Source organism: Triticum dicoccoides, chromosome 2B (assembly GCF_002162155.2).
Source record: "Triticum dicoccoides isolate Atlit2015 ecotype Zavitan chromosome 2B, WEW_v2.0, whole genome shotgun sequence".
Taxonomy (NCBI): Eukaryota; Viridiplantae; Streptophyta; class Magnoliopsida; order Poales; family Poaceae; genus Triticum; species Triticum dicoccoides.
In genome coordinates, this window is record NC_041383.1 from 596,621,098 (window position 1) to 596,671,756 (window position 50,659).

General features: G+C 45.7%; 2 protein-coding genes across 2 annotated transcripts; one reads left to right on the plus strand and one right to left on the minus strand.

Moving 5' to 3' along the window:
* The first annotated feature begins 3,317 nt into the window (after positions 1-3,317).
* LOC119365079 (eukaryotic translation initiation factor 4G-like) lies at positions 3,318-11,678 on the plus strand. Its single transcript, XM_037630678.1, has 10 exons — positions 3,318-3,461; positions 3,829-4,012; positions 4,092-4,219; positions 4,792-4,908; positions 5,024-5,088; positions 5,170-5,226; positions 5,655-5,885; positions 5,973-10,063; positions 10,823-11,017; positions 11,128-11,678. The coding sequence occupies exons 2-10, from the start codon at positions 3,852-3,854 to the stop codon at positions 11,426-11,428; spliced, it is 5,346 nt and encodes a 1,781-aa protein (XP_037486575.1). The 5' UTR covers positions 3,318-3,461; positions 3,829-3,851; the 3' UTR covers positions 11,429-11,678.
* Positions 11,679-12,023: 345 nt separating this feature from the next.
* LOC119365080 (casein kinase II subunit beta-1-like) lies at positions 12,024-17,627 on the minus strand. The gene is made up of 5 exons (XM_037630679.1): positions 17,204-17,627; positions 14,433-14,651; positions 13,355-13,464; positions 13,086-13,251; positions 12,024-12,630 (listed from the first exon to the last, which is right to left on the minus strand). Exons 1-5 carry the CDS (start codon positions 17,409-17,411, stop codon positions 12,500-12,502), a joined length of 834 nt encoding a protein of 277 aa, XP_037486576.1. The 5' UTR covers positions 17,412-17,627; the 3' UTR covers positions 12,024-12,499.
* Between the last annotated feature and the right edge of the window lie 33,032 nt (positions 17,628-50,659).

The window sequence follows — 50,659 nt, forward strand, 5'->3', positions numbered from 1 at the left end:
AACATTGCCGATAGAAATTGAGCTAGATTCTTCTGTGGCGGTGTCCATGATCACATGTGGAAGTACCGATCGATCGGTCTACTCGTTGTTAGATAATGAGATTAGTTTGTTATTGAATTTACATCAAACTTGTATTACTCATGTCGCTCATTCACAAAATAAAGTGAGTGACAAGTTAGCTGCTTTTGGTCGTCTTAATAATAGGACTATGGCTTGGTTAGGGTCAGGTCCTCGTGAAGTTTTGGAGATAGTTGCTGAGGATTGTAATGAGACCTTGATTGAGTAATACAAAGTTTGAGCCTGCAAAAAAAATATCTCTTCCTATATGGAGACCCGAGAATGTATATCATTCACTTCATAGCTCTGGAGTAGTAGTATATATGGAGATAAATCTTCGTGAGTGATGATGTTGCAAGCTCAAACTCTGCAGGGTAGGTCAGTGGGTCACTACTACTCCTTCCGCTCTAAATTATTTGAAGTTTTAGGTTTGTCAGAAACTGAATATGTTTAAATTTAACCAACTCCACAAAAAACATGATAAGGTCTACAACATCAAATACTTATAGTATGAAAATGAAAATATATTTTATAGGTAACCTCACAAGAGTTATTATTTCTGATGGGGGGGGGGTATTTCTAAATGTTATAATAAATTGTTGTATTGACTTGGTCAAACTTTAGAAAAATCAACTCAGAACAAAACTAGAACACCAATTACTTTGGAATCGAGGGAGTCTTCGAGGTATCACATGGGACTTAGAACAAGGTTCATGTACATAAATGTCACAACTTATGGTAGATGCAATAATTATTTGAGATCAACAATAAAGCTCGCATGAAAATCAAAATCAAAAGAAAGAGAAAGAGAGTTTTGCAGAACTAGTCCGGTCACAATGAGAGTATCATATATAGTATCATGCATGCCAACTAGACATTTTTGCTGAAGTGACATAAAATTAAATGAGAAAAAGAGATGATTAACTACTTGGAAACTCTCCCGTCCCTTAACTTTGCTCTGCTCGAGGAACTGGGTTCAAGCTGCTCCCTGCTTGTGCTGGCGCTCCCTCCGCTCCGAGAGCTGCAATGGGGGAGCGGAGAGGATCTAAACAGGGCTTAAGTATTATGATATGATACTGTATCATATCAAATGAAGCATTAGTATATGTCATGCATTACATTAAATAAGGTCTCTATGATACTCCCTCCATTTCACAATATAGTGCATCCGCATTTTTCAGGATCCAAATTTGATCGTAAAATTAACCAACGAACCGATTGCGGTGGAAGCAAAAATTATATCACTCAATTCATATATCACTCAATTCTTATTGAAAATATGAATTGAGTGATATAATTTTTTATATCACTCAATTCATATATCACTCACTTCTTATTGAAAATATGAATTGAGTGATATAACTTTTGCTCCTGTCGTAATCGGTGTCAATAGTTAAATTTACAATCAAACTTGAATCTAGTGAAGCGCGGACGCACTACATTGTGGAATGTAGGGAGTACCAAGATCTGATACAATGCATTGTGAATATAGTATTGCATTTATATTATATGTATGACACTAGTATATGATACTTCCTCAGTTTCATGGTATAAGACGTTTTTGCAAGATAATACTAGAGTATTATGGAACAGAGTTCTTCTGAGCTTAGTACCCAGTACTAGGGATGGCACCCGCCGGGTTCGGGTACGGGTATAGTTAGCCCATACCCTTACCCATCCTCCTTGAGCTTACCCATCACCCGTGCCCATACCCGTCAACGGGTACAATTTTTTCCCATACCCATCACCCGACAGGGTAAATGGGTACCCACGGGGAAAAATACCCGTGTGCGCACATCAACTTGAGCAAAAAGTAATCATAATCGACAAGATGTCATTGACCTCTTTTGTTTCATTTCTAGCCAAACTTCAGAAATTATCTTCTATTTGCGTACTTCGTTGACCTCTTCCATCTCCTCCTGTACATCTTAATCATTGAAAATAACAACATTGAATTCAAAAAAAAGAACAACATGATCTCCATCTTCATCCATTGGGGCAGATGTATCATTGGCATATTCACAACGAACATGTACTTGGCTGCTGAGCTTGTACTACTGCAAAAGGAGCATCAATAACAAAATAGACATCAAATTCATATATATGTAGTCTACTGAATATAATACTTGATTCTTACTGAGCACTGAAATTACGATGCTCATATATACATAATACACTACGTACTGAAATCTTTTACTTATATAACATATCTACATCGAATATCTTCTATATATAGAAAAATCATATTCATCACAATAGCTATATACTGTATACATCTTGTATAAGCAGAAACCAATGATTATATGCACGAATGCATCACCTCATCCATATAAAAAAACTACAAGATCAATGCGCTATCCATCGACAAGATCGGGGTTGTCATGCCATGCTCCTGGCCGTGGTGGAGCTGTGGTGGTCGCTGCCCTTAGACTAAATCTGCATGAGTGTGAGCTGCATCTGCTTCTCCCGGTCGCCGTCCTCACACAAGTTGTGGTCCTCATCCGCAAGGTCCATGGTGTCCAAGTGACTGGAGGCGCTAGCAACGGCGAGGCACTGAGCAGCTGGCGGCGGCGACTAGCGATAGCCGATGGACGAGGAGGCGAGGAGATGAAATGAGACGAGGAGATGAGGAGGATATCTATCTAAATATGGGCTATGATCACACGTATTCATTATTCACCATCACCTAATCACGTTAATCTAGGAGAGAAGGAGAGATTTATGGGATTCGTTCTGCCATTACATGTTTCCTTTCCATGTTTACCGGGTCACCCATGTTTACCATGTAGCTACTGCCAACGTGGGCTACTCATGTAGTCAATGGCTATGGGATTAGACTCATTTTGTGGGAAATTAAATTAGATAAATGAATAATAAGGGCCCACTTAACATATTTTATGTGGGTCTATGGGTACACGGGTATGGGTTATGACATTCCATACCCGTACCCACTGTACCCGATGGGTTTAATATTTTTTCTATTTATATACCCATGGGTAATCATTTATTCCATACCTTTACCCTAATAGGGTTTTTACCCGCCGGGTATGCGGGTAACGAGTACCCATTGCCATCCCTACCCAGTACCCACCAGATCCGATATACCAGCAGCAGTAGCATGGTTCTCCCAGCAGATGGCAATCGAGTGGACAGTGTTTAAGGGCTTAAACCCCAGCCGCTAATCCCGTTGCTAATCCTGGCGCAAGGCGGTTAAGCACACCGCCCAGGATCAACACGCGTCCCCTCCGCAGTCCCTCGCACTCTTCCCTCCAAATTTCCGGTCTTCACGCCTTCCTCCCCAACTGCCCGCCCCCCTTCCGCCTCCACTTCCCCTCTCCTCCCCATTGCTTCCGATCCCGTAACCCTAAACCCATCCCCTACAACGCGCCGCTCCTCCGTCTCATGTGCGATAAGTTCTTTGCCTTTTATTTTTTGCGCTCCAACGAATGCATCCTTTGATTGTGCATTAATACCATAACCCTAAATCAATCTGTGTCAGAATCAATCTGAATCTTTTCTGTTTCTGTGCGGGGATTTTCGCTGCATTTGTTGATACCCTGTTTGATTGTGCGTCGTGTCTTTGATCGTGCCGTCGTACAGTCTCCGCAGATTGCTTTACTCTTTATCCCCAAATCTGTCCGAATTGTTGGGTTTTTTTCATTGCGCGCGAATTTCCTTATCAATGCGGTTCACTCTTGGCCGAACCCTAGCTACTGATTCTGATCAGAACTAATTCTGACGAAACCTAACTTTTTTTTTTGGCGGATGCAGTGATCGACTCGGAGAGAGGATATATGTACAGGAACCAGTTTAGGCCGGATCGCTTCAACGACAACACAAACGCTGCCCGAAGGACCGGCCGTGGCTGCATTGGTGGCACGCACCATTGGGTGGTGTCCGGTGGCCGCGGCAGCGCGGCTCCGGGCACGCGGCTACGTTCACCGCCCAACCGGAGGTGAGGGACTGAGGCTTGTCAAGTGTTAATTAGGGCGTTGTTGCATGAGTATGACATGACATGTGGATTGCATTTGCAGCGGAAGGCCTGGGACCGTGCAGCAGTACCGTCCGAGGTCTCCAGCAAGCGTGGTGCCCCAAGGGAATGCAACTAACTACACTCCCGTTGTGAGTGCTGCTGATGAGCACGCGGAACCAGTGAATCCAGGTGTGATACACTCAAAGTTCAGTTTTGTGGCCATCTCTTTTTATGTATATGTATATAGATATATGCATGAATGTCGTGCACAAAAGAGGGTTAGGCATTGAAACATGTGTTGTAATTTTGTTTTGCTGAGGAAAGTATTGAATTGTTTTTTTTTATATCCCTAGACCCTTGAGCATGAAATTTGTGCTAATTAATGGCCATTATAGGATTGACTGATGATAAAGTGGAGACTGAGATCATGAGACTGTTTTGTGGGCGTGCATGTGTGTGTTACTGTTAAGTCCAATTCTGTGGCTATCTCTTTCCTTGTGTATATGTAAATGCACAGAACATGCACAAGAGAGTGGATTGTTGGAACATGTAAAGAATTGCTGCTGAAATTATCGAGTTATTTTGCGTGTGTGGCTCTAGACCTTAAGCATTAAATTTGTACTTTATGATCTGGTCTGGCAAATATTGATGACAGTGAACTGAGATCATTAGACCGTTTTTTTTATGATATGATGAACTGGGGTTTGGGAGTGTTGCTAACACTTATTTTCTTACTGATGATTTCGATTTAGCATCTTTAGGGTCATTGGAGAGTCAGAAATCTTCCAATGCGCCTGATCAAAGTGACGTTGTGAACTTAGAGTCTGCTGAAGGAGCCAGAGCAGAGGATTCTTCGGTGCTAACAATACACTCAGAAGGTTAAATTTGTTCTATTTCTTTTGGAGAATAACATCAAGGAAGTTCTCTAGATTTGTGTAACTTTATTGTAACTTCTATTGAGATGGTATATCTTCTTGGGTATATTGACCACAGGGTATTCATCAAGTGCATTTACTCTTCAGTTTGGAACTTTAAGCCCAGGAGTCATCACCAAACAAGTATGCCATATCTTGGATTGTAACATGTTGCTATTATTTACATTCCAAAGCTCTGCAGTGGTTAACACTTTCCCTTTGCAGTGTATTCCCTGCTCAACCTCGGCTCCTCCAGACCTGAATGAGAAGAAACATGAAAAGGTCCTCTGATTTATCATCTATCATCCTACCGGATGTATTTAGCTGCAATATTCTTTTTGTTGCAATGAACTATGTTCCAGCTAACACTATCAAAACATTACTTGCATTATATGTATATATATTTTTCCTTAGTTGAATGCCAGGCTCTCTAATTAAGCAAACCAGGATGCTAAAAACTTTACAATAATGGGTGCTTGAATTGTATGCTTCTTATCGCACATGTCAAATTGAATACAATTCTTCTGTTCATCATACTGTAGCCATACACTTGTGCTGCTGTTGTAAATCACCATTCTTTTGCGAGGCCATCAAATGGTGTGCCTGCATCTTTGGATCATCCTGCTTCTCTAATTTGGGTTTGAAGTGTTATGTATAAGCATATATCTGCCTTCCTACTTGCATATAGCACTTACCTTCGTATTTGGCAGTGTCAGGCACACCGTGGACTATTATCTGACGAGCCTAATGTCGTGTCCATGCCATCTGCCGGAGAGCAGCAAAAGCAAGAAACAAAAGATAACTTGATTATCTGTAGTCAAACTGATTCGATCGACACGTATGATAGTGTGCCTGCTATGGTTTCATCTAATTCCTGTGTACTAGCTGATCCTGAATTGCCTCATACACCAGGGCTGTATTATGTTGCTCCAGCCGAAAAAGTTAGTCTCTCTGCCAAGTGTCAACTTGCTTTCAGTTGCTTTCACAATTATATTGGAACATAACAAGACCTTGTGCTTGGTCTACAGGTTTCTACGGATTCATGCAAGGTGTTCCCTCGAAATCCGTCTTTCCCAACGCATCAGCAGTGGCAAAAACAAGACACAAGGAAAGACGCTAGCCAATCTGATACTATGCACAAATATCCTGCTTCGAATCCCAAGATGACCGTGCAGATTCCACCCCCGTATACTCCCAGCATGGCACCACCATCGTTTATGCTTCCAGTAAATGGAAGGCCGCTGCCTGCGGCTTTTCAGCAGAAACAACCTCAAGTGCCTGTTGAATTCAGGGGCCAGGGTGTGCCGATGGGTAATGTGCCTCATGTACCACCATTTTTTGTTCATGGCGCTCAGGCTCGCGCATTGCAACCGCCAGCCTTCGTTCACCAAGGACAGGGTCTGGGATGTGCACCTCCAGCTTGTCCTCACCTTCCTCAACTGGGCAACATGAGGATTACGCAAGAGTTACCGCAGCAGCAAGCAAGAAGTTGTGATGAACAAAAGAGACCTGTCAGGATTACCCACCCAGACACACACGAAGAACTCATGCTGGATAGACGTGGTCATTCCTATATAGATGCTGCTTCTGGAGCGATGCCTCTGCATCATATGAACCAGCTAGCTCAGCCTGTCACGTCATTTCCGCCCCTTCATGAGGTGTATTACCGGCCGAACATGTACAATACAGGACATATCTATCTTCCTACCACCAATGCTGTGCCTGCTTCAAACAGGCAAATGTGCCCCAGAATGCAGACCCCAAGGCATAGCTTAGACCCCAATATTAACAACCAGGCAGTTACTTCTATCAGTCCTCCTATGCAAAACCCATGGCTTGGTGCTAGTTCTAGGCTACCCACCAATTTACGTTCTGCTTCAGAAGTCTCCAGTTCGAAAGGCTTGCTGCCATCTGACGTATCTTTTCCATGTCAAGGTGCACTAAAGCCACCCACTATCTTCCTTGCTGAAAATAATGAGTTATCATCTCAGACAAGCACACCTACCTGCGCAGCAGAAACTCCCACGTTGTTACGGTATTCTGTTGAATCTGCTTTGTCAAGTCAGCAGAGAGTCCACAAGCTTGGGCTGGAAATTTCTCCTCAGCCTGAAAAGTTGGTTTCAGAAGCAAATCTCAAACTTCCAGATGCAACATCTGGTCTAAGTTGCAGTACTAGTCCTCAGTCAGTTTTAACCCAGCAAGCACAGACTGGTTCAGCTTTAGTAGATCGTGTTACATCAATTGCCGGACCTCAAAATATCTCGGCCTACAAATTAACCTCGGTGTGTGTAGCAAGTGGTACCTCTTCTGTTGAAGCAAAATTGGAATCATCAGCAGTACCATCAGCAACTTCATCATCTGGTGCAAAGGGCCAGCTATATCATATTGTGCCACAATCTGAAATATTTCTGGATACTGAGAGTAAGAATTCCAAATACGATGGCAATAGCATTTTAGGGAAGCCACCGCTGATGTATACACAGGAAACTCTGCCACCAAAGTCTCCAACAACTAGTATATCTACTGAAAGTCTTAAGGCCAGAGTTAATCATGTTCCTTTGCCAGAAACTTCTGAAGCAAATTGTTCAGCTCCTTTGCAAATGCAAGATATGATGAGAGAAGAACACACGGTAAATGCTGAGGTGACATGCTCCAAGTCTAAGGCAGAACAAGTTGACATGACCATGCATATGCCAGGTGCTTCTTCTGGATCGGGCAATGGTACTGATGTTAGTAAATTGGTGAATGTTCCTACATGTGCTGAATCGGGCGATTTGCATCTCTCATTACACATTGGCAATGTTTCACCATCAGATAAAAACAATGGATCTTCATCAGATGTTCAAATTGGATCATGTTCTCTGAATGATAGTATACAAGACAATGAGAATATTCCCATGACTATGGCTATTGCATCCAATTCAAGTAGCGCTCACAAAGAGATTGAACGTGGAAGTATTGATTCAGTGGTGTCGAATCAATGCTCTGTTGCTGCTGCTTCAATGGTGAAAACAAAGAAACCTGTCTTGGAAGCAGCCAAACCCAAAACTATGCATGGAAGAAGAAAAAAGAGAAAGGAAATACTCCCCAAGTCTTTTGATAGTGCAGAAGAGGTTGTTCAGAGTTCTTCGACAGTTGATAAGGAGATTTGTGCACTAGATGCTGAAATGGGCAGTTCGGCAGGTAGTAATGATAACCAGAACAAAAATGATATTTTTGATTGGGAAGGTGATATGGAAATCTCTAGAGATAATTATGGTTATGGCCAGAAAAGATACTCTAGAGATTTTCTGTTAACATTTGCTCAGAGCTGCGTTAATCTGCCTGAAGGTTTTAAGATTGGGTCTGATATTCATGATGCAATAATAAACGTTGGTAGTGAACATAATCCAAACCGGGAAAGGACAAAAGATCGAGTTTCAACTATTTCTCAAGCTAACCGTCATATGGGCAGCAACAAGCTTAATGACAATAACTGGAGAAAATTGCATCCTCCTTTTTCTGGACGCGATCCACTTTCTGGGCGTGGATCTTCAAGAAATGGCTCACAAAACCAGTTGCCCAACCAGTATAATGGTGAGATCCTCTCCAGAGCTATGAAAGAAGTAGCATGTCAGCGCAGCATGTCACGTGGTTCTGTTGATCAGAGGTGGCAACATAGAACTAATCAGGCTATGTCATCTCCATCTCAGGTATCTATGCCAGTTATGCACAAAGCTGAGAAAAAATATGAAATTGGTAAGGTATCTGATGAGGAAGAGGTAAAGCAAAGGCAGTTGAAAGCAATTCTCAATAAGTTGACCCCACAAAATTTTGAAAAACTTTTCGAGCAGGTCAAAGCTTTGAATATTGATAACATTATTACACTTAGCGGTGTCATTTCTCAGATATTTGACAAGGCCTTGATGGAACCCACTTTCTGTGAGATGTATGCTAGTTTTTGTTTTTCATTAGCTGGTGAACTGCCAAATTTTGTGAAGGATGATGAGAAAATCACCTTTAAGAGACTTCTTTTAAATAAATGCCAAGAAGAATTTGAAAGAGGGGAGCGAGAGCAAGCTGAAGCTGAGAAGGCTGAAGAAGAGGGTGGAATGAAACAATCTGAAAATGAGAGGGAAGAGAAACGACTCCGAGCACGGAGGCGCATGCTAGGGAACATCCGTTTAATTGGGGAACTTTACAAAAAAAAGATGTTGACTGAGAGAATAATGCATGAATGCATAAAAAAGCTACTGGGTGAGTACCAACACCCAGATGAGGAAGATCTAGAGGCATTATGCAAATTGATGAGCACGATAGGGGAGATGATTGACCATATCAGGGCAAAGGTGCATATGGATTTTTATTTTGACATTATACATAAGCTATCTGCAAATTCGAAGTTATCATCCCGTATAAGATTTATGCTGGAAGATGTGATTGATCTTAGAAACAACAAGTGGAGGCAGAGAAGGAAAGTTGAAGGGCCAAAGAAGATTGAGGAGGTTCGAAGGGATGCTGTGAAACAGAAAATGAGCCAATCAACTAGGGTAGGTTCTTCCCCTAACTATAACTCATCTGCTAGCTCCATTAGCTCATCAGCAAGACCAGGGCCTCCACCAGATTATGGTGTTCGAGGATCTTCTGCTTCTCATGGATCCTCTCAGGTTCGTGTATATGGATCCCAGAATGTTAATCTGGATACAAGATACCAGACTTCAAACAGAGCCATGTCAGTCCCACTTCATCAAAGGCGATCTGATAAATCCATTCGACTTAGTCCTCAAGGTGACTTGGGAAGAGAAATGTCAATTTGTGGGAAGCCACCAGCTTCAAATGACATTTTGCCAGAGGTTCCTTTGAATAGTCATCATGGTCAAACATTAAAAAGCTCGAGACAAAGTTCATTTACGGGATCAACAAGTAACCAAACAAATTATCAAGCCACTGCCGGTGCTCCTAAAATTCAGTCCTGGGGAACTGCAGATCATGCTTTGCCTATACTAGTGACCACTGCCAGCCCTGTCGGGCAAATGCATACACCCTCCACTGCCATGAATGATATTTGTTATGAAGCAATAATATTACCGGAAGAGATTCTTCAAGAAAAAGCAATATTAACTATAAAAGAGTTCTACAGGCAAGTTTCGGCTTCCATTTATATTTTTAATTAACTCGTGCTTGTCTTATATCCTTTAGAATGCCTGGTTTTATTGTTTATCTTGTTGCAAAAACGGTGCTGACAGCTACCTGTCTATTCTTAGTACCCAAGTTTTGACACTTCAGCTTTTATTTCCCACGTGCTTGTCAAATTGGTTAATCAGCTAAATATTTCTTAATCCCTGATATTGATTGTAAATGTACTACGGCAGTAAGCATGAAATCCTTGTGGGCATTAATTATTTTACATGGTATGCAACAATGTTACAGACACAATTTTCACTTGAACTTTTGACATACTCTAATAAGACCTTCGGTTACTCCTTCAGTTGGGTAAGCATTTCATCTGCTTTTAGAATTTATCGTCAGAGAATGTGGTTTATTTTGTTTGCTCATCTGTGTTTTTTCGTTACTTTTTTTTAGCAAAGTAGTCACAAGTCACAACAATATCCTGTAAATTGAAAACACATAAAATGAGCATTTGGGAAGAATTACATGTTCTACTTTAGTAATAAATCAGGAAAAGACCCCAAATTCAAGCCAAGAGGACTTAAACTTGGGTGGTGGGATCATATACTTCAACTTTTAATGTCCAATGATCTGAATGCTACAGCTTATTAAGAATGCTTACATGTTTTTTCTAAAATTTTGTTACATGGATATATTTTCCTCGATCTACATTTGGTACCTTCGGTTGCGAAAAATGTCTTACACTAGCATAACTTTTGGTGTTCTTCAGTGCCAAGGACGAGAAGGAGGTGGGCCTGTGCATGAAGGAACTGAACGCCCCCAGCTTTTACCCTTCACTTGTATCGCTCTGGATCAACGACTCGTTTGAAAGGAAAGACCTTGAGAGGGAGCTCCTGGCCAAACTTTTGGTGAACTTGTGCAAGTCCCAGGAGAGCTTGCTGAGCCAGACAGTGCTACTCCAGGGGTATGTATGATCATCTGCTCACTAACCTGGCTTCCCTTCTGTGTCCATTGGTGTTGATGTCTCGGCTGTCGAAGCTGCTAACTAATATAAGTGCCTGCTTCTTGTGTCAGGTTCCAGAATGTTCTTTCAACCTTGGAAGATGCGGTGACCGATGCTCCGAAGGCGACTGAGTTCCTGGGCCGGATATTCGCCAAGGTCATACTGGAGGACGTGTTGTCGCTGACGGAGATCGGGGTGCTGCTGCAGGACGGTGGGGAGGAGCCGGCGTCGGACCAAAGGCTTGCATCCGAGGTTCTAGGGAGCATGCTGGAGTCGATAAGGGTGGAGAGGGGCGACTCCGCCGTGGACGAGATCCGTGCCAGGTCCAACCCACACCCGGAGAACCTCAGGCAGCCTGGCCTGTGCGCCTGACCAGAACAGCCAAGCAGGCAGAAAATGGGTAGTAGTAGATCCGTAGCGTCTTCTTCCGCTAGTTTGCTGGATCTAACCTTAGGTGATGAAGCATTTTGTTTGTTGGTTCTCACTTAGCTTTTTTGTTTGGACGTACTATAGACGCACTTCCGTTAATATTGCTCCTGGCCTTGTGTTTATCTCGCCAAGGGCTTATTCGGTTAACGAGACTTCAAATCTTAGAAATAGGAAAATTAAAGGATTGAAATGTCATGACCACTCTAATCCTTGGGGATTTTCCATGAGGGTCTCGCCAAGAATTTTATAAGTCAGGCCAATATGGACACAATACTCAGGAATCATCCAAAAATCATTGAAACCAAATTATCCCTGCCTGCTTTATCGTGTGCTGATCTAACAACGGCACTTGGAAACAACCTTATGCAGAAGCGTGGGAAAAGAAAGATGCTTTCAAGACCCAAAGTGGTCAGACTCTTCGCAAAAGGGAGCTATGTTCATCGGATTGCCCTTTTTATTTACTGGCAATGTACTTATAGCAATTGGGGCTCTGAGCAAAACCAACAATAATATTTCACAGATTATCACAGCCATGACAGCACATAAAGGCAACTTTTTCTGTGGGTAAACTTTCCATGCAGACTCGGTTACAGGTGAAGAATAAGAATAGCTGGATCGAATGTTTCATTCAGATTACCATTACCATCACATTTTGGCAAAGGAACCTAATGTAAAACAAAATGAAAAATACACAGCAGAGACATAACGCTGTTACGAACTGCCTTTTTTTAACAACTGCCAAACTCAAATATAATGAGTATATAAAGAACAGGATAGGAACCTACTACACTAAACAAACCACAAGCATCAAATCAGAACGTCAGGCGAGAGCGAAACCGCAGGACAAGGGAGATCAGACAGGGGTCAGGTCGGTTTCGTGAAGCCACAGGTAACCAACTGAACCAAGTACTAAACTGCCCCACGCACACAGATGAGCAGCTTGGTAGTGCTGTGTGGTGCGACGAATCAGACAACTCTGCGGTGAACCTTTTGCACCTTCAGTCTTCGAACTTGTTATGGCTTATGAAGTTTGAAGCCAAAAACCTTGGGGACGTACTGCTGTGACGGTTTCTGGGGCTTCAAATGTGGGTACGTCATCAGAAACAAGTGAGGAAACGTTGTCCCAAAGTAAGCTCCGTCAATGTCTACATAAGAGTCAAGAAGTGAACAGAGCTAGGCAACCCTAATTTTTCCAAAGGAGAAATATAACTCCTCGAACATGTGAAAATTTAAAAAGAAGCAGTTTTCTTGTCTATCACCTGAAAAATCATTCTCCAAACCAGTCTAAATGTGACAGTGTTTTTACTATCTTCTGGTTGGGGTTAGTTCCAATAAAAGCAAAAACATATCAAGATAACTACAGATGTGAGAGAGAATGATAAATATTATTTTGGCTCATGATATGACTAATTATGCAGGGTGTCAATTCAGTGTAATTGATAAGTTCAAAACATTCTAACTGAACGTATTGCTGCAAGCAAAAGCTACAAGATGACTGTAAAGTATGCTGACACTTTAACAGTTTATCTACCAACAGGAGATCAGCATGTAGGCATTCGAGTTCAAAGGCACATGCTTATATTGTAAGTAAAAAGGATACTGCTTTGATATTTGGATCTCGGATAGTAGAGATCTTCACACTTTGGGCAGTAAATTTTCACATTACTAGAACGAGGAATGTCCGACTGGCCAACTGGAAGGCATGGCTGGCCGCTGCAGTGCACTCTTGGACATCTGCCAAAGTCATAATTCTTGTATTTATCCAACTGCACAAAAATAAGATGAGCAAATAGCCGATTAATTACCGACTAAAGCTTAACCGTCAGAAGACAACTTATTAGTAATGGAGGGAGAGATCAAAAGCTTCACCATTGCAGCCAACCCTTTACTTGTAAGAATATATCGAACATGAATCAATCCATAAAGCATCTCAGCAGCTGATTCAATAAGTTCATTCTGCTCTTCTGTGAACATATCACCTGTGCATTACAAAAATCAGTAAATCATATTTGTAAGAGCACTGTACTAGAAAGTAAGCAACATTAAGCAAAAACAGTTGGTAGAAGAAAGCAAGAGAATGCATGATAGCCCCCTTTATAAAGGTGGGAGACGGAAGACCTCCCTAACAATATGAAACCTATCTGGATCAAATCCCCAAGTAAATAGCAATTTATCACTATTTTCCTTACAGTATGATCCTTATTCATATACGGATGGATATCCTTGCTCGGTTGCCCTGTGCGATGCATGCACATGATAGGAATTATAACTACAATGAAGAAGTGGTGGCAAATTTAATGTATTGACCATAACTTGCTTGGTTTGGTTGCAGGCCAATAGTGAGGAAACAAATTTACTAATGCACCATGTAGTTTTTTCAAGAACTCTTCTGGGGGTGCAACGATGAACGCCAACAAGGTCATGACTCCACCTCCCCGGTTTGATTTTCGCTTCTAATTAAGGCATGTCTCCTTTGGGAAAAAATCTACTTTTTCTATGCATATAATATCACTTCTAGATATGGCCATATGCGTTACAGATTCAGGTGTTCTCCATCTGGTGAAATGCATCTTTGCTTAAGACACAATCAAGTCAAACAGCCTTGCTCCTCAGCCAAGCCAAGAAAAACAGCTGATCAATCAACTTCTGCTTGCATGCACTCATCCTAGCAGCCTTCTTGGGTCAAGCTTTGTCAAAGCAGGCACAACACACCCAAAAAGCTCAGCTCCAACTGTTGACTGGTGAAACTAGCTAGGGCCAGGGCATAGTAAACAGGGAAGTTGTAAACTTGCAATTTACTGTTTAGTAACCAATTGAACAGAGTTTTAACATATTACAGCTATCTATCTAGGCTATAGACAGCATACAGGTATCATGATTGTTTAATCTTTTCATAACACTTTTCTCTCCAAATTGAAATATCAAACGGAGAAAACAAGTGAGGTACCATGTGAAGACTCGACATCCAATATCAGATCAAGAGCATATTCATAATATGGAACTTGACCGCTTAGCCCACAGAGATTGAAATCGTCTTGTATGTAATCGTCATCAACTTCACAGAAAAACTCATTGCCTCGCAAGCTACAGAACCATGAAATCCACGATGTATCTTCTCCATCAGAACCACTGAGATCTGATTCTTCACTGTCAGTATCTGATTCTCCTGTAAGGCGATCAGCAAACAAAGATTACTACTGAAACAGGAAACACCAAGAACAACCCCCAAGAACATTTATTGCAGCAAACTAAGTCAAAACATGTAGAAAAACATGGTGGCAGAGAATAACATTAAGCAAATATTAGAAAAACAGATTTTCGTTCCACTGGGTAACAAATATAGATCATATAATTCCAGTACTGGCCAAGGCCAAACTCCATAAATACCACGGATGCAGTGCAGGTTTTGCAACCTCATCTCTAGCTTCATCTACAGTAGGTACCCACAGCTATCAGTGTAAGTGCCCCTATCTCAGTCAGTTAGTGCTACCTCTGCATTGTATCTGCAGGTTATAAAATCTAAACTTTGGCACAGACTTCAGTCGCAAGAGACATCATGAACGATGAGGGCGGCTCTACAGGAGAATAGGGAAGTGATTAAGACTACAAATTACCATATCCATAGCTAATTGTGGCGGTCTTTATCCATAACGTGGTTACAGAAACATAACAAAGTTATTCTATAAGAGCAACAGATACGTATTATGATGTCAGAATTTCTAGTAGTCAGCCTGTTCAATTGATATGAGTCAGGCAAAGAAGGTAAGTGATTTGAAACGCTGCAGGATGTATGGGCATTCCCTTTTTATCTTTTCGTCGTACCAATCTGATCCACATGAGGTACAGTCATTTTCCTCTTTGGATGACCAACAATAGCTTACAAGCAAACATATGGTGCCCCCCTAACCACGAAAACAGTCTTCTAAAAGGTGCTATGATAAGATACCAAGCAAACATATGGTGTTCATTGACTTGGAGAAGGCCTATGATAAGATACCGCAGAATATCATGTGGTGAGACTTGGAGAAACACAAAGTCCCAGCAAAGTACATTACCCTCATCAAGGACATGTACGATAATGTTGTGACAAGTGTTCAAACAAGTGATGGCGACACTGATGACTTCCCAATTAAAATACGGCTACACCAGGGGTCAGCTTTAAGTCCTTATCTTTTTGCTTTGGTGATGGACGAGGTCACAAGGGATATACAAGGAGATATTCCATAGTGCATGCTCTTTGCGGATGATGTGGTGCTAGTCGATGATAGTCGGATGGGGGACAATAGGAAGTTAGAGCTATGGAGACAAACCTTGGAATCGAAAGGTTTTAGACTTATAGTAGAACTAAAACCGGGTACATGAGATGCGGTTTCAGTACTATTAGGCATGAGAAGGAGGAGGTTAGCCTTGATGGGCAGGTGGTGCCTCAGAAGGACACCTTTCAATATTTGGGGTCAATGCTACAGAAGGATGGGGATATTGATGAAGATGTGAACCATCGAATTCAAGGCCGGATGGATGAAGTGGCACCAAAATTTTGGCATTCTCTGTGACGAGAGTGCCACAAAAGCTAAAAGTCAAGTTCTATAGGACGGCGGTTCGGCCCGCAATGTTGTATGGCGCTGAGTGTTGGCCGACTAAAAGGCGACATGTTCAACAGTTAGGTGTGGCGGAGATGTGAATGCTGAGATGGATGTGTGGCCACACGAGGAAGGATCGAGTCCGAAATGATGATATACGAGATAGAATTGGGGTAGCACCAATTGAAGAGAAGCTTGTCCATCATCATCTGAGATGGTTTGGGCAAATTCAGCGCAGGTCTCCAGAAGCTCCGGTGCATAGTGGACGGCGTAATATCAAGAAGCTCCAGAAGCTCCGCGTGCTGATAATGTCAGGTCGGGGTAGACCGAACTTGACATGGGAGGAGTCCGTAAAGATAGATCTGAAAGACTGGAGTATCGCCAAAGAACTAGCCATGGACAGGGGTGCGTAGAAGCTTGCTATCAATGTGCCAGAACCATGAGTTGGTCGCGAGATCTTATGGGTTTCACCTCTAGCCTACCCCAACTTGTTTGGGATTAAAGGTGTTGTTGTTGCTGCTGCTGCTGCTGCTAGTGCCTTTTAATGGTTATATCAGATTAATAATAGCTATATTTATTAATGAATCATGATACTGATCTCAACATTAGAACATTTTCATGTCGGCACCACATCCCATGATCACCATGAATTGCAACATCCATGATCACCACAATTGCAACATCCCATGCTTATCTGCTTTGAGGGAACCATAACTAGAAATCTACATCAATCAATAATAGTTGCACCTTCGAGCTACCTAGTAGGCAAGCATAATGATAAGTGCGTAAAAACATATGGAAAAGAAAATTTTGGCATTCCTGCTATGAAAGCACAACGATAAGATAGTATGAATGATTTCACAAGAGTGACCTGACAGTTGGACGCACAATTATACCCTTGTTCGTGCACAAATACTGAACACATAAATTCTCCCTTCTACAGGCTAACCCCCACACTCCTGAAACTACAAAGCGCAATCAGTTACCACGGAAGGGCACGATCTCCCCATTAGGGTGTCATCCAGATGGAGAACACAACTGATCTATGAACGTATCGCACCAACAAAGCCATAGACCCGTAGTACAATAGCAAAATAAGCAGACAACATAAGATAACATGCTGCGGGACAGAGCTCACCATCGGATAACTTGCCCTTGGACATGGCGGTGGATCCGCCGCCGGAGCGGGGCACCTCCGGCTGCTTCCCGGCGGCGATCCGGTCCCTCTCGCGGCCGCCGGAGAACCCCCAGGACGTCGACGGGGAGGACCTGTCCATCGCCTCTCCTATCCGCTTCCTTTCGCCAGCGCCCCCAGCCGCCGCCGAGACGCCTCGGTCCCTCTGCATCTCCTCGCACCCTCGCCCTCCTACTCGTGCCTCGTCCCCCGATCGTGAGGCGGGCTAGGAGCCGGGGTCGCGGTGCCGGGAGGAGGAGGTGGGGAGATCAGGCGTGCGCTCCGGCGCTCCCGTGGAGGCCTCGGGCGGAGGACGCGAACGGTAGGCGAGAGGTGGGGAGGAAGAGTACGGGGGCTGTTTTGTAATTCCGACAAACTTTGGGGAGGACGGTATAGCGCATGCCATGATGTGCTTATGGATGGCACCCGCAGGGTATGGGTACGGGTGGAGCTACCCCATACCCTTACCCGTCCATCCTGAACTTACCCATCACCCATACCCATACCCGTCAAGGGTACAATTTTTTCCCATACCCGCCACCCGACAGGGTATATGGGTACCTGCAGGTAAAAATACCCGCGTTTACAACACATCAGTTGAATAGAAAATAGTTATAAAAAGCAACATATAATCAGAAATTATTCATAGCAACACATTTTAAATAACAATGTACAACAACATATTGAAACAAAAACACATTCTCATAAACAAAAATACTTTCCTATAAAGTGACACATAAAAATGTTAAACAACAACACATAATCATAAATAACAACACATATGCATACACTTTAAGTTCACAAAATCATGATAAATCATAGAGATAATTTGACTACATATTAGAGTTTTTACATGGCGTGATTAGGAGGGGAAAATTAATACATTAGGATATCAACGGAAACCCACTTGTCAGCATTTTAGATGGGTACATGGGTACACGGGCATGGGTTATACGATCCCATACCCGTACCCTCTCTACCCGATGGGTATAATATTTTCCTATTTAAGTACCCATGGGTAATTTTTTGTCTCATACCCTTATCCTAATAGGGTTTTTACCCGCAGGGTACGCGGTTAATGGGTACCCGTTGCCATCCCTAGATGTGCTCATTGTGCTGGGCCTTTGTATTGCAGTGCTGGAGGCTTGGAACTTGCCGTCCTGGAAGGCTAGAAAGAATTGGCCTTGGCAGCACTACCCCTCAATTCTGATTGCGTATGTGAAATTCATCAGTTTTTTTTTCTCTTTTTCAGTTTTCAGTTTCAGGTTGGGAGCAGAGGCGCAAAGCCACTCACACACGCACACGTTTGGTTTGATATACATTTTATTCTTATTTTTTATTAGCGTGTTTTACAGCGTCGGAAAATTTTCAGCTAACATGTGCAATTTGGGGCTGAGTCGAACAATGAGCACTTAAATGATGGGTCCAACTAATGCATGGGCACACATTCAATTTTGATACGCGTGCACCACCCCATCCATTCATGAAATGTATGGTTATCCACCCCCTCGCATTAGGGTTTACTACTCCTGCCGCACCTCTGTGATGTCGAGAACCTCTATCTCCCCCCCCTCCCTCCTTCTCTTTGTCGTCAACTCCACTCAAGCCGATCAAGGTGTTGGGTAACGTAGCAATAATTCAAAATTTTCTTACGTATCACCAAGATCAATCTAGGAGATTCTAATAACAAGAGAGAGAGAGGATGTGCACCTTCATACCTTTGAAGATCGCTAAGCGGAAGCGTTACTAGAACGCGGATGATGGAGTCGTACTCGCGACGATTCAAATCGCGGAAGATCTGATCTAACGCCGAACGAACGGCGCATCTGCGTTCAACACACGTACAACCCGAGGACGTCTCCTCCTTCTTGATCCAGCAAGGGGAGAGGAGAAGTTGAGGGAGAGCTCTGGCAGCACGACGGCGTCGTGGTGGAGCTTGCAGTTCTCCGACAGGGCTTCGCCAAGCACTACGGAGGAGGAGGTGGTGTTGGTGTTGGGGAACGTAGTAATTTCAAAAAAATTCCTACGCACACGCAAGATCATGGTGATGGCATAGCAACGAGAGGGGAGAGTATTGTCCACGTACCCTCGTAGACCGTAAGCGGAAGCGTTATGACAACGCGGTTGATGTAGTCGTACGTCTTCACGATCCGACCGATCCAAGTACTGAACGCACGGCACCTCCGAGTTCAGCACACGTTCAGCTCGATGACGATCCCCGGACTCCGATCCAGCAAAGTGTCGGGGATGAGTTTCGTCAGCACGACGGCGTGGTGATGATGATGCTCTACCGGCGCAGGGCTTCGCCTAAACTCCGCGACGATATGACCGAGGTGGAATATGGTGGAGGGGGGCACCGAACACGGCTAAGGAACGATCCATAGATCAACTTGTGTTGTTGTGCCTAGAGGTGCCCCCCTGCCCCCGTATATAAAGGAGGGAGGGGGGAGGTGCGGCCAGCCAGGAGGGGCGCGCCAGGAGGAGTCCTCCTCCCACCGGGAGTAGGACTCCCCCCTTCCTTGTTGGAGTAGGAGAGAAGGAAAGAGGGGGAGAGGAGGAAGGAAAAGGGGGCTGCACCCCTTGTCCAATTCGGACCAGAAGGGGGCTGCACACCTCCTTCCTTTCAGCCTCTCTCCTCTATTCCCGTATGGCCCAATAAGGCCCATATACTCCCCGGCGAATTCCCGTAACTCTCCGGTACTCTGAAAAATACTCGAATCACTCGGAACCTTTCCGAACTCCGAATATAGTCGTCCAATATATCGATCTTTACGTCTCGACCATTTCGAGACTCCATGTCATGTCCCCGATCTCATCCGGGACTCCGAACTCCTTCGGTACATCAAAACTCATAAACTCATAATATAACTGTCATCGAAACCTTAAGCGTGCGGACCCTACGGGTTCGAGAACTATGTAGACATGACCTAGAACTATTCTTGGTCAATAACCAATAGCGGAACCTGGATGCCCATATTGGCTCCTACATATTCTACGAAGATCTTTATCGGTCAAACCGCATAACAACATACGTTGTTCCCTTTGTCATCGGTATGTTACTTGCCCGAGATTCGATCGTCAGTATCCAATACCTAGTTCAATCTCGTTACCGGCAAGTCTCTTTACTCGTTATGTAATGCATCATTCTGTAACTAACTCATTAGCTACATTGCTTGCAAGGCTTATAGTGATGTGCATTACCGAGAGGGCCCAGAGATACCTCTCCGACAATCGGAGTGACAAAACCTAATCTCGAAATATGCCAACCCAACATGTACCTTTGGAGACACCTGTAGTACTCCTTTATAATCACCCAGTTACGTTGTGACGTTTGGTAGCACCCAAAGTGTTCCTCCGGTAAACGGGAGTTGCATAATCTCATAGTTACAGGAGCATGTATAAGTCATGAAGAAAGCAATAGCAACATACTAAACGATCAAGTGCTAAGCTAACGGAATGGGTCAAGTCAATCACATCATTCTTCTAATGACGTGATCCTATTAATCAAATGACAACACATGTCTATGGTTAGGAAACATAACCATCTTTGATTAATGAGCTAGTCAAGTAGAGGCATACTAGTGACACTATGTTTGTCTATGTATTCACACATGTATTATGTTTTCGGTTAATACAATTCTAGCATGAATAATAAACATTTATCATGAAATAAGGAAATAAATAATAACTTTATTATTGCCTCTAGGGCATATTTCCTTCAGTCTCCCACTTGCACTAGAGTCAATAATCTAGTTCACATCGCCATGTGATTTAACATCAATATTTATATATGTATATGATTAACACCCATAGTTCACATCGTCATGTGACCAACACCCAAAGGGTTTACTAGAGTCAATAATCTAGTTCACATCGCTTATGTGATTAACACCCAAAGAGTACTAAGGTGTGATCATGTTTTGATCGTGAGAGAAGCTTAGTCAACAGGTTTGTCACATTCAGAGCCGTATGTATTTTGCAAATATTCTATGTCCACAATGCTCTGCACGGAGCTACTCTAGCTAATTGCTCCGACTTTCAATATGTATCCAGATTGAGACTTAGAGTCATCTGGATTGGTGTAAAAGCTTGCATCGTTGTAACTTTTACGACGGGCTCTTTTATTACCTCCATAACTGAGAAACATGTCTTTAGTCTTCACTAAGGATATTCTTGACCGCTGTCCAGTGATCTACTATTAGATCAAAATTATATTCCTTTGCCAAACACAGAGCAAGGTATACAATAGGTCTGTTTCACAGCATAGCATACTTTATAGAACCTATGACTGAGGCATAGGGAATGACTTTTCATTCTCTTTCTATTTTCTGCGAAGGTCGGGTCTTGAGTCTTACTCAACTTCACACCTTGTAACACAGGCAAGAACTCCTTCTTTGACTGTTCCATTTTAAACTATTTCAAAAATTTATCAAGGTATGTACTCATTGAAAAATCTTATCAAGTGTCTTGATCTATCTATATAGATCTTGATGCTCAATGTGTAAGCAGCTTCACCGAGATCTTTCATTGAAAAACTTTTATTCAAGTATCCCTTTATGCTATCCAGAAATTCTATATCATTTCCAATTAATAATATGTCATCTACATATAATATTAGAAATGCTACAGAGCTCCCACTCACTTTCTTGTAAATACAGCTTTCTCCAAAAGTCTGTATAAAACCATATGCTTTGATCACACTATCAAAGCGTTTATTCCAACTCCGAGATGCTTGCACCAGTCCATAAATGGATCGCTGGAGCTTGCACACTTTGTTAGCACCTTTTGGATCAACAAAACCTTCTGGCTGCATCATATACAACTCTTCTTCCAGAAATCCATTCAAGAATGCAGTTTTGACATCCATTTGCCAGATTTTATAATCATGAAATGCAGCAATAGCTAACATGATTCGGACAGACTTAAGCATCGCTACGGGTGAGAAAGTCTCATCGTAGTCAACCCCTTGAACTTGTCGAAAACCTTTCGCAACAAGTCGAGCTTTATAGACAGTTACATTACCATCAGCGTCAGTCTTCTTCTTAAAGATCCATTTATTCTCAATGGCTTGCCGATCATCGGGCAAGTCAACCAAAGTCCATACTTTGTTCTCATACATGGATCCCATCTCAGATTTCATGGCCTCTAGCCATTTTGCGGAATCTGGGCTCATCATCGCTTCCTCATAGTTCGTAGGTTCATCATGGTCAAGTAACATGACTTCCAGAATAGGATTACCGTACCACTCTGGTGCGGATCTTACTCTGGTAGACCTACGGGGTTTAGTAGAAACTTGATCTGAAGTTTCATGATCAATATCATTAGCTTCCTCACTAATTGGTGTAGTTGTCACAGGAACCGGTTCTTGTGATGAACTACTTTCCAACAAGGGAGTAGATACAGTTATCTCATCAAGTTCTACTTTCCTCCCACTCACTTCTTTCGAGAGAAACTCCTTCTCTAGAAAGGATCTGATTTTAGCAATAAAAATCTTGCCCTCAGATCTGTGATAGAAGGTGTACCCAATGGTCTCTTTTGGGTATCCTATGAAGACACATTTCTCCGATTTAGGTTCGAGCTTATCAGGTTGAAAACCTTTTTCATATAAGCATCGCAACTCCAAACATTAAGAAACGACAGCTTAGGTTTACTGCTAAACCATAGTTCATACGGTGTCGTCTCAACGGATTTAGATGGTGCCCTATTAAACGTGAATGCAGCTGTCTCTAATGCATAACCCCAAAATGATAGTGGTAAATCAGTAAGAGACATCATCGGTCGCACCATATCCAATAAAGTGCGGTTACAACGTTCGGACACACCATAATGTAGTAGTGTTCCAGGTGGCGTGAGCTGTGAAACTATTCCACATTGTTTTAATTGAAGACCAAACTCGTAACTCAAATATTTGTCTCCGCGATCAAATCGCAGAAACTTTATTTTCTTGTTACGATGATTTTTCCACTTCACTCTGAAACTCTTTGAACCTTTCAACTATTTCAGACTTATGTTTCATCAAGTAGATATACCCATATCTGCTCAAATCATCTTGTGAAGGTCAGAAAATAATGATACTTGCCACGAGCATCAACACTCATTGGATTGCATACATCGGTATGTATTATTTCCAATAAGTCAGTAGCTTGTTCCATTGTTCCGGAGAACGGAGTTTTAGTCATCTTGCCCAAAAGGCACGGTTCGCAAGCATCAAATGATTCATAACCAAGTGATTCCGAAAATCCATCTTTATGGAGTTTCTTCATGCGCTTTACACCGATATGACCCAAACGGCAGTGCCACAAATAAGTTGCACTATCATTATTAACTTTGCGTCTTTTGGCATCAATATTATGAATATGTGTATTACTATGATCAAGATCCAACAAACTATTTTCATTGGGTGTATAACCATCGAAGGTCTTATTCATGTAAACAGAATAACAATTATTCTTTAACTTCAAATGAATAACCGTATCGCAATAAACATGATCAAATCATATTCATGCTCAACACAAGCGCCAAATAACATTTATTTAGGTTTAACACTAATCCCGAAAGTATAAGGAGTGTGTGATGATGATCATATCAATCTTGGAACCACTTCCAACACACATCGTCACTTCACCCTCAACTAGTTTCTGTTTATTCTGTAACTCCTGTTTCGAGTTACTAATCTTTAGCAACCGAACAAGTATCAAATACTCAGGGGTTACTATAAACACTAGTAAGGTACACATCAATAACCTGTATATCAAATATACCCTTGTTCAGTTTGCCATCCTTCTTATCCACCAAATATTCGGGGTATTTCCGTTTCCAGTGACCATTTCCTTTGCAGTGTAAGCACTCACTTTCAGGCTTTGGTTCAGCTTTGGGCATCTTCGTGGGAGTGACAACTTGCTTGTCATTCTACTTGAAGTTTCCCTTTCTTTCCCTTTGCCCTTTTCTAGAAACTAGTGGTCTTGTCAATCATCAACACTTGATGCTCTTTTCTTGATTTCTACCTTCGTCGATTTCAGCATCACGAAGAGCTCGAGAATAGTTTTCGTCATCCCTTGCATTATAGTTCATCACGAAGTTCCAGTAACTTGGTGATGGTGACTAGAGAACTCTATCAATCACTATCTTATCTGGAAGATTAACTCCCACTTGATTCAAGCGATTGTAGTACCCAGACAATCTGAGCACATGCTCACTAGTTGAGCGATTCTCCTCCATCTTTTAGCTATAGAACTTGTTGGAGACTTTATATCTCTCAACTCGGGTATTTGCTTGAAATATTAACTTCAGTTCCTGGAACATCTCATATGGTCCATGACGTTCAAAACATCTTTGAAGTCCCGAATCTAAGCCGTTAAGCATGGTGCACTAAACTATCAAGTAGTCATCATATTGAGCTAGCCAAACATTCATAATGTCTACATCTGCTCCTGCAATAGGTATGTCACCTAGCGGTGTATTAAGGACATAATTCTTTTGTGCAGCAATGAGGATAAACCTCAAATCACGGATCCAATCCGTATCATTGCTACTAACATCTTTCAACACAATTTTCTCTAGGAACATATCAAAATAAACATATGAAAGCAACAACGCAAGCTATTGATCTACAACATAATTTGCAAAATACTACCAGGACTAAGTTCATGATAAATTAAAGTTCAATTAATCATATTACTTAAGAACTCCCACTTAGATAGACATCCCCCTAATCCTCTAACTGATCACGTGATCCATATCAATTAAACCATGTCCGATCATCACGTGAGATGGAGTAGTTTCAATGGTGAACATCAATATGTTGATCATATCTACTATATGATTCACGCTCGACCTTTCGGTCTCCGTGTTCCGAGGCCATATCTGTATATGCTAGGCTCGTCAAGTTTAACCTGAGTATTCCGCGTGTGCAACTGTTTTGCACCCGTTGTATTTGAACGTAGAGCCTATCACACCCGATCATCACGTGGTGTCTCAGCACGAAGAACTTTCACAACGGTGCATACTCAGGGAGAACACTTCTTGATAATTAGTGAGAGATCATCTTATAATGCTACCATCAAACAAAACAGAATAAGATGTATAACAGATAAACATCATATGCAATAAAAAAATGTGACATGATATGGCCATGATCATCTTGCGCCTTTGATCTCCATCTCCAAAGTACTATCATGATCCCTATCGTTACTGGCACGACACCATGATCTTCATCATCTTGATCTATATCAATGTGTCGTCACATGGTCGTCTCGCCAACTATTGCTCTTGCAACTATTGCTATCGCATAGCGATAAAGTAAAGCAATTATTTGGCACTTGCATCTTATGCAACAAAGAGACAACCATAGGGCTTCTGCCAGTTACTGATAACTTCAACAAAACATGATCATCTCATACAACAACTTATATCTCATTACGTCTTGACCATATCACATCACAACATGCCCTGCAAAAACAAGTTAGACGTCCTCTACTTTGTTGTTGCAAATTTTACGTGGCTGCTACGGGCTGAGCAAGAACCGTTCTTACCTACACATCAAAACCACAATGATAGTTCGTCAAGTTGGTGCTGTTTTAACCTTCGCAAGGACCGGGCGTAGCCACACTCGGTTCAACTAAAGTTGGAGAAACAGACACCCGCTAGTCACCTGTGTGCAAAGCACGACGGTAAAACCAGTCTCGCGTAAGCGTACGCGTAATGTCGGTCCGAGCCGCTTCATCCAACAACACCGCTGAACCAAAGTATGACATGCTGGTAAGCAGTATGACTTGTATCGCCCACAACTCATTTGTGTTCTACTCGTGCATATAACATCAATGCATAAAACCTGGCTCTGATGCCACTGTTGGGGAACGTAGTAATTTCAAAAAAATTCCTACGCACACGCAAGATCATGGTGATGGCATAGCAACGAGAGGGGAGAGTATTGTCCACGTACCCTCGTAGACCGTAAGCGGAAGCGTTATGACAACGCGGTTGATGTAGTCGTACGTCTTCACGATCCGACCGATCCAAGTACCGAACGCACGACACCTCCGAGTTCAGCACACGTTCAGCTCGATGACGATCCCCGGACTCCGATCCAGCAAAGTGTCGGGGATGAGTTCCGTCAGCACGACGGCGTGGTGATGATGATGATGCTCTACCGGCGCAGGGCTTCGCCTAAACTCCGCGACGATATGACCGAGGTGGAATATGGTGGAGGGGGGCACCGCACACTGCTAAGAAACGATCCGTAGATCAACTTGTGTTGTTGTGCCTAGAGGTGCCCCCCTGCCCCCGTATATAAAGGAGGGAGGGGGGAGGTGCGGCCGGCCAGGAGGGGCGCGCCAGGAGGAGTCCTCCTCCCACTGGGAGTAGGACTCCCCCCCCTTCCTTGTTGGAGTAGGAGAGAAGGAAAGAGGGGGAGAGGAGGAAGGAAAAGGGGGCTGCACCCCTTGTCCAATTCGGACCAGAAGGGGGATGCGCACCTCCTTCCTTTCAGCCTCTCTCCTCTATTCCCGTATGGCCCAATAAGGCCCATATACTCCCCGGCGAATTCCCGTAACTCTCCGGTACTCCGAAAAATACCCGAATCACTCGGAACCTTTCCGAACTCCGAATATAGTCGTCCAATATATCGATCTTTACGTCTCGACCATTTCGAGACTCCACGTCATGCCCCCGATCTCATCCGGGACTCCGAACTCTTTCGGTACATCAAAACTCATAAACTCATAATATAACTGTCATCGAAACCTTAAGCGTGCGGACCCTACGGGTTCGAGAACTATGTAGACATGACCTAGAACTATTCTTGGTCAATAACCAATAGTGGAACCTGGATGCCCATATTGGCTCCTACATATTCTACGAAGATCTTTATCGGTCAAACCGCATAACAACATATGTTGTTCCCTTTGTCATCGGTATGTTACTTGCCCGAGATTTGATCGTCGGTATCCAATACCTAGTTCAATCTCGTTACCGGCAAGTCTCTTTACTCGTTATGTAATGCATCATTCTGTAACTAACTCATTAGCTACATTGCTTGCAAGGCTTATAGTGATGTGCATTACTGAGAGGGCCCAGAGATACCTCTCCGACAATCGGAGTGACAAAACCTAATCTCGAAATACGCCAACCCAACATGTACCTTTGGAGACACCTATAGTACTCCTTTATAATCACCTAGTTACATTGTGACTTTTGGTAGCACCCAAAGTGTTCCTCCGGTAAACGGGAGTTGCATAATCTCATAGTTACAGGAACATGTATAAGTCATGAAGAAAGCAATAGCAACATACTAAACGATCAAGTGCTAAGCTAACGGAATGGGTCAAGTCAATCACATCATTCTTCTAATGATGTGATCCTATTAATCAAATGACAACACATGTCTATGGTTAGGAAACATAACCATCTTTGATTAATGAGTTAGTCAAGTAGAGGCATACTAGTGACACTATGTTTTTCTATGTATTCACACATGTATTATGTTTCCGGTTAATACAATTCTAGCATGAATAATAAACATTTATCATGAAATAAGGAAATAAATAATAACTTTATTATTGCCTCTAGGGCATATTTCCTTCAGTTGGAGAGGGGAAGGGCTGCGCCAGGCGAAGGGTGCGGCAGCCCTCCCACCTCCCCTCTATTTATAGGGGCAAGGGAGAGGGAGGACGGCCCCCTCCAGATGGATCTAGAGGGGGGCGGCGGCCAAGGGGGGTGGGAGGCTTGCCCCCCAAGCCAAGGGGGGCGCCCCCTTTAGGGTTCCCCCCCAACCCTAGGCGCATGGGCCCTAGGGGGGTTGGCGCCCAGCCCACCTAGGGGCTGGTTCCCCTCCATATTCAGCCCATAGGACCCTCCGGGGTAGGTGGACTTCCGGTGGACCCCCGGAACCCTTTTGGTGGTCCCGGTACAATACCGATAAACCCCCGAACATTTCCGGCGACTGATGAAGTCATGTACCTAGGGTAGGGTTACGGACCTGTCCAAGGTACCCTCCCCAAGGACATCTCTTAGAAGAAGCCGTCTTCCAATCGACCAAGAGGGATTCCACTCGACGGACTAGAAGACACTCGACGAACCTGAAGACACTCGACCATGAAGACTCACTCGACCATCAGGAGTTCAGGATCTATTCTGTATCCAAACAGTCTGTAATTAAGTAGTCTTAATGGTCATAATGGCACTTTATGTAGGGTGTTACCAGTAACGCCAGACCTTAATGTACTTTAACCCTCTGCTACGTGGGCTGGCTGGGGTCTTGGCGTCCTCTATATAAGCCACCCCCCTCCACTGGTAGAAGGGTTCGCACCCCTGTACCTCTCACACACATAATCCAGTCGACCGCCTCCGGGCTCCGAGACGTAGGGCTGTTACTTCCTCTGAGAAGGGCCTGAACTCGTAAAACACTCGTGTGTACAACTGCTCCATAGCTAGGATCTTGCCTCTCCATACCTACCCCCCATTCTACTGTCAGACTTAGAACCACGACAGTTGGCGCCCACCGTGGGGCAGGTGTCTTAGCGACTTGTTGGAGAAGTTGCAATCTTTTCAATTCCCATCATCATGGTTTCAGGCGGATTTTTGGTTGAGGGCCGCGAGATCCGTCTCGGCGCGCTCACGTTCGTCGCCGACGACTCTGCCTGGCTGCAGGAGGCTCCGCTCGACGTGGATGTGCTCCCGGTCCGCGGAGCAACGCATTTTCGAGCATGCGTCTGTGGCGTCCTTCTGCGGCAACCGTCGACTCAGTATCGGTCGGTTTTCGTGTCATCCTCCCTCCCAGCTTCCCGCCGGCGTAAGCGCTCCGATCGGTCGAGGCTCCAGCGGTGGGTGAGGCACGCAGTGGCTCGCCAGTCGACCGCTGCCCAAGTCGCGGCAATCGAGCCCGACGAATCTATCTACGGCCTGTTCGACCTGTCGACTGGCTCCGCAGAGACTGCATCCGAATGCGACAACAGTGATCCGGCGGTGGAGGTCCTGATGGTCAATGGGCCTCACATTCCTCCCGGCTTTCCTGGCGCCGAGGGAGGCAACGGCGGGGGCGATCCGTCGCACGACCATGAGGAGTACCGCCCCGAACCCCTCGACTCGCAGCAGAGGGAAGAGCTTCGCCGCCGGAACATGGATGCGCTTCATACTCCGATCGTTGGAGAAACCCCTGAGGCCCGCGCCTTAGAAGACGCGCGCTTGGCCAACCTGGCTGAGCGCACTCGACTGGAGAACCTTCAGCGAGCACTCGACGAGCGCGCGCGTCAACGGGTCCCAGACTCCAGTCGACGCCAACTCTTTAAACCTCCGACTCAGGTATACCGCACTCCAATCCAGAATTTGGCAGCTGCAACACCTATAGCAGAGTCGATTCAGCCTTCCCAGTCAGAGGCTGGCAGAGGCTTGATGCAGATCAGGGATTTGCTCCGGGCAGCTGGAGATCAGAATTCGGCTGTGTCACAGTCGCGGAACAGGATTCATAGCAGGTCCGTGGCGGCGAATACTGTCCAGTCAGCTCATAGCCCTAGATCGCCCCCGAGGCGTGAAGGTCATGGCGACCGACACGATTAGTACGGGAACTATGAGCAGGATGATCACCGAGTCGACCGCAACGATCGACGTCGAGTGCCCACTCCTCCTCGGAGAGGTGGATCATATATGCCTCGACAGCAAGATGACAGACGCTAGTACAGTGGCAGACGAAGAATTCTAGTCGACCCTAGGGAACCAGGCTTTGATGCGAGATCCATCATCGTTCAAGGTCTGGTCGACCGGAACAGAGCCCACAAAGAGGGTAATGACAGAGATGTACCCACCAGCAGCCGAGTGCACGTCTCCGGACCAGAGTGTTTCAGCAGAGCCATCAGAGCCGCGGTGATTCCTCCCAACTTCAGGTTGGCGACTGGAGTCAGCAAGTTCAACGGTGAGTCCAAGCCCGACACTTGGCTTGAGGACTACCGAGTGGCTGTTCAGATCGGCGGTGGAAATGATGAGGTGGCCATGAAGCATCTGCCTCTCATGTTGGAAGGGTCAGCCAGGGCATGGCTGAATCAGTTGACGCCCAGCAGCATCTACACGTGGGAGGACCTCTCCCAAGTGTTTGTCAGGACATTCGAAGGAACGTGCAAGCGGCCAGCGGGACTGACAGAGCTGCAATCTTGTGTACAGAAGTCGAATGAGACTCCGAGGGATTACATCCAGAGATGGATCACACTGTATCATACAGTAGAAAATGTATCTGATCACCAGGCAGACTGCGCCTTCAAGGAGGGCGTAAAGTACAGAGAGCTAAGCCTGAAATTCGGTCGAACCGGAGACATGTCTCTGAGTCGAATGATGGAAATAGCCACCAAATATGCCAATGGTGAGGAAGAGGATCGGCTCCGGAGCGGCAAACACAAGTCAGTTGCCCAGGACACCGGAGATGGAAATTCCAGTCGGAAGCAAAAGCGTAAAGCTGAGCCAGCCGCACCTGGAGAAGCCTTGGCCCTGAACCAAGGAAAATTCAAAGGGAAACCCAAGGGGCCTTGGAACCCCAAGAAGGTAAAATATAAAGAAGGAAATGACGTGTTAGATTTGCCATGTCACATCCACACCAAGAAGGACGAAGAGGGTAATTTCATCTACCCGAAGCATACCACTCGACAATGTCGACTCCTGATACAACAGTTCCAAGGGAAGCAGTCCAAGGACAAAGAAAAAGAGTCGGACAAGGTTGAGGACAAGGAGGATAGTGACGGAGAATATCCGCAGGTCAATTCCACCTTAATGATTTTTGCCGATGTTGAGAGCAAAAACCGACTGAAAGTTATAAACCGAGAGGTGAATATGGCTGCTCCGTCAACACCCAATTACCAGAAGTGGTCTCAGACTGCCATTACGTTTGACCAATCTGATCACCCCACGCACATAGCCACCCCTGGGAGGCAAGCGTTGGTGGTCGACCCGGTCATTGAGGGCACTCGACTGACCAAAGTGTTGATGGATGGCGGCAGCAGTTTGAATATACTGTATGCTGAGACACTGAAAGGGATGGGCATTCCGATGTCCATACTGAGCACAAGCAACATGAGTTTTTATGGAGTCATCCCTGGCAAGAAGGCTGCATCCTCCGTCAGATTGCTCTTGATGTAGTTTTTGGCGAGTCAAAGAATTTCTGCAAAGAGAAGCTGCCATTTGAGGTTGTGGATTTCCAGAGTGCCTATCATGCAATTTTGGGCAGGCCAGCATATGCACGTTTTATGGCTCGACCTTGTTACGTGTACCTCAAACTAAAGATGCCAGGCCCTAAAGGCGTGATCACTGTCACTGGTAACCGCAAGAAGGCGGAAGAGTGCTTCCAGAAGGGCTCAAAGATCGCCGATGCTCAGATGGTGGCAGAAGAGTGGCAGGAACACCAAAGGAACGCATACCCGAGTGATTTGTTGCGAGCCAATAAGCCTGCTACAGAATCAGCATTTCAGTCGTCCGGTGAGACAAAACCCGTTCACCTCCACCCGACCGACCCCAACGCTGCTCCGACTCATATCTCCACAACACTCGACCCCAAATAGGAAGAAGCGCTCATCCAGTTCCTCTGTGAGAACTGGGACATCTTCGCATGGAAACCTTCTGACATGCCGGGTGTACCTAGGGGACTGGCTGAGCATCGTCTACGAGTCGACTCAAAGGCAAAACCTGTGAAGGAACATCTGCGACGGTCCGCCGTCCAGAAAAGGAAGGCCATCGGCGAAGAAGTGGCTCGGCTCCTAGCAGCAGAGTTTATCCGAGAGATTTACCACTCCGAGTGGCTCGCCAATGTCGTCATGGTCCCCAAAAAGGACAATTCGCTTTGCATGTGCATTGATTTCAAGCATATCAATTGGGCCTGCCCGAAAGATCATTTTCCTCTTCCCCGCATCGACCAAATAGTCGACTCGACTGCGGGATGTGAGCGACTTTCTTTCTTGGACGCTTATTCCGGGTACCATCAGATCCGTCTGTTTGGACCCGATGAGATCAAAACGGCTTTCATCACCCCATTCGGGTGCTTCTGTTATGTCACCATGCCATTCGGCCTCAAGAATGCCGGAGCCACGTTCATGAGGATGATTCAGAAGTGTTTGCTCACTCAAATCAGTCGGAATGTGAAAGCGTACATGGATGACATTGTGGTCAAGTCACGGAAAGGTTCCGACCTGCTGACTGACCTAACTGAAACATTTGCCAACCTCAGGAGGTATGATATCAAGCTTAATCCATCAAAATGCACATTCGGAGTTCCTGGCAGAAAGTTACTCGGTTTTCTCGTTTCCGAACGGGGAATCGACGCTAACCCAGAAAAAGTTGGCACTATACTCTGAATGAAACGCCTCGTGCGTGTGCACGATGTCCAGAAACTTACTGGATGCTTGGCCGCATTAAGTCGATTCATCTCTCGCCTCGGTAAAAAGGCATTGCCTCTTTACCGACTGATGAAGAAGTCAGACAAGTTCGAGTGGACTCCATAAGATGATGCAGCGTTTGCAGAGTTAAAAACCGTGCTTTCCACCCAGCCGGTGCTTGCTGCCCCAATCAGCAAAGAGCCTTTGCTGCTTTACATTGCAGCCACAGGACAAGTCGTCAGTACTATACTTACGGTCGAGCGGGAAGAGGAAGGAAAGCCTTCAAAGTTCAGCGCCCAGTGTATTACATTTCCGAAGTCCTGACCCCATCCAAGAAACGATACCCTCATTATCAGAAGCTTGTATATGAGATTTAAATGACCACGAAGAAAGTTGCCCACTACTTCTCTGACCATATTATCACAGTCGTCACCGACGCCCCCTTATCAGAGATTCTGCACAACAGAGACGCAACCGGTCGAGTGGCAAAATGGGCGATTGAACTTCTTCCCCTAGATATCAGATTTGAGGCAAAGAAAGCTATCAAGTCCCAAGCAATAGCAGATTTCCTCGCCGAGTGGACTGAACAGCAGTTACCAACCCAAGTTCACTCGGAGCACTGGACTATGTTCTTCGATGGCTCCAAAATGCTGAATGGTTCCGGTGCCGGAGTGGTCTTGGTTACCCCCCGAGGAGATAAGCTCAGATATGTACTCCAGATTCACTTTGATTCCTCCAATAATGAAGCAGAATACGAAGCACTCTTGTACGGGTTGCGTATGGCCATTTCACTCGGCGTCCGTCGCCTCATGGTCTACGGCGACTCGAACTTAGTGGTCAATCAAGTGATGAAGGAGTGGGACGTCAGAAGCCCAGCCATGACTGGATACTGCAATGCAGTCAGAAAGCTGGAGAAGAAATTTGAGGGATTAGAGCTCCATCACGTTCCCCGACTGAAAAATCAAGCAGCCGATGACTTGGCCAAGATAGGTTCCAAGAGGGAAGCCATTCCGAGTGGCGTGTTCTTGGAGCATGTTCACACGCTGTCGGTTCAAGAAGATCCTTTCCCTGAGGAAGCCCCGCAGCCAAAAAGCGCCACAGATCCGACTGAAGTCGAGGTCCCAGCTGTGGTCGACTTGATCATGGAAGTTCTGGTCATCACTCCCAATTGGACAGTGCCCTATATCGCCTATATTCTGAGGAAAGAGCTCCCCGAGAATGAAGAAGAGGCTCGGGAGATCGTCCGCCGATCCAAAGCCTTCACCGTCATGAGGGGATAGTTATACAGAGAAAGTGCGACTGGAGTCAGCCAGAAATGCATAACACCAGAAGAAGGTCGAATGATTCTCAACGACATCCACTCGGGGACCTGTGGCCATCACGCGTCTTCTCGGACCATCGTGGCTAAAGCATACCGAGCTGGTTTCTATTGGCCTAGAGCAAATGAGATGGCGAAAGAGATAGTCGACAAGTGTGAAGGATGTCAATTTTACTCCAATATGTCACACAAACCCGCCTCAACCTTGAAGACCATTCCACTCATCTGGCCTTTTGCTGTGTGGGGACTGGATACGGTTGGACCTCTGAGGACAGGCAGAAACGGCTACACCCATGTGTTGGTAGCAGTCGACAAGTTCACTAAGTGGATTGAGGCTAAACCCATCAAGAATTTGGATGCCGGCACCGCCGTCAGCTTCATCAGGGAGTTGGTATTCAGATATGGAGTTCCCCACAGTATCATCATGGACAATGGGTCAAACCTCGACTCCGAAGAGTTCAGAGCCTTCTGCGCATCTCAGGGTACACGAGTCGACTACGCTTCAGTCGCTCACCCTCAGTCGAATGGACAAGCAGAACGAGCAAATGGCTTAATTCTCAAAGGACTGAAACCCCGACTGATGCGCGACCTCAAACACGCAGCTGGTGCATGGGTCGACGAATTTCCGTCGGTGCTTTGGGGATTAAGGACCACGCCAAATCGGTCGACTGGGAGGACTCCGTTATTCTTGGTCTACGGAGCTGAAGCAGTCTTGCCGAGTGACCTGCTTCACAATGCACCCCGAGTCGAACTCTACACCGAAGCTGAAGCAGAGCAAGCCCGACAGGACGCAGTCGATCTTCTAGAAGAAGAAAGAGAGATGGCCTTGATCCGATCGACCATTTACCAGCAGGACTTGCATCGCTTCCATGCCAGAAATGTGAAGAGTCGAGCTTTCCAAGAGGGAGATTTAGTTCTTTGAGTGGATCAACAGAAACCACACAAGCTTGCTCCTACTTGGGAAGGTCCCTTCATCGTCACCAAGGTTCTCCATAATGGGGCATACCGCCTTTACAATGTTGAGCACCAGATTGACAAGCCCAGAGCATGGAACGCGGACTTACTCCGCCCTTTCTATACTTAAGTTTTCCATTCGGATGAGTTGTAATAAAAGTACTCCTATAGTGTATTCATCAAAGACAAGAGTTTCATAATTTTCTTAGAAATTGTTATTGCTTTTGCTCTCATAAATCTGTCCCCCAGTGGGTGGCTTAGCTGCGAACCCGTTTCGCCTAAGCTTGTAAAAAATCCTACCGAGTGGTAAGCCAGCCTTCCACTCGGAGGCTTAGCTACGAATCCGTTTCGCCTAAGTTAAAACAAAATCCTACCGAGTGGTAAGCCAGCCTTCCACTCGGAGGCTTAGCTACAGCCCAATGCTCGCCTAAGTTTTTGAAAATCCTACCGAGTGATAAGCCAGTCTGCCACTCGGAGGCTTAGCTGCAGTCCAAGTACTCGCCTAAGTAAACAAAATCCTACCGAGTGTTAAGCCAGCCTTCCACTCGGAGGCTTAGCTGCAGCCTAGTGTTCGCCTAAGAATAAAAGACAACGTGCGTCCCGCAAGGAGGATGAAGCACAGGTCGACTGCTACCTTCTCCCCCAAAGCCGTGCCACGAAAATCCTACCGAGTGGAGAGCAAACCTCCCACTCGGGAGCTTAGCTGCAGCCCAGTGCTCGCCTAAGTTTCTAAAAAACCTACCGAGTGGAGAGCAAACCTCCCACTCGGGGGCTTAGCTGCAGCCCAGTGCTCGCCTAAGTTTCTAAAAAACCTACCGAGTGGAGAGAAAACCTCCCACTCGGGGGCTTAGCTGCAGCCCAGCGCTCGCCTAAGTTTCTAAAAAACCTACCAAGTGGAGAGCAAACCTCTCACTCGGGGGCTTAGCTGCAGCCCAGTGCTCGCCTAAGTTTCTAAAAAAACCTACCGAGTGGAGAGCAAACCTCCCACTCGGGGGCTTAGCTGCAGCCCAGTGCTCGCCTAAGTTTCTAAAATACTACCGAGTGGAGAGCAAACCTCTCACTCGGGGGCTTAGCTGCAACCCAGCACTTGCCCAAACATGACGAGCACAGGTCAACGACAATTTGTGCTTCACTCCTACCTGCAAAAGAGCATTACAGATGCTAGTATATACTCCAACCCAAAGAAGATGGTTGTCCAAAAGAAGCAAACGTATTTCAATGGCAAATCAAGTTCGGATAACATCCTACGGACCCAGAAGTGCTCAGGCATCAAGCATGTTAAAGTTTGGCGGTTACAAAAATCACTCGGCATTCCGAGGCAAATTCAAATCATCAAGCATAACAGTTTTTTACCCCTCCTACGGAGGGCTGGAAGGCGCAACGAACTCGTCCAGGTCGATCCCATCTGCAATCCGAGTGGCGGCCGCGATGAAGGTCTCCATGAAAGAAAGGAAGTCATGCTTCCTAGTATTGGCCACCTTGAGAGACACCAGCTTGTCTTCTCTCGCTTCTTTGTAGTGGACGCGGACCAAGGACAGAGCGACGTCAGCACCGCACCGGGCAGAAGACTTCTTCCATTCTTGCACTCGACTTGGAATTTCGTTCAGTCGAGTCATCAGCGACGCAAGGTCGTTCTGAAGCGTTTCTTCTGGCCAAAGCGATGTGTCGATGCGCGATGTAGCGGCCTTCAGTCTTGCAAGGTAATCGACCACTGCAGCAATGCGGGACTCGAGGCGGAGCACGTTCATAGCAGTTTCATCCTTCACTGGAGAATTGATGGGATCCAAGCCAGTCTCCACTCGACTAGTCTCCTCTTCAAAGTTTTGGCAGAATTCTGTGGACATGATTCAAGGATAAGCTAATGCCCTTACAGCAAGTCAGTAACTACCAATCAGAGATAAGAGGTTACCTTCGAGCATGAGGAACAGCTTCTTGGCGAGTCCTCCTAGATAAAGCTCCAAGTCATTCTTCCTTCCTGCCAGTTCACCAGCTTTGTCGTCCAGGACCATATTGGCATTCTTCAGTCGAGTGACTTCTTGGTTGGCCACGTCAAGAGCGGCTTTCAGATTAGTGTTTTCTTCTTAAAGTTTGTTGACAGAAGCCAACTTCTCTTCTGCAAGCCTAGTCTTGTCTGTAGCCGTTTTCTGCGCCTCGGCAAGGTCAAGGTCCTTCTTCTTCAGAGCATCCCTCAGTTTTTCTGCGAAAATCACAATAAGATCAGATTCGGAGACAGGCAAGAAGCGAGGACAGTCGTCAAGATTCTCACCAAACATACCTTTTGCCTCCTCCTTCGCCTTCGTGAAGTTCTCTTGGACAAGCTTCTGGTCAAGCTCAAGCTGGATATACTTGTTCTCCAATTCGGTATAACAAGAAACAAGGTCACAAGATTTCTGTGAAAGTTCAGTCGACAAACATCAAGGACAGATCACTTCCGACTAACTAAAGGAAAAATCGTACTATTTCTAAGACTACAGCTGAATCTAAACATTCAACTGTAGTCTCGGGGACTACACCCAGCGGGTGCACTCAGCGTGCCCCCACTAGTTCTATCAGCTAGACTCAGAGTCGATCAGTCGACCGGAAGCAGTTAACTGTCAAAAAAATCAGACCATAGCCGATTGCCAGCAATCGACCACGGTCTCGGGGACTACACCCACTGGGTGCACTCAGCGTGCCCCCACCAGTTTCATTGTTCCACTCGACCATGCTCGCGTGAAACAAGTAAAGTGAGAAATCTCAAGACACAAAGACTATAGTCGACTACCAGCAGTCCACTGTAGAATTGACACACCCAGTGGGTGCATGACAAATTCAAGATTTCCAGTCGGTGTTCAACTAACCTGGACATTGCTCTGGAGAGCTGAGCTCGCGTCATAAGCTGCTTGGCTGGCGGTTCGGATCGCCTTCACCTGCTCCATCATAATCCCGGCCTGGCGTATGGCTTCCTTGGCAGCGCTTGCTTGGTCCTCCGGGACGTGGTAGGTGGAGAAGAGAGAAGGCCGGTCAGCACTCGACGACGAAGGGCGGGCAACCGTCAACGGCTCCGCAAAGGACACGGTAGCCAGAGCAACGTTGCTCCCCTCTGGAATCTGTGGTCCAGGTGCTGACATAACCTGCGCAGCCTTGCCAACAGTCGCCTTCCTGCTCCTCCTCTGCCTCAGTGGCGCTTCATCGTTATCGTCAGGAAGATTGATGACAACGTTAGGTGGAGCTCCAGAAGAAGTTCAAAATCAAAAATAAAGATTCAATCGACCGAAAGCGAAACCGCGCAGATCATACCAGGATGAGAAGTAGCAGCATCTTCCATTTCTTGATCCTCATGCCTGGCTGAAGTCTCAGAAGTAGCAGCACTGCGATTTTCAAATATCAGTCGGTCAGCGATTGAGTCGACCAAGAATGGAAAACATGAGTTATGACCGTTACCCAGAAACAGTCGGAATCTCCATCCTCATCTTCGGTAGGGCCTTTGCCGGTTTTGACGGGGCCGCTTGGGGTTGCTTCGATGCCTTTTCAGTCGGCGCCGGTGAAGTTGCCCGCGGACGTTTCGTCGACTGCCCAGCAGGCATGACTCCCTTGCCACGATCAGCCGCAGGGTCGTGGGCGAGCTTGGACCTCCTTTCGGAACGAGGAGGCGCAACTTCCTCCTCCTCTTCCTCCTCGTCAGAGCCTGCGTCTTCCTTGCCCTCATCGGTGTCCGACTCCCACTCCTCTTGACTTTCACCTCCGCTTCCTTCCTCCTCTTCGGCCTGTGCCTGCGCCCCGTTGGCATCGAGTACAACTCGGTGGTTTCCTGAAAGATAGCAAGCAAGACAAAAGTCAATTGACTGATCTACAACAAAACAGAATGGACGGAGCAATCAGAGGAAAATGGTCGTACCTTGTCCACCTCATAAGATTGGTCGAGTGGAACGATCCTCCTAGCTCCATGAGGGTTGTCCTTGTTCCCCGTGATGGCAGTCATCCACCTCTCCAGTGTAGCATCGTCGACCTCCTCTGGGTGGACCCGACTGGTGTCCTCAGTACCAGAATACAGCCACATCGGGTGGCCCCGGTACTGGAGTGGTTGGATGCGCCGCCGAAGGAAAACCTCCAGAAGGTCCATGCCGGTCACACCGTCACGAATCAACTGAACTACTCGCTCCATCAACATTTTTACCTGAGCCTTCTCCTCCGGAACTACTTTCAGAGAGGAGGGCTTGTTCACTCGACTCATAGAGAAGGGAGGGAGCCTAGTCGACTGCCCTGGTATCGACTGGTCTTGGCAGTAGAACCAGGTCGACTGCCACCCTCTGACCGACTCGGGAAGGGTCATAGCAGGGAAAGCGCTCTTACTGCTCATCTGGACCCCGAGACCCCCACACATATGGATCACCTGGGTTCTCTCGTCATTGGGGCTGGCCTTTTTCACCGTCTGGGAACGACAAGTGAATATGTGTTTGAAGAGGCCCCAGTGCGGCCGACAACCCAAGAAGTTCTCACACAAAGATACAAAGGTGGAGAGATAGGCGATGGAATTTGGGGTAAAATGGTGAAGCTGAGCTCCGAAGAAATTCAGAAATCCTCGGAAGAAAAGATGCGGTGGCAGAGAGAACCCTCGATCTACATGAGTCGCCAAGAGGACGCACTCACCCTCCCGAGGTTGCGGTTGCCACTCCGCCCCCGGAAGCCTCGCTGCTCCGTGCTCGATCAGCCCCTCGTTGGCTAGGTCGTCGAGGTCCTTCTGGGTGATGGTCGAGCGGATCTAATCCCCTTGGATCCAACCCTGCGGCAGGCGAGACCGCGATGAGGATCTACCCCAACTGGGCGCTCTCCCCTTCGCTTGCGCCGTTGCCTTCTTCGCTCGCTCCAAAGCCGCCATCTTCTCCTTCACCATTGTCACCGACGAAGCTGGAACGGAGCAGCGGCGCCGGGCAGTTGGCGAGCGCAGCAGATGAATCTGGAGACGAGGAAGGAGAAAATGAGGATGCACTGTTCGAAAAACCTCCACCTGGTTCCTTATATGGGGTCACTTCCGAGTGGCTGACGGGTAGGCCCAGGCAATCCTGTCAAATCCCGAAACAGTCGCGCATGCGATACGTGGCGAAAAAGGCGGCACAAGAATCGAGGCGTCCCTGCCTTATCCCATCCGAGTACCACGGCCTTCTCCGCTTCGCGCGCTTCCCAAAATTTGGATCCCACTAAATCCGCTAACCATAGGGCAACTTGTCAGACGGAAGATCTCCTGCGATCCATCGCTCAGAAATCTACAAGTTCATAAAGTTCACTCGACAGATATGAAGAATGGATCAAGGCGACTGAATGAAAGTTGACACCCTCACTTGAAAGTCATTGATCCAGAGCAAAAACACCTTTACAGTACCAGAAAGCAGGTCGGAAAGATTGCCAACTCCTTCCTCACTCAAACCTCGATCCATTCGGGGGCTACTAATGAAGTCATGTACCTAGGGTAGGGTTACAGACCTGTCCAAGGTACCCTCCCCAAGGACATCTCTTAGAAGAAGCCGTCTTCCAATCGACCAAGAGGGATTCCACTCGACGGACTAGAAGACACTCGACGAACCTAAAGACACTCGACCATGAAGACTCACTCGACCATCAGCAGTTCAGGATCTATTCTGTATCCAAACGATCTGTAATTAAGTAGTCTTAATGGTCATAATGGCACTTTATGTAGGGCGTTACCAGTAACTCCAGACCTTAATGTACTTTAACCCTCTGCTACATGGGCTGGCTGGGGTCTTGGCGTCCTCTATATAAGCCACCCCCCTCCACTGGTAGAAGGGTTCACACCCCTGTACCTCTCACACACATAATCCAGTCGACCGCCTCCGGGCTCCGAGACGTAGGGCTGTTACTTCCTATGAGAAGGGCCTGAACTCGTAAAACACTCGTGTGTACAACTGCTCCATAGCTAGGATCTTGCCTCTCCATACCTACCCCCCATTCTACTGTCAGACTTAGAACCACGACAGCAACCGAATAAGGACTTCCCATATATAAATCTTCATCTCCGGACCATTTCGGAACTCCTCGTGACGTCCGGGATCTCATCCGGGACTACGAACAACATTCGCTAACCACATACTAATTCCCATAACAACTCTGGCGTCACCAAACCTTAAGTGTGTAGACCCTACGGGTTCGGGAATCATGTAGATATGACCGAGACATTTCTCCGGTCAATAACCAACAGCGGGATCTGGATACCCATGTTGGCTCCCACATGTTTCACGATGATCTCATCGGATGAACCACGATGTCGGGGATTCAATCAATCCCGTATACAATTTCCTTTGTCAACCGGTATGTTACTTGCCCGAGATTCGATCATCGGTATCCCAGTACCTCGTTCAATCTCGTTGCCGACAAGTCTCTTTACTCATTCCATAATGCATGATCCCGTGACTAACTCCTTAGTCACATTGAGCTCATTATGATGATGCATTACCGAGTGGGCCCAGAGATACCTCTCCATCATATGGAGTGACAAATCCCAGCCTCAATTCGTACCAACCCAACGGACACTTTCGGATATACCTGTAGTGTACCTTTATAGCCACCCAGTTACGTTGTGACGTTTGGTACACTCGAAGCATTCCTACGGTATCCGGGAGTTGCACAATCTCATGGTCTAAGGAAATGATACTTGACATTAGAAAAGCTCTTAGCAAATGAACTACACGATCTTGCGCTATGCTTAGGATTGGGTCTTGTCCATCACATCATTCTCCTAATGATGTGATTACGTTATCAATGACATCCAATGTCCATGGTCAGGAAACCATGACCATCTATTGATCAATGAGCTAGTCAACTAGAGGCTCACTACGGACATGTTGTGGTCTATGTATTCACACATGTATTATGGTTTCCGGTTAATACAATTATAGCATGAACAATAGACAATTATCATGAACAAGGAAATATAATAATAACCATTTTATTATTGCCTCTAGGGCATATTTCCAACAGTCTCCCACTTGCACTAGAGTCAATAATCTAGTTACATTGTGATGAATCGAACACCCATAGAGTTCTGGTGTTGATCATGTTTTGCTCGTGGAAGAGGTTTAGTCAACGGATCTGCGACATTCAGGTCCGTATGCACTTTACAAATATCTATGTCTCCATCTTGAACATTTTCATGAATGGAGTTGAAGCAACGCTTGATATGCCTGGTCTTCTTGTGAAACCTAGGCTCCTTCGCAAGGGCAATAGCTCCAGTGTTGTCACAGAAGAGAGTCATCGAGCCCGATGCATTAGGAATAACTCCTAGGTCGGTAATGAACTCCTTCATCCAGATTGCTTCATGTGCTGCCTCCGAGGCTGCTATGTACTCCGCTTCACATGTAGATCCCGCGACGACGCTTTGCTTGCAACTGCACCAGCTGACTGCCCCACCATTCAAAATATACACGTATCCGGTTTGTGACTTGGAGTCATCCAGATCTGTGTCAAAGCTGGCATCAACGTAATCCTTTACGACGAGCTCTTCGTCACCTCCATAAATGAGAAACATATCCTTAGTCCTTTTCAGGTACTTCAGGATATTCTTGACCGTTGTCCAGTGTTCCATGTCAGGATTACTTTGGTACCTCCATACCAAACTTACGACAAGGTTTACATCAGGTCTGGTACACAACATGGCATACATGATAGACCCTATGGCTGAGGCATAGGGGACGACACTCATCTTTTATCTATCTTCTGCCAAGGTCGGGCATTGAGCTACGCTCAATTTCACACATTGCAATACAGGCAAGAACCCCTTCTTGGACTGATCCATATTTAACTTCTTCAATATCTTATCAAGGTATGTGCTTTGTGAAATAACGATGAGGCGTCTTGATCGATCTCTATAGATCTTGATGCCTAATATGTAAGCAACTTCTCCAAGGTCCTTCATTGAAAAACACTTATTCAAGTAGGCCTTTATGCTTCCCAAAAGTTCTATTTCATTTCCCATCAATAGTATGTCATCCACATATAATATGAGAAATGCTACAGAGCTCCCACTCACTTTCTTGTAAATGCAGGCTTCTCCATAAGTCTGCATAAACCCAAACGCTTTGATCATTTCATCAAAGCGAATGTTCCAACTCCGAGATGCTTGCACTAGCCCATAGATGGAGCGCTGGAGCTTGCACACCTTGTTAGCATTCTTAGGATCGACAAATCCTTCCGGCTGCATCATATACAATTCTTCCTTAAGGAAACCGTTAAGGAATGCCGTTTTGACGTCCATTTGCCATATCTCATAATCATAGAATGCGGCAACTGCTAACATGATTCGGACGGACTTCAGCTTCGCTACGAGTGAGAAGGTCTCATCATAGTCAACCCCTTGAACTTGTCGATAACCCTTAGCGGTAACCCGAGCTTTATAGATGGTCACATTACCATCCGTGTTAGTCTTCTTCTTAAAGATCCATTTATTTTCTATGGATTGCCGATCATCGGGCAAGTCTGTCAAAGTCCATACTTTGTTTTCATACATGGATCCTATCTTGGATTTCATGGCTTCAAGCCATTTGTTGGAATCTGGGCCCGCCATCACTTCTTCATAGTTCGAAGGTTCACCGTTGTCTAACAACATGATTTCCAGGACAGGGTTGCCATACCATTCTAGTGTGGAACGTGTCCTTGTGGACCTACGAAGTTTAGTAGCAACTTGATCCGAAGTTCCTTGATCATCATCATTAACTTCCTCTCTAGTTTGTGCAGGCACAGAAACATTTTCCTGAGCTGTGCTACTTTCCGGTTCAAGAGGCAGTACTTCATCAAGTTCCACTTTCCTCCCAGTTACTTCTTTCGAGAGAAACTCTTTCTCTAGAAAGGATCCATTCTTGGCAACAAAGATCTTGCCTTCGGATCTGAGGTAGAAGGTATACCAAATGGTTTCCTTAGGGTATCCTATGAAGACGCATTTTTCCGACTTGGGTTCGAGCTTTTCAGGTTGAAGTTTCTTGACATAAGCATCGCATCCCCAAACTTTTAGAAACGACAACTTAGGTTTCTTTCCAAACTATAATTCATACGGTGTCGTCTCAACGGATTTAGACGGTGCCCTATTTAAAGTGAATGTAGCTATCTCTAAAGCATAACCCCAAAATGATAGTGGTAAATCGGTAAGAGACATCATAGATCGCACCATATCCAATAGAGTGCGATTACGATGTTCGGACACTCCATTAAGCTGAGGTGTTCTAGGCGGCGTGAGTTGTGAAACAATTCCACATCTCCTTAAGTGCGTACCAAACTCGTGACTCAAATATTCTCCTCCATGACCTGATCGTAAGAACTTTATTTTCCTGTCACGTTGATTATCCACCTCACTCTGAAATTCCTTGAACTTTTCAAAGGTCTCAGACTTGTGTTTATCAAGTAGACATACCCATATCTACTTAAGTCATCAGTGAGGGTGAGAACATAACGATAGCCACCGCGAGCCTCAACGCTGGATCACACACATCAGTATGTATTATTTCCAACAGGTTGGTTGATCGCTCCATTGTTTCGAAGAATGGAGTCTTGGTCATCTTGCCCATGAGGCATGGTTTGCACATGTCAAATGATTCATAATCAAGAGACTCCAAAAGTCCATCTGCATGGAGTTTCTTCATGTGTTTGACACCAATGTGACCAAGGCGGCAGTGCCACAAGTATGTGGTACTATCATTCTTAACCTTACATCTTTTGGTATTCACACTATGAATATGTGTAACATCATGTTCGAGATTCAATAAGAATAAACCATTGACTAGCGGGGCATGACCATAAAACATATCTCTCATATAAATAGAACAACCATTATTCTCAGATTTAAATGAGTAGCCATCTCGCATTAAACGAGATCCAGATACAATGTCCATGCTCAAAGTTGGCACTAAATAACAATTATTGAGGTTTAAAACTAATCCCGTAGGTAAATGTAGAGGTAGCGTGCCGACGGTGATCACATCGACCTTGGAACCACTCCCGACGTGGATCCTCGTCCTTCGCCAGTCTCCGCTTATTCTGCAGCTCCTGTTTTGAGTTACAAATATGAGCAACCTCACCGGTATCAAATACCCAGGAGCTATTACGAGTACTGGTAAGGTACACATCAATAACATGTATATCACATATACCTTTGGTGTTGCCAGCCTTCTTATTCGCTAAGTACTTGGGGCAGTTCCGCTTCCAGTGACCATTTCCCTTACAATAAAAGCACCGAGTCTCGGGCTTGGGTCCATTGTTTGGCTTCTTCCCGCAATTGATTTACCGGGCGTGGCAACTCCCTTGGCGTCCTTCTTGAAGTTCTTTTTACCCTTGCCTTTCTTGAAACTAGTGGTCTTATTCACCATCAACACTTGATGTTCCTTTTTGATTTCCACCTTAACTGATTTCAGCATTGAATATAACTCCAGAATGGACTTCTCCATCCCCTGCATATTGTAGTTCATCACAAAGCTCTTGTAGCTAGGTGGGAGCGATTGGAGGATCCTGTCAATGACCGAGTCATTTGGGAGATTAACTCCCAACTAAGACAAACGATTGTGTAACCCGGACATAGTGAGTATATGCTCACTGACAGAACTGTTTTCCTCCATCTTACAACTGTAGAACTTGTCGGAGACTTCATATCTCTCGACCCAGGCATGAGCTTGAAAAACCATTTTTAGCTCTTGGAACATCTCATATGCTCTGTGCTGCTCAAAACGCTTTTGGAGCCCCGGTTCTAAGCTGTAAAGCATGCCACACTGAACCAGGGAGTAATCATCACTACACGACTGCCAGGCATTCATAACGTCTTGAGTGGCTGGGAAAATGGGCGCTTCACCTAGCAGTGCTTCTAGGACATATGCTTTCTTGGCAGCTATGAGGATGATCCTCAAGTTCAGGACCCAGTCCGTATAGTTGCTACCATCGTCTTTCAGCTTGGTTTTCTCTAGGAACGCGTTGAAGTTGAGGGCAACATTAGCGTGGGCCATTTGATCTAAAGACATATTGCAAAGATATTTTAGACTATGTTCATGATAATTAAGTTCATCTAATCAAATTATTTAATGAACTCCCACTCAAATAGACATCCCTCTAGTCATCTAAGTGATACATGATCCGAGTCAACTAGGCCGTGTCCGATCATCATGTGAGATGGACTAGTCATCATCGGTGAACATCTTCATGTTGATCGTATCTACTATACGACTCATGTTCGACCTTTCGGTCTCTTGTGTTCCGAGGCCATGTCTGTACATGCTAGGTTCGTCAAGTCAACCTAAGTATTTTGCATGTGTAAATCTGGCTTACACCCGTTGTATGCGAACGTTAGAATCTATCACACCCGATCATCACGTGGTGCTTCGAAACAACAAACTTTCGCAACGGTGCATAGTTAGGGGGAACACTTTCTTGAATTTTTTTAATGAGGGATCATCTTATTTATGCTACCGTCGTTCTAAGAAAATAAGATGTAAACATGACAAACATCACATGCAAATCATAAAGTGACATGATATGGCCAATATCATTTTGGGCCTTTGATCTTCATCTTTGAGGCGTGTCATGATCACCTTCGTCACCGATATGACACCATGATCTCCATCATCGTGTCTTCATGAAGTTGTCTCGCCAACTATTACTTCTACTATTATGGCTAACGGTTAGCAATAAAGTAAAGTAATTACATGGCGTTTTTCAATGACACGCATGTCATACAATAAATTAAGACAACTGCTATGGCTCCTGTCGGTTGTCATACTCATCGACATGCAAGTCGTGATTCCTATTACAAGAACATGATCAATCTCATACATCACATATATCATTCATCACATTCTTTTGGCCATATCACATCACATATCATACCCTGCAAAAACAAGTTAGACGTCCTCTAATTGTTGTTGCATGTTTTACGTGGCTGCTATGGGTTTCTAGCAAGAACGTTTCTTACCTATGCAAAAGCCACAACGGTGATATGCCAATTGCTATTTACCCTTCATAAGGACCGAGGGAGTCCCGGATTAGGGGGTGTTCGGATAGCCGGACTATAACCTTTGGCCGGACTCCTGGACTATGAAGATACAAGATTGAAGACTTCGTCCCATGTCCGGATGGGACTTTCCTTGGCATGGAAGGCAAGCTTAGCGATACGGATATGTAGATCTCCTCCCATTGTAACCGACTCTGTGTAACCCTAGCCCTCTCCGGTGTCTATATAAACCGGAGGGTTTTAGTCCGTAGGGCGAACAACAATCATACCATAGGCTAGCTTCTAGGGTTTAGCCTCTCTGATCTCGTGGTAGATCTACTCTTGTACTACCCATATCATCAATATTAATCAAGCAGGAGTAGGGTTTTACCTCCATCGAGAGGGCCCGAACCTAGGTAAAAACATCGTGTCCCTTGTCTCCTGTTACCATCCGCCTAGACGCACAGTTCGGGACCCCCTACCCTAGATCCGCCGGTTTTGACACCCACATTGGTGTTTCATTGAGAGTTCCGTTGTGTCATCGCCATCAGGAAGGATGTCGTCTCCCATCTTTAAAGACGACGATGTTGCTAAAGGAGCTTTGGCTATCGGCCAAACTCTCCGGCTAGGCGGTTTTCTTATGACCGCCTGTTCGGCCGCCGCGCCGATGATGACTTCTTGGGTCATCGAAAGCAATCTCCACATCAACTCGGTACTCGCCGAGCAGTTAGATCCGATGGAGCTCTCTTCCTTAAACAAGCTCTTGGGTCGCATCGCCGCCCTGGGAGTCGCTACAGACTACAATCAAATTGGGCTTAAACCCGATCCGAGAGAGATTAACTCTCCCCAGGTCACCCACCACGTCGCGGTGGTGGAGGAACAATGCGGCAAGTCTTCATCTATCTTAAGGACTAGTTATGTTCGGATTCCCGATCCCTCCAAGCCGGATACCCGAGGATGGGAGGACGTCGCTCAAGCCCTGAACCTAAAGTCAGGCAGCGGGCTAGATTCATTGGACAACATCCAAGAACCCAAGATTTCGAGTTCGGAAACTCCTTGGCCCCTGAGTCTCAGATTGGGCGAGGTCCCGGATTTAACTACACCCGCCCACCCAAATATAAGGGATCTATCCCAAATTCGGCAAGAGCCCGCAGAAACAGTACACCATTACTGGGCCAGATTCGTCCTGGTTATGAACAGGATAGAGGACTGCCGCGAGGAGGATGCAATTTCATTCTTCTGCAATAATTGCACGGACAACAGAATCCTCAACGCCATAAGTCGCCGTGAAATTACACGCTTCGCCGACTTGGCATCCATAGTACGAAAGTACTGTGCGATGGAAAGCGCCCGGAAAACTGAAATAAAATTTTGGGACAGTCCGGCCCTGAATACAACCCCAGTCTGAAATAAAAGGGTGCATTATCGCCAGGCACCTGGGCTAAACACCAAAAAGCAAAACCCCTCTACAGGGTATGGAACGTACTGGAGGGATGGCTCAATGGACCCTGTAAAATTCATAGTACAGAGGGCGCCACACCAACTCATAGCCTTAGAGCATGTTGGATACTCCGGCAGGTGGCCAGAAGTGGCGAGGAGCTTCTAACTCTAGAATCCGCAGAGCACCAGCCCAGGGATACCAGTACGGTATCAACAGTCTTCGAGACTTTCGCATCAAATAATATGCGGAAACGAACACTCCACAGCCTTACCGAAGTCTACCAAGTAGCAACAATAAACCCAGTGACATGGCTATTACCTTTAATGCCAGCCATTGGTCCTCAGTCCAATAGTGGATGGCTTTCGACTTACCAAGGTACTCATGGACGGTGGCAGCGGATTGAACCTCATTTATGAGGAAACCCTTCAAAAAATGGAAATAGACTGGGGCCGCATTGAGCGAAGCAACACAACCTTTAGAGGAATAATACCCAGTCGGGAAGCGTGCTGTACAGGAAAAATCACACTGGATGTGGTGTTCGGCACGCCGGATAATTACAGGTCCGAGGAGGTCACGTTTCAAGTGGCCCCGTTCAGCAGCGGATACCACACTCTATTAGGGCGAGAGGCATTCACAATTTTTCAAGCTATACCCCATTACGGGTACATGAAGCTCAAAATGCCCGGACCGAACAAAATCATCACTCTTGCTAGTGACCTGGACATAGCACTCCGCGCCGAAAACAAGACAGCCGCACTGGCCCTTGAGGCACTATCCGAAGCCCTAGTGACCGAAGAACTGACTGCGCTGCGCTTGACGGTGAACAAGGACGACATGATACTCGATAAAAGATCCAAGTCCACCTCCTTTAAACCGACGGACGAAATAGTCAAATTCCAAGTCCATCCAACGGACCCTACAAAAACAGCCTCCATCGGGGTGCAATTAAACCCTGATGTAGACGCCGCACTACGAGAATTCCTACGCAAAAATTGGGACATTTTTGCCTGGCACCCTTCAGACATGCCAGGAATCCCACGCAGGCTGGCCGAGCACAGCCTAAACATCCTAAAAGGATTCAAGCCTGTCAAGCAGGCTCTTCGGTGTTTCTCCAAACCTAAGAGACAAGCCATGGGAGAGGAGCTAGCCAAACTACTGGAGGCCGGATTCATCAGAGATATAAAACATCCGGACTGGATAGCAAACCTGGTGATGGTACCAAAGAAGGACAAATCCTGGCGCCTATGCGTCGATTTCAAGGACCTCAACAAGGCTTGCCCAAAGGATCCCTTCCCCCTCCCCCGCATTGATCAAATTATCGACGCCACTGAAGGACACGATTCATTGTGTTTCCTCGATGCATACTCCGGCTACCATCAAATTAAGATGGCAGAGCCAGACCAAGCCGCAACGACATTCATGTCACGCCCAATATGCGACCCTATCCAAAAGGAACTCGAAGGTCCCACCAAGGATAGACCCGCATATTGAAACGCTTTTGCAAGGTGGATATCATTACATCAACATTACATAATAGATGGGGATACATACATAAGGCATACAATGCCACTCGAATACAACATCACAATACATAAGGTCAACATCCGACTACGGATGAAACACAAACAGAAGCTCAAACGAAATCCACCCTGCTAGCCCAGGCTGCCGACCTGGAACCTATCCCCTGATCGAAGAAGCAGAAGAAGAACTCAACGCAAACAAGCATCGCTCTCGCGTCAAGATCATCGCATAACCTGTACCTGCAATTGTTGTTGTAGTAATCTGTGAGCCACGAGGACTCAGCAATCCCATTACCATGGGTATCAAGACTAGCAAAGCTTAAAGGGAAAGGAAGGGGTAAAGTGGTGAGGTTGCAGCAGCGACTAAGCATATATGGTGGCTAACATACGCAAGTAAGAGCGAGAAGAGGGCAAAAGGAACGGTCGTGAAGCTAGCAATGATCAAGAAGTGATCCTGAACTCCTACTTACGTCAAACATAACATAGAAACCGTGTTCACTTCCCGAACTCCACCGAAAAGAGACCATCACGGCTACACACGCGGTTGATGCGTTTTAATTCGGATCTGGTGTCAAGTTATCTACAACCGGACATTAACAAATTCCCATCTGCCTATAACCGCAGGCACGGATTTTGAAAGATTATACCCTGCAGGGGTGTCCCAACTTAGCCCATGACAAGCTCTCGCGATCAACGAAGGAATAGACCTTCTCCCAGGAAGACCCGATCAGACTCGGAATCCCGGTTTACAAGACATTTCGACAATGGTAAAACAAGACCAGCAAGACCGCCCGATGCGCCGACAATCCCGATAGGAGCTGCACATATCTCGTTCTCAGGGCAACACCGGATGAGCAATCCGTACAACTAAAACCAGACCTCAAGTTTCC

Excerpts from the sequence above, each read along its gene's own strand:
- LOC119365079 (XM_037630678.1), top strand. The coding sequence starts at position 3,852 with ATGTACAGGAACCAGTTTAGGCCGGATCGCTTCAACGACAACACAAAC. Across the intron at positions 4,220-4,791 it reads CGCGGAACCAGTGAATCCAG|GGTCATTGGAGAGTCAGAAA; the intron begins GTGTGATACACT and ends TAGCATCTTTAG. Across the intron at positions 5,886-5,972 it reads ATGTTGCTCCAGCCGAAAAA|GTTTCTACGGATTCATGCAA; the intron begins GTTAGTCTCTCT and ends CTTGGTCTACAG.
- LOC119365080 (XM_037630679.1), bottom strand. The coding sequence starts at position 17,411 with ATGCAGAGGGACCGAGGCGTCTCGGCGGCGGCTGGGGGCGCTGGCGAA. Across the intron at positions 14,652-17,203 it reads CAAGGGCAAGTTATCCGATG|GAGAATCAGATACTGACAGT; the intron begins GTGAGCTCTGTC and ends ATCGCCTTACAG. Across the intron at positions 12,631-13,085 it reads GAGATCCAAATATCAAAGCA|ACATTGACGGAGCTTACTTT; the intron begins GTATCCTTTTTA and ends ACTCTTATGTAG.